Here is a 72,089-nt window from a genome sequence, read left to right on the forward strand (position 1 = left end):
AGACTGGCGCCAATCACTTTCATGGAAAGGGGTTGCCAATCTTCCAAAAAACTACGAGATTCCTGAAATCTCAGCACACATTTATTCACCCAATCTTGATGACAGTTTCAGGTAATGATCAGTACCCCAATCCCACTTGGCTCACCAAATTTCGTTCTTCTAGGTTAAACCTTTCGTTGGCAGTAACAGTTTTAATTTTTAGGTTTCACTCTGTTTTCTCCTATATGGATACATGTATTTGGAACTCTAAATCAAAGACGGTTTGTGCTAGCTCTTTGAAACTTGACACAATAAAGTAGTTCCAAGTTCTATCTCTATGGCTTGTTTCCTACTGATGCAGCCCTAAGCAGAGACTGGCGCAAATCACTTTCAAGGAAAGGGGTTGCCAAGCTCCTAAAAAACTACGAGTTTCCTGAAATCTCAGCACACATTTTTTCACCCAATCTTGATGACAATTTCAGTTAATGATCAGTACCCCAATCCCACTTGGCTCACCAAATTTCGTTCTTGTAGGTTAAACTGTTCATTGGCAGTAACAGTTTTAATTTTTAGGTATCACTCTGTTTTCTCCTATATGGATACATGTAGTTGGAACTCTAAATCAAACACGGTTTGTGCTAGCTCTTTGAAACTTGACACAATAAAGTAGTTCCAAGTTCTATCTCTATGGATTGTTTCCTATTGATGTAGCCCTAAGCAGAGACCAGCGCAAATCACTTTCATTGAAAGGGGTTGCCAAGCTTCCAAAGAACTACGAGTTTTCTGAAATCTCAGCACACATTTTTTCACCCAATCTTGATGACACTTTCAGGTCATGATCAGTATCCCAATCCCACTTGGCTCACCAAATTTCGTTCTTCTAGGTTAAACCGTTCGTTGGCAGTAACACTTTTAATTTTTAGGTTTCACTCTGTTTTCTCCTATATGGATACATGTAGAACTAAATCAAAGACGGTTTGTGCTAGCTCTTTGAATCCTGACACAATAAAGTAGTTCCAAGCTATATGTCTATGGTTTGTTTCCTATTGATATAGCCGTAAGCAGAGACTGGCTCATATCACTTTCATGGAAAGGGGTTGCCAAGCTTCCAAAAAACTACGAGTTTCCTGAAATCTCAGCACACATTTTTTCACCCAATCTTGATGACACTTTCAGGTAATGATCAGTACCCCAATTCCACTTGGCTCACCAAATTTCGTTCTTCTAGGTTAAACCGTTCGTTGGCAGTAACACTTTTAATTTTTAGGTTTCACTCTGTTTTCTCCTATATGGATACATGTAGTTGGAACTCTAAATCAAAGACGGTTTGTGCTAGCTCTTTGAATATTGACACAATAAAGTAGTTCCAAGCTCTATGTCTATGGTTTGTTTCCTATTGATGTGGGCCTAAGCAGAGACTGGCTCATATCACTTTCATGGAAAGGGGTTGCCAAGCTTCCAAAAAACTACGAGTTTCCTGAAATCTCAGCACACATTTTTTCACCCAATCTTGATGACACTTTCAGTTAATGATCAGTACCCCAATCCACTTGGCTCACCAAATTTCGTTCTTCTAGATTAAACCGTTCGTTGGCAGTAACAGATTTAATATTTAGGTTTCACGCTGTTTTCTCCTATATGGGTACATGTAGGTGGAACTAAAAATGAAAGACGGTTTGTGCTAGCACTTTGAAACTTGACACAATAAATTAGTTCCATGTTCTATCTCTATGGTTTGTTTTCTATTGATGTAGACCTAAGCAGAGACTGGTGCAAATCACTTGCATGGAAAGGGGTTGGCAAGCTACCAAAAAACTACGAGTTTCCTTAAATCTCAGCACACATTTTTTCACCCAAACTTGATGCCACTTTCAGTTAATGATCAGTACCCCAATCCCACTTGGCTCACCAAATTTTGTTCTTCTAGATTAAACTGTTCGTTGGCAGTAAAAGTTTAAATATTTAGGTTTCACTCTGTTTTCTCCTATATGGATACATGTAGTTGGAACTATAAAACAAACAGGGTTTGTGCAAGCTCTTTGAAACTTGACAAAATAAAGTAGTTCCAAGTTCTATTTCTATGGTTTGTTTCCTATTGATGTAGCCCTAAGCAGAGACCGGCACAAATCACTTTCATGGAAAGTTGTTGCCAAGCTTAGAAAGAACTACGAGTTTCCTGAAATCTCAGCACACATTTTTTCACCCAATCTTGATGACACTCTCAGGTAATGATCAGTACCCCAATCCCACTGGCTCACCAAATTTCATATTTCTAGGTTAAACCGTTCGTTGGCAGTAACACTTTTAATTTTTAGGTTTCACTCTGTTTTCTCCTATATGGATACATGTAGTTGGAAATATAAATCAAACACGGTTTGTGCTAGCTCTTTGAATCTTGACACAATAAAGTGGTTTCAAGTTCGATTTCTATGGTTTGTTTCCTATTGATGTAGCCCAAAGCAGAGACTGGCGCATATCACTTTCATGGAAAGGGGTTGCCAAGCTTCCAACAAACTACGAGTTTCCTGAAATCTCAGCACACATTTTTTCACCCAATCTTGATGACACTTTCAGGTAATGATCAGTACCCCAATCCCACTGGCTCACCAAATTTCGTTCTTCAAGTTTAAACCGTTCGTTGGCAGTAACAGTTTTAATTTTTAGGTTTCACTCTGTTTTCTCCTATATGGATACATGTAGTTGGAACTCTAAATTAAACACGGTTTGTGCTAGGTCTTTGAAAGTTGACACAATAGAGTAGTTCCAAGTTCTATCTATATGGTTTGTTTCCTATTGATGTACCCCTAAGCAGAGACTGGCGCAAATCACTTTCATTGAAAGGGGTTGCCAAGCTTCCAAAAAACTACGAGTTTCCTGAAATCTCAGCACACATTTTTTCACCCAATCTTGATGACACTTTCAGGTAATGATCAGTACCCCAATCCCACTTGGCTCACCAAATTTCTTTCTTCAAGTTTAAACCGTTCGTTGGCAGTAACAGTTTTAATTTTTAGGTTTCACTCTGTATTCTCCTATATGGATACATGTAGTTGGAACTCTAAATCAAACACGGTTTGTGCTAGCTCTTTGAATCCTTACACAATAAAGTAGTTCGAAATTATTTGTCTATGGTTTGTTTCCTATTGATGTAGCCCTAAGCAGAGACTGGCTCATATCACTTTCATGGAAAGGGTTGCCAAGCTTCCAAAAAACTACGAGTTTCCTGAAATCTCAGCACAGATTTTTTCACCCAATCTTTTTTTTTTTAAGTTTTTTTTTTTAAAGAGAGAGTGAGAGAGGAGAGAGTGAGAGAGGAGAGAGAGAGAATTTTCAATATTTATTTTTTAGTTCTCGGCGGACACAACGTCTTTGTTGGTATGTGGTGCTGAGGCTCGAACCCGGGCCGCACGCATGCCAGGCGAGCGCGCTACCGCTTGAGCCACATCCCCAGCCCTTTTCACCCAATCTTGATGACACATTCAGTTAATGATCATTACCCCAATCCACTTGGCTCACCAAATTTTGTTCTTCTAGATTAAACCGTTCGTTGGCAGTAACAGTTTTAATTTTTAGGATTCACTCTGTTTTCTCCTATATGGTACATGTAGTTGGAACTCTAAACCAAACACGGTTTGTGCCAGCTCTTTGAAACTTGACACAATAAAGTAGTTCCAAGTTCTATCTCTATGGTTTTTTGCCTATTGATGTAGCCCTAAGCAGAGACTGGCGCAAATCACTTTCATGGAAAGGGGTTGCCAAGCTTCCAAAAAACTAAGATTTTCCTGAAATCTCAGCACACATTTTTTCACCCAATCTTGATGACACTTTCAGGTAATGATCAGTACCCCAATCCCACTGGCTCACCAAATTTCGTTCTTGTAGGTTAAATCGTTCGTTGGCAGTAACACTTTTAATTTTTAGGTTTCACTCTGTTTTCTCCTATATGGATACATGTAGTTGGAACTCTAAATCAAAGACGGTTTGTGCTAGCTCTTTGAATCTTGACACAATAAAGTGGATTCAAGTTCGATTTCTATGGTTTGTTTCCTATTGATGTAGCCCAAAGCAGAGTTGGCGCATATCACTTTCATGGAAACGGGTTGCCAAGCTTCCAAAAAACTACGAGTTTCCTGAAATCTCAGCACACATTTTTTCACCCAATCTTGATGACACTTTCAGGTAATGATCAGTACCCCAATCCCACTGGCTCACCAAATTTCGTTCTTGTAGGTTAAATCGTTCGTTGGCAGTAACACTTTTAATTTTTAGGTTTCACTCTGTTTTCTCCTATATGGATACATGTAGTTGGAACTCTAAATCAAAGACTGTTTGTGCTAGCTCTTTGAATCTTGACACAATAAAGTGGATTCAAGTTCGATTTCTATGGTTTGTTTCCTATTGATGTAGCCCAAAGCAGAGACTGGCGCATATCACTTTCATGGAAACGGGTTGCCAAGTTTCCAAAAAACTACGAGTTTCCTGAAATCTCAGCACACATTTTTTCACCCAATCTTGATGACACTTTCAGGTAATGATCAGTACCCCAATCCCACTTGGCTCACCAAATTTCGTTCTTCTAGTTTAAACCGTTCGTTGGCAGTAACAGTTTTAATTTTTAGGTTTCACTCTGTTTTCTCCTATATGGATACATGTAGTTGGAACTCTAAATTAAACACGGTTTGTGCTAGGTCTTTGAAAGTTGACACAATAGAGTAGTTCCAAGTTCTATCTATATGGTTTGTTTCCTATTGATGTAGCCCTAAGCAGAGACTGGCGCAAATCACTTTCATTCAAAGGGGTTGCCAAGCTTCCAAAAAACTACGAGGTTCCTGAAATCTCAGCACACATTTTTTCACCCAATCTTGATGACACTTTCAGGTAATGATCAGTACCCCATTCCCACTTGGCTCACTAAATTTCTTTCTTCTAGGTTAAACGGTTCGTTGGCAGTAACACTTTTAATTTTTAGGTTCACTCTGTTTTCTCCTATATGGATACATGTAGTTGGAACTCTAAATCAAAGACGGTTTGTGCTAGCTCTTTGAATCTTTACACAATAAAGTAGTTCCAAGTTATTTGTCTATGGTTTGTTTCCTATTGATGTAGCCCTAAGCAGAGACTGGCTCATATCACTTTCATGGAAAGGGGTTGCCAAGCTTCCAAAAAACTACGAGTTTCCTGAATTCTCAGCACACATTTTTTCACCCAATCTTGATGACACTTTCAGGTAATGATCAGTACCACAATCCCACATGGCTCACCAAATTTCGTTCTTCTAGGTTAAACCGTTCGTTGGCAGTAACAGTTTTAATTTTTAGGTTTCACTCTCTTTTCTCCTATATGGATACATGTAGTTGGATCTCTAAATCAAACACGGTTTGTGCTAGCTCTTTGAAACTTGACACAATAAAATAGTTCCAACTTCTATCTCTATGAATTGTTTCCTATTGATGTATCCCTAAGCAGAGATCGGCGCAAATCACTTTCATTGAAAGGGGTTGCCAAGCCTCCAAAAAACTACAAGTTTCCTGAAATCACAGCACACATTTTTTCACCCAATCTTGATGACACTTTCAGGTAATGATCAGTACCCCAATCCCACTTGGCTGACCAACTTTCATTCTTCTAGGTTAAACCTTTCGTTGGCAGTAAGATTTTTAATTTTTAGGTTTCACTCTGTTTTCTCCTATATGGATACATATATTTGGAACTCTAAATCAAAGACGGTTTCTGCAAGCTCTTTGAAACTTGACACAATAAAGTAGTTCAAAGTTCTATTTCAATGGTTTGTTTCCTATTGATGTATCCCTAAGCAGAGACTGGCGCAAATCAATTTCATGGAAAGGGGTTGCCAAGCTTCCAAAAAAACTACGAGTTTCCTGAGATCTCAGCACACATTTTTTCACCCAATCTTGATGACACTTTCAGGTAATGATCAGGACCCCAATCCCACTTGGCTTACCAAATTTCGTTCTTCTAGATTAAACCGTTCGTTGGCAGTAAGATTTTTAATTTTTAGGTTTCACTCTGTTTTCTCCTATATGGATACATATAGTTGGAACTCTAAATCAAAGACGGTTTCTGCAAGCTCTTTGAAACTTGACACAATTAAGTAGTTCCAAGTTCTATCCCTATGCATTGTTTCCTATTGATGTAGCCCTAAGCAGAGACTGGCACAAATCTCTTTCATGGAAAGGGGTTGCGAAGCTTCAAAAAGACTACGAGTTTTCTGAAATTTCAGCACACATTTTTTCACCCAATCTTGATGACACTTTCAGGTCACGAAAAGTACCCCAATCCCACTTGGCTCACCAAATTTCGTTCTTCTAGGTTAAACTATTCGTTGGCAGTAACAGTTTTAATTTTAAGTTTCACTCTGTTTTCTCCAATATGGATACATGTTGTTGGAACTCTAAATCAAACATGGTTTGTGCTAGCTCTTTGAAACTTGACACAAATAAGTAGTTCCAAGTTCTATCCCTATGCATTGTTTCCTATTGATGTAGCCCTAAGCAGAGACTGGCGCCAATCACTTTCATGGAAAGGGGTTGCCAATCTTCCAAAAAACTACGAGTTTCCTGAAATCTCAGCACACATTTATTCACCCAATCTTGATGACAGTTTCAGGTAATGATCAGTACCCCAATCCCACCTGGCTCACCAAATTTCGTTCTTCTAGGTTAAACCGTTCGTTGGCAGTAACAGTTTTAATTTTTAGGTTTCACTCAGTTTTCTCCTATATGGATACATGTATTTGGAACTCTAAATCAAAGACGGTTTGTGCTAGCTCTTTGAAACTTGACACAATAATGTAGTTCCAAGTTCTATCTCTATGGCTTGTTTCCTACTGATGTAGCCCTAAGCAGAGACTGGCGCAAATCACTTTCAAGGAAAGGGGTTGCCAAGCTCCCAAAAAACTACGAGTTTCCTGAAATCTAAGCACACATTTTTTCACCCAATCTTGATGACACTTTCAGGTAATGATCAGTACCCCAATCCCACTTGGCTCATCAAATTTCGTTCTTCTAGGTTAAACCGTTTTTGGCAGTAACAGCTTTAATTTTTAGGTTTCACTCTGTTTTCTCCTATATGGATACATGTAGTTGGAACTCTAAATCAAACATGGTTTATGCTAGCTCTTTGAAACTTGACACAAATAAGTAGTTCCAAGTTCTAACTCTATGGTTTCTTTCCTATTGATGTAGCCTTAAGTAGAGAATGGCGCAAATAACTTTCATGGAAAGGAGTTGCCAAGCTTCCAAAAATCTACGAGTTTCCTGAAATCTCAGCACACATTTTTTCACCCAATCTGATGACACTTTCAGGTAATGATCAGTACCCCAATCCCAGTTGGCTCACCAAATTTCATTCTTCTAGGATAAACTGTTCGTTGGCCGTAACAGTTTTAATTTTTAGGTTTCACTCTGTTTTCTCCTATATGGATACATGTATTTGGAACTCTAAATCAAAGACGATTTGTGCTAGCTCTTTGAAACTTGACTCAATAAAGTAGTTCCAAGTTCTATCTCTATGGTTTGTTTCCTATTGATGTAGCCCTAAGCAGAGACTGGCGCAAATCACTTTCATGGAAAGGGGTTGCCAAGCTTCCAAAAAACTACGAGTTTTCTGAAATCTCAGCACAACTTTTTTCACAAATTCTTGATGACACTTTCAGGTAATGATCAGTACCCCAATCCCACTTGGCTCACCAAATTTCCTTCTTCCAGGTTTAACCGTTCGTTGGCAGTAACAGTTTTAATTTTTAGGTTTCACTCCGTTTTCTCCTATATGGATACATGTAATTGGAACTCTAAATCAACCTCGGTTTTTGCTAGCACGTTGAAACTTGACACAATAAAGTAGTTACAAGTTCTATATCTATGGTTTGTTTCCTATAGGTGTAGCCCTAAGCAGAGACTGGCACAAGTCACTTTCATGGAAAGGGGTTGCCAAGCTTCCAAAAAATTATGAGTTTCCTGAAATCTCAGTACACATTTTTTCACCCAATCTTGATGACACTTTCAGGTAATGATCAGTATCACAATCCCACTTGGCTCACCGAATTTCTTTCTTCTAGGTTAAACTGTTCGTTGACAGTAACAGTTTTAATTTTTAGGTTTCACTCTGTTTTCTCATATATGGATACATGTAGATGGAACTCTAAATCAAAGACGGTTTGTACTAGCTCTTTGAAACTTGACGCAATAAAGTAGTTCCAAGTTCTATCTCTATGATTTGTTTCCTATTTATGTAGCCCTAAGCAGAGACTGGCGCAAATCACTTTCATTGAAAGGGGTAGCCAAGCTTCCAAAAAACTACGAATTTCCTGAAATCTCAGGACACATTTTGTCACCCAATCTTGATGACACTTTCAGGTTATGATCAGTACCCCAAACCCAATTGGATCACAAAATTTCGTTCCTCTAGGTTAAACCGTTCGTTTGCAGTAACAGTTTTAATTTTTGGGTATAACTCTGTTTTCTCCTATATGGATACATGTTGTTGGAACTCTAAATCAAACACGGTTTGTGCTAGCTCTTTGAAACTTGACACAATAAAGTAGTTCCAAGTTCTATCTCTATGGTTTGTTTCCTATTGATGTAGCCCTAAGCAGAGAGTGGCACAAATCACTTTCATGGAAGGGGGTTGCCAAGTTTCCAAAAAACTACTATTTTCCTGAAATCTCAGCACACATTTTTTCACCCAATCGTGATGACACTTTCAGTTAATGATCAGTACCCCAATCCCACTTGGCTCACCAAATTTCGTTCTTCTATGTTAAACCGTTCGTTGGCAGTAACAGTTTTAATTTTCAGGTTTCACTCTGTTTTCTCATATATGGATACATGTAGTTGGAACTCTAAATCAAAGACGGTTTGTGCTAGCTCTTTGAAACTTGACACAATAAAGTAGTTCCAAGTTCTACCTCTATGGTTTGTTTCCTATTGATGTAGCACTAAGCAGAGACTGGCGCAAATCACTTTCATGGAAAGGAGTTGCCAAGCTTCGAAAAAACTACGAGTTTCCTGAAACCTCAGCACACATTTTTTCTCCCAATCTTGATGACACTTTCAGGTAATGATCAGTACCCCAATCCCACTTGGCTCACCAAATTTTGTTCTTCTAGGTTAAACCGTTCGTTGGCAGTAACAGTTTTAATTTTTAGGTTTCACTCTGTTTTCTCCTAATTGGATACATGTAGTTGGAACTCTGAATCAAACACGGTTTGTGCTAACACTTTGAAACTTGACACAATAAAGTAGTTCCAATTTCTATTTCAATGGTTTGTTTCCTATTGATGTAGCCCTAAGCAGAGACTGGCGCAAATCACTTTCATGGAAAGGGTTGCCAATCTTCCAAAAAACTGTGAGTTCCCTGAAATCTCAGCACACATTTGTTCACCCAAACTTGATGACACTTTCAGGTAATGATCAGTACGCCAATCCCACTTGGCTCACCAAATTTCGTTCTTCTAGGTCAAACAGTTTCTTGGCAGTAACACTTTAAATTTTTAGCTTTCACTCTTCTTTATCCTATATGGATACATGTAGTTGGACCTCTAAATCAAACACGGTTTGTGCTAGCTCATTGAAACTTGACACAATAGAGTAGTTCCAAATTCTATCTCTATGGTTTGTTTCCTATTGATGTAGCCCTAAGCAGAGACTGGCACAAATCACTTACATGGAAAGGGGTTGCCAAGCTTCCAAAAAACTACGAGTTTCCTGAAATCTCAGCACAACTTTTTTCACCCAATCTTGATGACACTTTCAGTTAACGATCAGTACCCCAATCCCACTTGGCTCACCAAATTTCGTTCTTCTAGGTTAAACCGTTCGTTGGCAGTAACAGTTTTAATTTTCAGGTTTCACTCTGTTTTCTCCTGTATGGATACATATATTTGGAACTCTAAATCAAAGACGGTTTGTCCTAGCTCTTTGAAACTTGACACAATAAAGTAGTTCCAAGTTCTATCTCTATGGTTTGTTTCCTATTGATGTAGCCCCAAGCAGAGACAGGCGCAAATCACTTTCATTGAAAGGGGTTGCCAAGCTTCCAAAAAACTACGAGTTTCCTGAAATCTCAGCACTCATTTTTTTCACCCAATCTTTATGACACTTTCAGGTAATGATCAGTACCCCAATCCCACTTGCCTCACCAAATTTCGTTCTTCTAAGTTAAACCATTCGTTGGCAGTAACAGTTTTAATTTTTAGGTTTCACTCTCTTTCTCCTGTACGGATACATGTAGTTGGAACTCTAAATCAAAGAAGGTTTGTGCTAGCTCTTTGAAACTTAACACAATAAAGTAGTTCCATGTTCTGTCTCTTGGTTTGTTTCCTATTGATGTAGCGCTAAGCAGAGACTGGCGCAAATCACTTTCATGGAAAGGTGTTGCCAAGCTTCCAAAAAACGACGAGTTTCCTGAAATCTCAGCACACATTTTTTCACCCAATCTTATGACACTTTCTGGTTTTGATCAGTACCCCAATCCCACTTGGATCACCAAATTTCGTTCCTCTAGGTTAAACCGTTCGTTGGAAGTAACAGTTTTAATTTTTAGGTTTCTATCTGCTCTCTCCTATATTGATACATGTAGTTGAAACTCTAAATCAAAGACGGTTTGTGCTAGCTCTTTGAAACTTTACACAATAAATTAGTTCCAAGTTCTATCTCTATTGTTTGTTTCCTATTGATGTATCCCTAAGCAGAGACTGGGGGAAATCACTTGCATTGAAAGGGGTTGCCAAGCTTCCAAAAAACTACGAGTTTCCCGAAATCTCAGCACACAGTTTTTCCCCCAATCTTGACGACACTTTCAGGTAATGATCAGTACACCAATCCCACTGGGCTCACCAAATTTCGTTCTTCTAGGTTAAACCGTTCGTTGGCAGTAACAGTTTTAATTTTTAGGTTTCACTCTGTTTTCTCCTATATGGATACATGTAGTTGGAAATCTAAATCAAACACGATTTGTGCTAGCTCTTTGAAACTTGACACAATAAAATAGTTCCAAGTTCTGTTTCAATGGTTTGTTTCCTATTGTTGTAGCCCTAAGCAGAGACTGGCGCAAATCACTTTCATGGAAAGGGGTTGCCAAGCTTCCAATTAACTACGAGTTTCCTGAAATCTCAGCACACAATTTTTCACCCAAACTTGATGACACTTTCAGGTAATGATAAGTACCCCAATCCTCCTTGGCTCACCAAATTTCATTCTTCTAGGTTAATCCATTCGTTGGCAGTAACAGTTTTAATATTTAGGTTTTACTCTCTTTTCTCCTATATGGATACATGTAGTTGGAACTCTAAATCAAAGATGGTTTGTGCTAGCTCTTTGAAACTTGACACAATAAAGTAGTTCCAAGTTCTATCTCCATGGTTTGTTTCCTATTGATGTAGCCCTAAGCAGAGACTGGCGCAAATCACTTTCATGGAAAGGGGTTGCCAAGCTTCCAAAAAAGTAGGAGTTTCCTGAAATCTCAGCACACATTTTTTCACCCAATCTTGATGACACTTTCAGGTAATCATCAGTATCCCAATCCCACTTGGCTCACCAAATTTCATTCTTCTAGGTTAAACCGTTCGTTGGCAGTAACAGTTTTAATTTTTAGGTTTCACTCTGTTTTCTCCTATATGGATTCATGTAGTTTGAACTCTAAATCAAACACGGTTTGTGCTGGCTCTTTGAAACTTGACACAATAGAGTAGTTCCAAATTCTATCTCTATGTTTTTTTTCCTATTGATGTAGCCCTAAGCAGAGACTGGCGCAAATCACTTACATGGAAAGGGGTTGCCAAGCTTCCAAAAAACTACGAGTTTCCTGAAATCTCAGCACACATTTTTTCAACAAATCTTGATGACACTTTCAGGTAATGATCAGTACCCCAATCCCACTTGGCTCACCAACGTTCTTCTATGTTAAACCGTTCGTTGGCAGTAAGAGTTTTAATTTTTAGGTTTCACTCTGTTTTCTCCTATATGGATATATGTAGTTGGAACTCTAAACCAAACAAGGTTTGTGCTAACTCTTTGAAACTTGACACAATAAAGTAGTTCCAAATTCTATCACTATGGTTTGTTTCCTATTGACGTAGCCCTAAGCAGAGACTGGCGCAAATCACTTTCATGGAAAGGGGTTGCCAAGCTTCCAAAAACTACGAGTTTCCTGAAATCCAAGCACACATTTTTTCACCCAAACATGATGACACTTTCAGGTAATGATCAGTACCCCAATCCTCCTTGGCTCACCAAATTACGTTCTTCTATGTTAAACCGTTCGTTGGCAATCCCAGTATTAATTTTTAGGTTTCACTCTGTTTTCTCCTAAATGGATACATGTAGTTGGAACTCTTAAACAAACACGGTTTGTGCTAGCTCTTTGAAACTTGACACAATAAAGTAGTTCCAAGTTCTATCTCTATGGTGTGTTTCCTATGGATGTAGCCCTAAGCAGAGACTGGCGCAAATCACTTGCATGGAAACTGTTTGGCAATCTTCCAAAAAACTACGAATTTCCCGAAATCTAAGCACACATTTTTGTCACCCAATCTTGATGACACTTTCAGGTAATGATCAGTACCACAATCCCTCTTGGCTCACCAAATTTCGTTCTTCTAGGTTAAACAGTTTGTTGGCAGTAAGAGTTTAAATTTTTAGGTTTCACTCTGTTTTCTCCTATATGGATACATGCAGTTGGAACTCTAAATCAAACACGGTTTGTGCTAGCTCTTTGAAACTTGACAAAATAAAGTAGTTCCAAGTTCTATCTGAATGGATCTATGCCTTGTTTCCTATTGATTTAGCCCTAAGCCGAGACTGGCGCAAATCACTTTCATGGAAAGGGGTTGCCCAGCTTCCAAAAAAGTATGAGTTTCCTGAAATCTCAGCACACATTTTTTCACCCAATCTTGATGACACTTTCAGGTGATGGTCACTACCCCAATCCCACTTGGCTCACCAAATTTCGTTATTCTAGGTTAAACAATCATTGGCAGTAACAGTTTTAATTTTTAGGTTTCACTCTGTTTTCTCCTATATGGATACATGTAATTGGAACTCTAAATCAAACACGGTTTGTGCTAGCTCTTTGAAACATGACACAATAAAGTAGTTCCAAGTTCGATTTCTATGGTTTGCTTCCTATTGATGAAGCCCTAAGCAGAGACTGGCGCAAATCAATTTTATTTAAAGGGGTTTCCCAGCTTCCAAAAAACTATGAGTTTCCTAAAATCTCAGCACACATTTTTTCACCCAATCTTGATGACACTTTCAGGTAATGATCAGTTCCCCAATCCCTCTATGCTCACCAAATTTCGTTCTTCTAGGTTAAACCGTTCTTTGGCAGTAACAGTTTTAAACTTAGGTTTCACTCTGTTTTCTCCTATATGGATACATGTAGTTGGAACTCTAAATCAAACACGGATTGTGCTAGCTCTTTGAAACTTGACACAATAAAGTAGTTCCAAGTTCTATCTCTATGGTTTGTTTCCTATTGATGTAGCCCTAAGCAGAGACGGGCGCAAATCACTTTCATGGAAATGGGTTGCCAAGCTTCCAAAAAACTATGAGTTTCATGAAATCTCAGCACACATTTTTTCACCCAATCTTGATGACACTTTCAGGTAATGATCAGTACCCCAATCCCACTTGGCTCACCAAATTTCGTTCTTCTATGTTAAACCGTTCGTTGGCAGTAACAGTTTTAATTTTTAGGTTTCACTCTGTTTTCTCCTATATGGATACATGTAGTTGGAAGTCTAAATAAACACAGTTTGTGCTAGCTCTTCGAAACTTGACCCAATAAAGTAGTTCCAAGTTCTATCTCTATGGTTTTTTTCCTATTGATGTAGCCCTAAGCAGAGACTGGCGCAAATCACTTTCATGGAAAGGGGTTGCCAAGCTTCCTAACAACTACGAGTTTCCTGAAGTCTCAGCACACATTTTTTCACCTAATCTTGATGACACTTTCAGGTAATGATCAGGACCCCAATCCCACTTGGCTCACCAAATTTCGTTCTTCTAGGTTAAACCGTTCGTTGGCACAAACAGTTTTAATTTTTCGGTTTCACTCTGTTTTCTCCTATATGGATACATGTAGTTGGAACTCTAAATCAAACACGGTTTATGCTAGCACTTTGAAACTTGATGCAATAAAGTAGTTCCAAGTTCTATCTCTATGGTTTGTTCCTATTGATGTAGCCCTAAGCAGAGACTGGCGCAAATCACTTTCCTGGAAAGGGGATGCCAAGCTTCCAAAAAACTAAGAGTTTCCTGAAATGTCAGCACAAATTTTTTCTACCAATCTTGATGACACTTTCATTTAATGATCAGTACCCCAATCCCACTTGGTAACCAAATTTCGTTCTTCTAGGATAAACCGTTCGTTGGCCGTAACAGTTTTAATTTTTAGGTTTCACTCTGTTTTCTCCTATATGGATACATGTATTTGGAACTCTAAATCAAAACGGTTTTTGCTAGCACTTTGAAACTTGACAAAATAAAGTAGTTCAAAGTTGTATCTCTATGGTTTGTTTCCTATTGATGTAGCCCTAAGTAGAGAATGGCGCAAATCACTTTCATGGAAAGGGGTTGCCAAGCTTCCAAAAAAATACTATTTTCCTGAAATCTCAGCACACATTTTTTCACCCAATCTTGATGACACTTTCAGGTAATGATCAGTACCCGAATCCCACTTGGCTCACCAAATTTCATTCTTCTACTTTAAAACCTTCGTTGGCAGTAACAGTTTTAATTTTTGGGTATCACTCTGTTTTCTTCTATATGGATACATATAGTTGGGACTCTAAATCAAACACGATTTGTGCTAGCTCTTTGAAACTTGACACAATAAAGTACTTCCAAGTTCTAACTCAATGGTTTGTTTCCTATTGATGTAGCCCTAATTAGAGACTGGCGCAAATCACTTTCATGGAAAGGGGTTGCCAAGCTTCCAAAAAAACTATGAGTTTCAAGAAATCTCAGCACACATTTTTTCACCCAATCTTATGACACTTTCAGGTTATGATCAGTACCCCAATCCCACTTGGATCACCAAATTTCGTTCCTCTAGGTTAAACCATTCATTGGCAGTAACAGTTTTAATTTTTAGGTTTCTATCTGCTCTCTCCTATATTGATACATGTATTTGAAACTCTAAATCAAAGACGGTTTGTGCTAGCTCTTTGAAACTTTACACAATAAATTAGTTCCAAGTTCTATCTCTATAGTTTGTTTCCTATTGATGTATCCCTAAGCAGAGACTGGGGGAAATCACTTGCATTGAAAGGGGTTGCCAAGCTTCCAAAAAACTACGAGTTTCCTGAAATCTCAGCACACAGTTTTTCACCCAATCTTGACGACACTTTCAGGTAATGATCAGTACACCAATTCCACTGGGCTCACCAAATTTCGTTCTTCTAGGTTAAACCGTTCGTTGGCAGTAACAGTTTTAATTTTTAGGTTTCAATCTGCTTTTTCCTATATGGATACATGTAGTTGGAACTCTAAATCAAACACGATTTGTGCTAGCTCTTTGAAACTTGACACAATAAAATAGTTCCAACTTCTATCTCTATGGTTTGTTTCCTATTGATGTAGCCCTAAGCAGAGACTGGCGCAAATCCCTTTCATGTAAAGCGGTTGCTAAGCTTCCAAAAAACTACGAGTTTCCTGAAATCTCACCACACATTTTTTCACCCAATCTTGATGACACTTTCCGGTAATGATCAGTACCCCAATCCTAATTGGATCACCAAATTTCATTCCTCTAGGTTAAACCGTTCGTTGGCAGTAACAGTTTTAATTTTTAGGTATCACTCTGTTTTCTCCTATATGGATACATGTAGTTGGAACTCTAAATCAAACGGTTTGTGCTAGGTCTTTGAAACTTGACAGAAGAAAGTAGTTCCACGTTCTATCTCTATGGTTTGTTTCCTATTGATGTAGCCCTAAGCAGAGACTGGCACAAATACTTTCAGGAAAGGGGTTTCCAGGCTTCCAAAAAACTACAAGTTTCCTGAAATCTCAGCGCACATTTTTTCACCCAATCTTGATGACACTCTCAGGTAATGATCAGTACGCCAATCCCACTTGGCTCACCAAATTTCGTTCTACTAGGTTAAACCGTTCGTTGGCAGTAACAGTTTTAATTTTTAGGTTTCACTCTCTTTTCTCCTATATTGATACATGTAGTTGGAACTCTAAATCAAACACGGATTGTGCTAGCTCTTTGAAACTTGACACAATAAAGAAGTTCCAAGTTCTATCTCTATGGTTTGTTTCCTATTGATGTAGCCCTAAGCAGAGACTGGCGCAAATCAATTTCATTTAAAGGGGTTGCCCAGCTTCCAAAAAAATATGAGTTTCCTAAAATCTCAGCACACATTTTTTCACCCAATCTTGATGACACTTTCAGGTAATGATCAGTTCCCCAATCCCACTAAGCTCACCAAATTTCGTTCTTCTTGGTTAAACCGTTCTTTGGCAGTAACAGTTTTAAACTTAGGTTTCACTCTGTTTTCTCCTATATGGATACATGTAGTTGGAACTCCAAATCAAAGACGGTTTGTGCTAGCTTTTGAAACTTGACACAATAAAGTAGTTCCAAGTTCTATCTCTATGGTTTGTTTCCTATTGATGTAGCCCTAAGCAGAGACTGGCGTAAATCACTTTCATGGAAAGGGGTTGCCAAGCTCCCAAAAAACTACGAGTTTCCTGAAATCTCAGCACACATTTTTTCATCCAATCTTGATGACACTTTCACGTAATGATCAGTACCCCAATCCCACTTGGCTCACCAAATTTCGTTCTTCTAGGTTAAATCGTTTGTTGGCAGTAACAGTTTTAAATTTAGGTTTCACTCTGTTTTCTCCTATATGGATAAATGTAGTTGGAACTCTAAATCAAAGACGGTTTGTGCTAGCTTTTGAAACTTGACACAATAAAGTAGTTCCAAGTTCTATCTCTATGGTTTGTTTCCTATTGAAGTAGCCCTAAGCAGAGACTGGCGCAAATCACTTTCATGGAAAGGTGTTGCCAAGCTGCCAAAAAACTTCGAGTTTCCTGAATTCTCAACACACATTTTTTTACCCAATCTTGATGACACTTTCACGTAATGATCAGTACCCCAATCCCACTTGGCTCACCAAATTTTTTTCTTCTAGGTTAAACCGTTCGTTGGCAGAAACAGTTTTAATTATTCGGTTTCACTCTGTTTTCTCCTATACGGATACATGTAGTTGGAACTCTAAATCAAACACGGTTTGTGCTAGCTCTTTGAAATTTGATGCAATAAAGTAGTTCCAAGTTCTATCTCTACGGTTTGTTCCTATTGATGTAGCCCTAAGCAGAGACTGGCGCAAATCACTTTCATGGAAAGGGGTTGCCAAGCTTCCAAAAAAGTACGAGTTTCCTGAAATCTCAGCACACATTTTTTCAACAAATCTTGATGACACTTTCAGGTGATGATAAGTACCCCAATCCCACTTGGCTCACCAAATTTCGATCTTCTAGGTTAAACCGTTCATTGGCAGTAACAGTTTTAATTTGTAGGTTTCACTCTGATTTCTCCTATATGGATACATGTAGTTGGAACACTAAATCAAACACGGTTTGTGCTAGCTCTTTGAAACTTGACACAATAAAGTAGTTCCAAGTTCTATCTCTATGGTTTGTTTCCTATTGATGTAGCCCTAAGCAGAGACTGGCGCAAATCAATTTCATTTAAAGGGGTTGCCCAGCTTCCAAAAAAATATGAGTTTCCTAAAATCTCAGCACACATTTTTTCACCCAATCTTGATGACACTTTCAGGTAATGATCAGTTCCCCAATCCCACTAAGCTCACCAAATTTCGTTCTTCTAGGTTAAACCGTTCTTTGGCAGTAACAGTTTAAAACTTAGGTTTCACTCTGTTTTCTCCTATATGGATACATGTAGTTGGAACTCCAAATCAAAGACAGTTTGTGCTAGCTTTTGAAACTTGACACAATAAAGTAGTTCCAAGTTCTATCTCTATGGTTTGTTTCCTATTGATGTAGCCCTAAGCAGAGACTGGCGTAAATCACTTCATGGAAAGGGGTTGCCAAGCTCCCAAAAAACTACGAGTTTCCTGAAATCTCAGCACACATTTTTTCATCCAATCTTGTTGTCACTTTCACGTAATGATCAGTACCCCAATCCCACTTGGCTCACCAAATTTCGTTCTTCTAGGTTAAATCGTTTGTTGGCAGTAACAGTTTTAAATTTAGGTTTCACTCTGTTTTCTCCTATATGGATAAATGTAGTTGGAACTCTAAATCAAAGACGGTTTGTGCTAGCTTTTGAAACTTGACACAATAAAGTAGTTCCAAGTTCTATCTCTATGGTTAGTTTCCTATTGAAGTAGCCCTAAGCAGAGACTGGCGCAAATCACTTTCATGGAAAGGGGTTGCCAAGCTGCCAAAAAACTTCAAGTTTCCTGAAATCTCAGCACACATTTTTTCATCCAATCTTGATGACACTTTCAGGTAATGATCAGTACCCCAATCCCACTTGGCTCACCAAATTTCGTTCTTCTCGGTTAAACCTTTCGTTGGCAGTAACAGTTTTAATTTTTAGATTTCACTCTCTTTTCTCCTATATGGATACATGTAGTTGGAACACTAAATCAAACACGGTTTCTGCTAGCTTTTTGAAACTTGACACAATAAAGTAGTTCCAAGTTCTATCTCTATGGTTTGTTTCCTATTAATGTAGCCCTGGAGCAAAACACTTTCATGGAAAGGTGTCGCCAAGCTTCCAAAAGACTATGAGTTTCCTGAAATCTCAGCACACATTTTTTCACCCAATCTGGATGACATTTTCAGGTAATGATCAGTAACCCAATCCCACTTGGCTCACAAAATTTCGTTCTTCTAGGATAAGTTGTTTGTTGGCAGTAACAGTTTTAATTTTTAGGTATCACTTTGTTTTCTCCTATATGGATACATGTAGTTGGAACTCTAAATCAAACACGGTTTGTGCTAGCTCTTAGAAACTTGAAAAAATAAAGTAGTTAAAAGTTCTATGTATATGGTTCTTTCCCATTGATGTAGCCCTAAACAGAGACTGGCGCAAATCACTTTCATAGAAAGGGGTTGCCAAGCTTCCAAAATACTACGAGTTTCTTGAAATCTCAGCACACATTTTTTCACCCAATCTGGATGAAACTTTCAGGTAATCATCACTACCCCAATCCCACTTGGCTCACCAAAGTTCGTTCTTCTAGGTTAAACCGTTCGGTGGCAGTAACAGTTTTAATTTTTAGGTTTCTCTCTGTTTTCTCCTATATGGATACATGTAGTTGGAACTCTAAATCAACACTATTTTTGCTAACTGTTTAAAACTTGACACAATAAAGTAGTTCCAAGTTCTCTTTCTATGGATTGTTTCCTAATGATGTAGCCCTAAGCAGAGTCTAGCACAAATCACTTTCATGGAAAGGGGTTGCCAAGCTTCCAAAAACAACGAGATTCCTGAAATCGCACAACACATTTTTTCACCCAAACTTGATGACACATTCAGGTAATGATCAGTACCCAATCCCACTTGGCTCACCAAATTTCGTTTTTCTAGGTTAAACCGTTCGCTTGCAGTAACAGTTTTAATTTTTATGTTTCACTGTTTTCTCCTACATGGATAAATGTTGTTGCAACTCGAAATCATACACGGTTTGTGCTAGGTCTTTGAAACTTGAAACAATAAAGTAGTTCCAAGTTCTCTTTCTATGGATTGTTTCCTAATGATGTAGCCCTAAGCAGAGTCTAGCACAAATCACTTTCATGGAAAGGGGTTGCCAAGCTTCCAAAAATTACGAGATTCCTGAAGTCTCAGCAATATTTTTCAGCCTATCTTGATGAAACTTTCAGGAAATAATTAGTACCCCAATCCCACTTGTCTCACCAAATTTCGTTCTTCTAGGTTAAACCGTTCGTAGGCAGTAACAGTTTTAATTTTTAGGTTTCACTCTATTTCTCCTATATGGATACATGTAGTTGGAACTCTAAATCAAACACGGTTTGTGCTACCTCTTTGAAAGTTGACACAATAAAGTAGTTCCAAGTTCTATCTCTATGTTGTGTTTCCTATTGATGTAGCCCTAAGCAAAGACTGGCACAAATCACTTTCATGGAAAGGGGTTGCCAAGCTTCCAAAAAACTACGAGTTTCCTGAAATCTCAGCACACATTTTTTCACACAATCATTTCACACTTTCAGGTAATGATCAGAACCCCAATCCCACTTGGCTCACCAGATTTCGTTCTTCTAGGTTAAAACTTTCTTTAACAGTAATAGTTTTAATTTTTAGGTTTCACTCTGTTTTCTCCTATATGGATACATGTAGTTGGAGCACTAAATCAAACACAGTTTGTTCTAGCTCTTTGAAACTTGATACAATAAAGTAGTACCAAGTTCTATCTCTATGGATATATGGTTTGTTTCCTATTAATGTAGCTCTAAACAGAGACTGGCGCAAATCACTTTCATGGCAAGGGGTTGCCAAGCTGACAATAAACTACGAGTTTCCTGAAATCTCAGCACACATTTTTTCACACAATCTTGATGACACTTTCAGGTAATGATCAGTACCCCAATCCCACTTGGCTCACCAAATTTCCTTCTTCTAGGTTAAACCGTTCATTGACAGTAACAGTTTTAATTTTTAGGTTTCACTCTGTTTTCTCCTATATGGATATATGTAGTTGGAACTCTAAATCAAACACGGTTTGTGCTAGCTCTTTGAAACTTGAGACAATAAAGTAGTTCCAAGTTCTATTTCTATGGTTTGTTTCCTTTTGATGTAGCCCTAAGCAGAGACTGGCGCAAATCACTTTAATGGAAAGGGTTTGCCAAGCTTCCAAAATCTACTAGTTTCCTGAAATCTCAGCACATATTTTTTCCCCCAATCTTGATGACACTTTCAGGTGATGATCAGTACCCCAATCCCACTTATCCCACCAAATTTCGTTCCTCTAGGTTAAATAGTTTTTTGGCATAAACAGTTTTAAATTTTAGGTTTCACTCTGTTTTCTCCTATATGGATACATGTAGTTGGAACTCTAAATCAATCACGGTTTGTGCTAGCTCTTTGAAACTTGAAACAATAATGTAGTTAAAAGTTCTATCTCTATGGTTTCTTTCCTATTGATGTAGCCCTATCAGAGACTGGCACAAATCACTTTCATGGAAAGGGGTTGCCAAGCTTCCAAAAAACTACGAGTATCCTGAAATCTCAGCACACATTTTTTCACCCAATCTTGATGACACTTTCTGGTAATGATCAGTACCCAATCCCACTTGGCTCACCAAATTTCGTTCTTCTAGGTTAAACCGTTCGTTGGCAGTAACACTTTTAATTTTTAGGTTTCACTCTGTTTTCTCCTATATGGATACATGTAGTTGGAAATATAAATCAAACACGGTTTGTGCTAGCTCTTTGAATCTTGACACAATAAAGTAGTTACAATTTCTATCTCTATGGTTTGTTTCCTATTGATGTAGCCCTAAGCAGAGACTGGCGCAAATCACTTTCATTGAAAGAGTTGCAAAGTTTCCAAAAAACTACGAGTTTCCTGAAATCTCAGCACACATTTTTTCACCCAATCTTGATGACACCTTCAGGACATGATCAGTACACCAATCCCACAAAGCTCACCAAATTTCGTTCTTCTATGTTAAACCGTTCGTTGGCAGTAACAGTTTTAATCTTAGGTTTCACTCTGTTTTCTCCTATATGGATACATATAGTTGGAACTCTAAATCAGCGACGGTTTGTGCTAGCTTTTAAAAGTTGACACAATAAAATAGTTCCAAGTTCTATCTCTATGGTTTGTTTCCTATTGATGTAGTCCTAAGCAGAGGCTGGCGCAAATCACTTTCATGAAAAGGGGTTGCCAAGCTTCCAAAAAACTACAAGTTTCCTGAAATCTCAGCACACAATTTTTCACCCAATCTTGATGACACTTTCAGGTGATGATCAGTACCCCAATCCCAGTTGGCTCACCAAATTTCATTCTTCTAGGCTAAACCGTTCATTGGCAGTAACAGTTTTAATTTTTAGGTTTCACTCTGTTTTCTCCTATTTGGATACATGTAGTTGGAACTCTAAATCAAAGACGGTTTGTGCTAGCTCTTTGAAAATTGACACAATAAAGTAGTTCCAAGTTCTATCTCTATGGTTTGTTTCTGATTGATGTAGCCCTAAGCAGAGACTGGCGCAAATCACTTTCATGAAATGCGTTGCCAAGCTTCCAAAAAACTACGAGTTTCCTGAAATATCAGCACGTATTTTTTCACCCAATCTTGATGACACTTTCATGTGATGATCTGTACCCCAACACAATAAGCTCACCAAATTTCGTTCCTCTATTTTAAACCGTTCGTTGGCAGTAACAGTTTTAAATTTAGGTTTCACTCTCTTTTCTCCTATATGCATACATTTAGTTTGAACTCTAAATCAAAGACGGTTTGTGCTAGCCTTTGAAACTTGACACAATAAAGTAGTTCCCAGTTCAATCTCTATGGTTTGTTTCCTGTTGATGTAGCCCTAAGCAGAGACTGGGGCAATTCACTTTCAAGTTAAGGGGTTGACAAGCTTCCAAAAAACTTCGAGTTTCCTGAAATCTCAGCACACATTTTTTCACCCAATCCTGATGACACTTTCAGGTGATGATCAGTACCCCGATCCCACTTGGCTCACCAAATGTGGTTCTTCTACTTTGAACCCTTCATTGGCAGTAACAGTTTTAATTTTTAGGTTTCACTCTGTTTTCTCCTATATGGATACATGTAGTTTGAATTCTAAAACAAAGACGGTTTGTGCTAGCTCTTTGAAACTTGACACAATAAAGTAGTTACAATTTCAATCTCTATGGTTTGTTTCCTATTGATGTAGCCCTAAGCAGAGACTGGCACAAATCACTTGCATGGAAAGGGGTTGCCAAGCTTCCAAAAGTACGAGTTTCCTGAAATATCAGCACACATTTTTTCACCCAATCTTGATGACACTTTCAGGTGATGATCAGTACCCCAATCCCACTTGGCTCACCAAATTTCGTTCTTCAAGGCTAAAGCGTTCGTTGGCATTAACAGTTTTAATTTTTATGTTTCACTCTGTTTTTTCCTATATGGATACATGGAGTGGGAATTCTAAATCAAACATGGTTTGTGGTAGCTCTTTGAAACTTGACACAATAATGCAGTTCCCAGTTCAATCTCTATGGTTTGTTTCCTGTTGATGTAGCCCTAAACAGAGACTGGGGCAATTCACTTTCATGGAAAGGGGTTGACAAGCTTCCAAAAAACTACGAGTTTCCTGAAATCTCAGAACACATTTTTTCACCCAATCTTGATGACACTTTCAGGTGATGATCAGTACCCCAATCCCACTTGGCTCACCAAATTTCGTTCTTCTAGGTTAAACCGTTCATTGGCAGTAACAGATTTAATTTTTAGGTTTCACTCTGTGTTCTCCTATATGGATACATGTCGTTGGAAATCTAAATCAAACACGGTTTGTGCTAGCTCTTTGAAACTTGACCCAATAAAGTAGTTCCAAGTTCTATCTCTATGGTTTGTTTCCTATTGATGTAGCCCTAAGCAGAGACTGGCACAAATCACTTTCATGGAAATGGTTTGCCAAGCTTCCAAAAAACTACGAGTTTTTTGAAATCTCAGCACACATTTTTTCACCCAATCTTGATGACACTTTCAGGTGATGATCAGTACCCCAATCCCACTTGGCTCACCAAATTTCGTTCTTTAACGTTAAACCGATCATTAGCAGTAACAGTTTTAAATTTTAGGTTTCACTCTGTTTTCTCCTATATGGATACATGTAGTTGGAACTCTAAATCAAACACGGTTTGTGCTAGCTCCTGGAAACTTGACACAATAAAGTAGTTCCAAGTTCTATCTCTATGGTTTGTTTCCTATTGATGTAGCCCTAAACAGAGACTGGCGCATATCACTTTCTTGGAAAAGAGTTGCAAAGCTTCCAAAAAACTACGAGTTTCCTGAAATCTCAGAACACATTTTTTCACCCAATGTTGATGACACTTTCAGGAGATGATCAGTACCTCAATTACACTTGGCTCACCAAATTTCGTTCTTCTAGGCTAAACCGTTCATTGGCAGTAACAGTTTGAATTTTTAGGTTTCACTCTGTTTTTTCCTATATGGATACATGTAGTTGGAACTCTAAATCAAACATGGTTTGTGCTAGCTCTTTGAAACTTATCACAATAAAAGAGTTCCAAATTGTATCTCTATTGTTTGTTTCCTATTAATGTAGCCCTAAGCAGAGACTGGCGCAAATCACTTTCATGGAAATGGGTTGCCAAGCTTCCAAAAAACTATGGGTTTCCTGAAATCTCAGCACACATTTTTTCACCCAATCTTGATGACACTTTCAGGTGATGATCAGTACCCCAATCCCACTAAGCTCACCAAATTTCGTTCTTCTAGGTTAAACTGTTCGTTGGCAGTAACAGTTTTAATTTTTAGGTTTCACTCTGTTTTCTTTGATATGGATACATGTAGTTGGAACTCTAAATCAAAGACGGTTTGTGCTAGCTCTTTGAAACTTGACACCATAAAGTAGGTCCAAGTTCTATTTCTATGTTTTTTTTCCTATTTATGTAGCCCTAGGCAGAGACTGGCGCAAATCACTTTCATGGAAAAGTGTTGCCAAGCTTCCATAAATCTACGAGTTTCCAGAAATCTCAGCACACATTTTTTCACCCAATCTTGATGACACTTTCAGGTAATGATCAGTACACTAATCCCACTTGGCTCACCAAATTGCGTTCTTCTAGGTTAAACCATTCGTTGGCAGTAACAGTTTTAATTTTTAGGTTTCACTCTGTTTTGTCCTATATGGATACATGTAGTTGGAACTCTAAATCAAACACGGATTGTGCTAGCTCTTTGAAACTTGACCCAATAAAGTAGTTTCAAGTTCTATCTCTATGGTTTGTTTCCTATTGATGTAGCCCTAAGCAGAGACTGGCGTAAATCACTTTCATGGAAAAGAGTTGCAAAGCTTCCAAAAAAATTCGAGATTCTTGAAATCTTTGCACAAATTTTTTCACCCAATCTTGATGACACTTTCAGGTAATGATCAGTACCCCAATCCCACTTGGCTCACCAAATTTCGTTCTTCTAGGTTAAACAGTTCGTTGGCAGTAACAGTTTTAATTTTTAGGTTTCCCTCTGTTTTCTCCTATATGGATACATGTAGTTGGAACTCTAAATCAAACACGGATTGTGCTAGCTCTTTGAAACATGACCCAATAAAGTAGTTCCAAGTTCTATCTCTATGGTTTGTTTCCTATTGATGTAGCCCTAAGCAGTGACTGGTGCAAATCACTTTCATGGAAAGGGGTTGGGAAGCTTCCAAAAAACTACGAGTTTCCTTAAGTCTCATCACACATTTTTTCTCCCAATCTTGATGACACTTTCATGTAATGATCAGAGGCCAATCCCACTTGGCTCACCAAATTTCGTTCTTCTAAGTTTAACCGTTCGTTGGCACTAACAGTTTTAATGTTTGGGTTTCACTCTGTTTTCTCCTATATGGATACATGTACTTGGAACTCTAAATCAAACACGGTTTGTGCTAGCTCTTTGAAACTTGACACAATAAAATGGTTGCAAGTTCTATCTCTCTGGTTTGTTTCCTATTAGCGTAGCCCTAAGCAGGGACTGGCGCAAATCACTTTCATGGAAAGGGTTGCCACGCTTCCTAAAAACTACGAGTTTCCTGAAATCTCAGCACACATTTTTTCACCCAATCTTGATGACACTTTCAGGGGATGATCAGTACCCCAATCCCACTAAGCTCACCAAATTTCGTTCTTCTAGGTTAAACCGTTCGTTTGCAGTAACAGTATTAATTTTTAGGTTTCACTCTGTTTTCTCCTATATGGATACATGTAGTTGGAACTCTAAATCAAAGACGGTTTGTGCTAGCTTTTGAAACTTGACACCATAAAGTAGCTCCAAGTTCTATCTCTATGGTTTGTTTCCTATTGATGTAGCCCTAAGCAGAGACTGGCGCAAATCACTTTCATGGAAATGGGTTGCCAAGCTTCCAAAAAACTACGGGTTTCCTCAAATCTCAGCACACATTTTTTCACCCAATCTTGATGACACTTTCAGGTGATGATCAGTACCACAATCCCACTAAGCTCACCAAATTTCGTTCTTCTAGGTTAAACCGTTCGTTGGCAGTAACAGTTTTAATTTTTAGGTTTCACTCTGTTTTCTTTGATATGGATACATGTAGTTGGATCTCTAAATCAAAGACGGTTTGTGCGAGCTCTTTGAAACTTGACACCGTAAAGTAGGTCCAAGTTCTATTTCTATGGTTTGTTTCCTATTGATGTAGCCCTAGGCAGAAACTGGCGCAAATCACTTTCATGGAAAAGTGTTGCCAAGCTTCCAAATATCTACGAGTTTCCAGAAATCTCAGCACACATTTTTTCACCCAAACTTGATGACACTTTCAGGTAATGATCAGTACACCAATCCCACTTGGCTCACCAAATTGCGTTCTTCTAGGTTAAACCATTCGTTGGCAGTAACAGTTTTAATTTTTAGGTTTCACTCTGTTTTCTCCTATATGGATACATGTAGTTGGAACTCTAAATCAAACACGGTTTGTGCTAGCTCTTTGAAACTTGGCGCAATAAAGTAGTTCCAAGTTCTATCTCTATGATTTGTTACCTATTGATGTAGCCCTAAGCAGAGACTGGCGCAAATCACTTTCATGGAAAAGGGTTGCCAAGCTTCCAAAAAACTACGAGTTTCCTAAATACCATATTTCACAGATTGATTCAAGTGGGTTATGAACTCCCATTTTTACCCCGTATACAGATTGCTGTGTCACATCAGTTACATTTCCATTGATTTACAAATTGCCTTTTTAGTGGCGTATGTATTCTGCTGTCTTTCCCATTCTCCACTGTCCCCTCACCCCTCCCCTCCCCTCCCCTCCCCTACTCTCTCTCCATCCCCTCTACTATAAATCGTTTCTTCCTCTTATATAATTTTTCTCCTACTCCTCCTTTCCTCTTATATGTAATTGTGTATAACCCTGAGGCTCACCTTCCAGTTCCATGCAATTTCTCTTAACTCTCACTTTCCCTCCCGCCTATCATCCCTGTTTAATGTTATTCTTCTTCTCCAGCTCTTCGTCTCTACCTTGTCCTTGGTTACTCCCCTTATATCAAAGAAGACATTTGACATGTGTTTTTTAAGGATTGGCTAGCTTCACTTAGCATAATCTGCTCTAATGCCATCCATTTCCCTACAAATTCTATGATTTTGTCATTTCTTATTGCAGAGGAATACTCCATTGTTTATAAATGCCACATTTTTTAATCCATTCATCTATTGAAGGGCTTCTAGGTTGGTTCCACAATCTTGCTATCGTGAATTGTGCTGCTATGAACATCGATATAGCAGTGTCCCTGTAGCATGCTCTTGTTAGGTCTTTAGGGAATATACCGAGGAGGGGAATAGCTGGGTCAAATGGTGGTTCCATTCCCAACTTTCCAAGAAATCTCCATACTGCTTTCCAAATTGGCTGCACCATTTTGCAGTCCCACCAACAATGAACAAGTGTACCCATTTCCCCGCATCCTCGCCAGCACTTGTTGTTGTTGGATTTCTTAATGGCTGCCAATCTTACTGGAGTGAGATGGTATCTTAGGGTGGTTTTGATTTGCATTTCTCTGACTGCTAGTGATGTTGAGCATTTTTTTATGTACTTGTTGATTGATTGTATGTCCTCCTCTGAGAAGTGTCTGTTCAGGTCCTTGGCCCATTTGTTGATTGGGTTATTTGTTATCTTATTATCTAATTTTTTGAGTTCTTTGTATACTCTGGATATTAGGGCTCTATCTGAAGTGTGTGGGGTAAAGATTTGTTCCCAGGATGTAGGCTCCCTGTTTATCTCTCTTATTGTTTCTTTTGTTGAGAGAAAACTTCTTAGTTTGAGTAAGTCCCATTTGTTGATTCTGGTTGTTAACTCTTGCGCTATGGGTGTCCTATTGAGGAATTTGGGGCCTGACCCCACAGTATGTAGATCATAGCCGACTTTTTCTTCTATCAGACGCCGTGTCTCTGATTTAATATCGAGCTCCTTGATCCATTTTGAGTTAACTTTTGTGCATGGCGAGAGAAAGGGATTCAGTTTCATTTTGATGCAAATGGATTTCCAGTTTTCCCAGCACCATTTGTTGAAGATGCTATCCTTCCTCCATTGCATGCTTTTAGCCCCTTTATCAAATATAAGATAGTTGTAGTTTTGCGGATTGGTTACTGTGTCTTCTATTCTGTACCATTGGTCCACTCGCCTGTTTTGGTACCAGTACCATGCTGTTTTTGTTACTATTGCTCTGTAGTATAGTTTGAAGTCTGGTATCGCTATACCGCCTGATTCACACTTCCTGCTTAGCATTGTTTTTGCTATTCTGGGTCTTTTATTATTCCATATGAATTTCCTGATTGTTTTATCTATTTCTACAAGAAATGCTGTTGGGATTTTGATTGGGATAGCATTGAACTTATAGAGAACTTTTGGTAATATCACCATTTTGATGATGTTAGTTCTGCCTATCCATGAGCAGGGTATATTTTTCCATCTTCTGAGGTCTTCTTCTATGTCTCTTTTTAGGGTTCTGTAGTTTTCATTGTATAGGTCTTTCACCTCTTTTGTTAGATTGATTCCCAGGTATTTTATTTTTTTGGGGGATATTGTGAATGGAGTAGTTGTCCTCATTTCTGTTTCAGAGGATTTGTCGCTGATATACAGGAATGCATTTGATTTATGCGTGTTGATTTTATATCCCGCCACTTTGCTGAATTCATTTATTAACTCTACTAGTTTCTTTGTAGACCCTTTTGGGTCTGTTAGGTATAGAATCATATCGTCTGCAAATAGTGATAATTAAGTTCTTCTTTTCCTATTTTTATGCCTTTAATTTCTTTCGTCTGTCTAATTGCTCTGGCCAGTGTTTCGAGGACTATGTTGAACAGAAGTGGTGAGAGAGGGCATCCCTGTCTTGTACCAGATCTTAGAGGGAATGCCTTCAATTTTTCTCCATTCAGGATGATGCTGGCCTGTGGCTTATCATAGATTGCTTTAACAATGTTGAGGAATGATCCTGTTATCCCTAATTTTTCTAGAGTTTTGAACATAAAGGGATGCTGTACTTTGTCGAATGCCTTTTCTGCATCTATCGAGATGATCATATGGTTCTTATTTTTAAGTCTATTGATGTGGTGAATAACATTTATTGATTTCCGTATATTGAACCAGCCTTGCATCCCAGGGATGAATCCTACTTGATCATGGTGTATAATTTTTTTGATATGTTTTTGAATCCGATTCGCCAGAATTTTATTGAGGATTTTTGCATCTAGGTTCATTAGAGATATTGGTCTGTAGTTTTCTTTCTTTGAAGTGTCTTTGTCTGGTTTAGGAATCAGGGTGATGTTGGCCTCGTAGAATGTATTTGGAAGTTCTCCCTCTTTTTCTATTTCCTGAAATAACTTGAAAAGTATTGGTGTTAGTTCCTCTTTAAAGGTTTTGTAAAATTCTGCTGTATACCCATCCGGTCCTGGTCTTTTCTTAGTTGGTAGTCTTTTGATGGTTTCTTCTATTTCCTCTATTGTTATTGGTCTGTTTAGGTTGTCTATATCTTCCTGACTCAATCTGGGCAGATCATATGACTTAAGAAATTTATCGATGCCTTCACTATCTTCTATTTTATTGGAGAATAAGGATTCAAAGTAATTTCTGATTATCTTCTGTATTTCTGAAGTGTCTGTTGTGATATTGCCTTTTTCATCTCGTATGCTAGTAATTTGGGTTCTCTCTCTTCTTCTCTTCGTTAGCATGGCTAAGGGTCTGTCAATTTTATTTATTTTTTCAAAGAACCAACTTGTGGTTTTGTCAATTTTTTCAATTGTTTCTTTTGTTTCAATTTCATTAATTTCAGCTCTGATTTTAATTATTTCTTGCCTTCTACTTCTTTTGCTCTTATTTTGCTCTTCTTTTTCTAGGATTTTGAGATGAAGTATGAGATCATTTATTTGTTGTTTTTTTCTTTTTTTAAGGAATGAACTCCAAGCAATGAATTTTCCTCTTAAAACTGCTTTCAATGTGTCCCATAGATTCCGATATGTTGTGTCAGTGTTTTCATTTATCTCTAAGAATTTTTTAATTTCCTCCTTGATGTCTTCTATGACCCATTGGTCATTCAGTAACCTATTGTTCATTCTCCACGTGGTGCATGATTTTTCCTTCCTTCTTTTATCGTTGATTTTCAGTTTCATTCCATTATGATCAGATAGGATGCATGGTATTATTTCTACTCCTTTATATTGTCTAAGAGTTGCCCTGTGACATAATATATGATCTATTTTTGTGAAGGATCCATGTGCTGCTGAGAAAAATGTGTAACTACTTGATGTTGGGTGGTATATTCTATATATGTTAATTAAGTCTAGGTTGTTAATTGTGTTGTTGAGTTCTATAGTTTCCTTATTTAACTTTTGTTTGGAAGATCTGTCCAGTGGTGAGAGAGGTGTGTTGAAGTCTCCCATGATTATTGTATGGTGGTCTATTAGACTCTTGTACTTGAGAAGAGTTTGCTTGATGAACGTAGGTGCACCATTGTTTGGGGCATATATATTTATGATTGTTATGTCTTGTTGGTGTATGGTTCCCTTGAGCAGTATGCAGTGTCCCTCTTTATCCTTTTTGATTAATTTTGGCTTGAAATCTATTTTGTTTGATATGAGTATGGACACTCCTGCTTGTTTCCGCAGTCCATATGAGTGGAATGATTTTTCCCAGCCTTTCACCTTCAGTCTACGTATATCTTTTCCTATCAAATGCGTCTCCTGTAGGCAACATATTGTTGGATCTTGTTTTGTGATCCATTCGACTAGCCTGTGTCTCTTAATTGGTGAGTTTAAGCCATTAACATTTAGGGTTATTATTGAGATTAGGTTTGTTCCTCCAGTCATATTTGTTTATTTATGTTACTAAACCTGATTAGTTTTCCTCTTTGGTTGCTTTCCCCCATTTACTGTCCTATCTCCCACTGATGGTTTTCAATGTTATTTTCAGTTTCCTCTTCCTGTAATGTTTTGCCAAGGATTTTTTGAAGAGATGGTTTTCTAGCTGCAAATTCTTTTAACTTTTGTTTATCATGAAAGGTTTTAATTTCATCTTCCATCCTGAAGCTTAATTTCGTCGGATACACGATTCTTGGTTGGAGCCCATTTTCTTTCAGTGTTTGAAATATGTTATTCCAGGATCTTCTAGCTTTCAGAGTCTGTGTTGAGAGATCAGCTGTTATCCTGATTGGTTTGCCCCTAAATGTAATCTGCTTTCTTTCTCTTGTAGCTTTTAAAATTCTCTCCTTATTCTGTATGTTGGGCATCTTCATTATAATGTGTCTAGGTGTGGATCTCTTATGATTTTGCACTTTTGGCATCCTGTAGGCTTCTAGGATATGGGATTCTGTTTCATTCTTCAAGTCTGGGAAGTTTTCTCGTATTATTTCATTGAATAGTTTGTTCATTCCTCTGGTTTGGAGCTCTGTGCCCTCCTGTATCCCAATGACTCTTAAGTTTGGCCTTTTAATGTTATCCCATATCTCTTGGATGTTCTGCTCATGGTTTCTTAGCAGTCTTGCTGAACTGTCTATGTTCTTCTCAAGTTGAAATACTTTGTCTTCATTGTCTGATGTTCTATCTTCTAAGTGATCTATTCTGCTGGTAGTATTGTCAATTGAGGTTTTAAGTTGGTTTATTGCTTCCTGCATTTCTAGGATTTCTATTTGTTTGTTCTTTATTACTTCTAGCTCCCTGTGAAATTGATCTTTTACTTCCTGGATTTGTTTCTGTAGTTCCTTGTCAATGTGATCTTTCATTGTCTGATTTTGCTGTCTCATGTCTTCCTAGAGAGTCCAGATCATCTGAAGCATGTATATCCTGAACTCTTTATCTGGCATTCCATCTGTTGCAGCTATTACCTCTTCTAGGGTTGAGTTGACCTGCATTGCTTGTGGTCCTTTCTTTCCTTGTCTTTTCATGTTGCTTGTGTTTCTTTCTGCTTCGTGAAACTGTTGTGTTTTTGAAATTTTTCCCCCTGTTTATTTTTGTTGCTCTTGTATATTTGGGATATATCTCTTGTAGGGCGGGTAGTGGCTGTGATCCTCCTCTAATCAGGTTGATCTATATACTACGCTGGTTGGTCGTAGGTCTGCCCGCCCTGCGGGCATGGGTGGCTGCTCTACTCTGCCCCCACTCCAATTGCAGTGACGTTCCTACCATGTCCTCGGATCGTTGGTCCTGATCCGGACGTGGGGAGCAGCTCTTCTCCACCCCTACTCCAATTGATGTGACGTGTCTACCACGCTGGTTGGCCTCCAAGCCTGTTCCGCCAGTGGGTCTCAGATCTGCCCACCCTGCGGGCCTGGGCTGCAGTTCTGCTCAACCCCCACTCCCAGTGGGGGTACCTAACTGCCTCTCCAACAGGTCTCTGGGCTCCTTCCGGATGCTGGCGGCGGCTCTGTTCAACCCCCACTCCAACCAGTGTGACGTGACTGCCTCGATGCTACTCGTCCACTACACTGGCCGGCTGCCGAGCCTGTCCTGCCAGTGGGACGCAGGACTGCCTACCTTGCAGGGTCAGACGGCAGCTCTTCACGGCCTCTACTCCAAGTGGGTTGACTTGGCTACCCTGCCGTCGGGTCGCTGGTCCTGTTCCAGGCGTGGGCGGCTACTCTCCTCGGCCCCAGCTGCAGTTGGGGTGTCACGATACCACACCGGCGGGACCCTTAGCCTGCTCTGGGCACAGGAGGCAGCTCCACTCTGCCCTCCAGGCCCCCGCAGTACCCAGCAGGACCCGGACCAAGAAGCAGTCCATGTAGGATCCCCAACCCTGAGCCAGAGCCGCTTCGGGAGCCAGGAGCCGGTCTATCCGATCCCCGCCACTTTCTGCTAGGAGCAGGCTCCTCAGCGCAACCACCGCGGGTTCCCCAAACCCAGGCCAGAGCCGCCCCGGGAGCCCAAGCCTGGCCGCACCAGACTCTCCCTGCTAGGTGCCCAAGCCTGGCCGCACCAAACTCTCCCTGCTCGGTGTACGCTCCCCATGGAGCAGAGTCTAAGACGCACTTCCCGCGGGCTCTCCAGCTCCGGGTCAAAACTGTTCCAGGAGACAGAGTCCCGCTGCCCCTCGTCGCAAGTTTCACTTGTGGCTGGCCTCAGCTCGCGGTCCCCGCAGGCTCCGCGGTCCTGGGCTCAAGCAGCCACGAGGGCCAGAACCCAGCCTCTCTGATCCCTGCCACACTCTGCTCGGAGCAGGGTCCACAGAGGTACCCCAGCCTCAGGCCCGGGCGGCCCCCGCCAGGGCCTGGCAGCTCCAAACGCTCCCAGCTCAGTGTACGCTCAGACAGAGGCAGGGTCAAAGACACAGTCACCCTCACCCAATCTTGATGACACTGCAGGTAATTATCAGGACCCCAATCCCACTTGGCTCACCAAATTTTGTTCTTCTAGGTTAAACCGTTCGTTGGCAATAAAAGTTTTAATTTTTAGGTTTCACTCTGTTTTCTCATATATGGATACATGTAGTTGAAACTCTAAATCAAACACGGTTTGTGCTACCTCTTTGAAACTTGACACAATAAAGTAGTTCCAAGTTCTATCTCTATGGTGTGTTTCCTATTGATGTAGCCCTAAGCAGAGAATGGCGAAAATCACTTACATGGAAAGGGGTGGCCATGCTTCAAAAAAACTATGAGTTTCCTGAAATCTCAGCACAAATTTTTTCACCCAATCTTGATGACACTTTCAGGTAATGATCACTACCCCAATCCCACTTGGCTCACCAAATTTCATCCTTCCAGTTTAAGCCGTTCGTTGGCAGTAACAGTTTTAATTTTTAGGTTACACTCTGTTTTCTCCTATATGGATACATGTAGTGGGAACTCTAAATCAAACACGGTTTGTGCTAGCTCTTTCAACCTGGACACAATAAAGTAGTTAAAAGTTCTATCTCTATGGTTTGCTTCCTATATATGTAGCCATAAGCAGAGACTGGCGCAAATCAATTTCATGGAAAGGGGTTGCCAAGCTTCCAAAAACTAGGAGTTTCCTGCAATCTGAGCACAAATTTTTTCACCCAAACTGGATTACACTTTCAGGTAATGATCACTACCCCAATCCCACTTGGCTCACCAAAGTTCGTTCTTCTAGGTTAAGCCGTTCGTTGGCAGTAAGAGTATTTTTTTTTTTTTTTTTTGTTTTTTTTGTTTTTTTTTTTTTTTTGGTTTCACTCTGTTTTCTCCTATAGGGATACATGTAGTTGGAATTCTAAATCAAACACGGTTTGTGGTAGCTCTTTGAAACTTGACACAATAAAGTAGTGCCAATTCTATCTCTATGGTTTTTTTTCCTATTGATGTACCCCTAAACAGAGACTGGTGCAAATAACTTTCATGGAAAGGGGGTGCCAATCTTCCAACAAACTATGAGTTTCCTGAAATCTCAGCACACATTTTTTCACCCAATCATGATGACACTTTCAGGAAATGATCAGTACCCCAATCCCACTTGGCTCACCAAATTTCGTTCTTCTAGGTTAAACCGTTCGTTTCAAGTACCAGTTTTAATTTTTAGGTTTCACTCTGTTTTCTCCTATATGGATACATGTATTTGGAACTCAAAATCAAACACGGTTTTTGCTTGCTCTTTGAAACTTTACACAATAAAGTAGTTCCAAGTTCTATCTCTATGGTTTGTTTCCTTTTGATGTAGCCCTAAGCAGAGAGTGGTGCAAATCACTTTCATGGAAAGGGGTTGCCAAGCTTCCAAAAAACCACGAGTTTCCTGAAATATCAGAACATATATTTTCACCCAAATTGATGACACTATCAGTTAATGATCAGTACCCCAATCCCACTTGGCTAACCAAATTTCATTCTTCAAGTTTAAACCGTTCCTTGTCAGTAACAGTTTTAATTTTTAGGATTCACTCTGTTTTCTCCTGTATGGATACATGTAGTTGGAACTCTAAATCAAACAAGGTTTGTGCTAGCTCTTTGAAACTTGACACCATAAAGTAGTTCCACGTTCTATCTCTATGGTGTGTTTCCTATTGATGTAGCCCTAAGCAGTGACTGGCGCAAATCACTTTCATGGAAAGGTGTTGCCAAGCTTCCAACAAAGTACGAGTTTCCTGAAATCAAAGCAAACATTTTTTCACCCAATCTTGATGACACTTTCAGGTAATGATCAGTACCCCAATCCCACTTGGCTCACACAATTTCATTCTTATACGTTAAACATTTCATTGGCAGTAACAGTTTTAATTTTTAGGTTTCACTCTGCTTTCTCCTATATGGATACATGCAGTTGGAACTCTAAATCAAACACGGTTTGTGCTAGCTCTTTGAATCTTGACACCATAAAGTAGTTATATGTTCTATCTCTATGGTGTGTTTCCTATTGATGTAGCCCTAAGCAGAGACTGGCGCAAATCTCTTTCATGGAAAGGGGTTACAAGCTTCCAAAAAACTACGAGTTTCCTGAAATCTCAGCACACATTTTTCACCCAATCTTGATGACACTTTCAGGTAAAGATCAGTACCCCAATCCCACTTGGCTCACCAAATTTCTTTCTTCTAGGTTAAACCGTTCATTGGCAGTAACAGTTTTAATTTTTAGGTTTCACTCTGTTTTCTCCTATATGGATACATGTAGTAGAAACTCTAAATCAAACATGGTTTGGGCTAGCTCTTTGAAACTTGACACAATAAATTAGTTCCAAGTTCTATCTCTATAATTTGTCTCCTATTGATGTAGCCCTAAGCATAGACTGGCACAAATCACTTACATGGAAAGGGGTTGCCAAGCTTCCAAAAACTATGATTTTCCTGAAATCTCAGCACACACTTTTCACCCAATCTTGATGACACTTTCAGGAAATGATCAGTACCCCAATCCCACTTGGCTCAGCAAATTTTGTTCTTCTAGGTTAAAGCGTTCGTTGGGAGTAACTGTTTTAATTTTTAAGTTTCACTCTGTTTTCTCCTATATGGATACATGTAGTTGGAACTCTAAATCAAACACGGTTTGTGCTAGGTCTTTGAAACTTGACACAATAAAGTAGTTCGAAGTTCTATCTCTATGGTTTGTTTAATATTGACGTAACCCTAAGCAGAGACTGGCGCACGTCACTTTCATGAAAAGGGGTTGCCAAGCTTCCAAAAAACTACGAGTTTCTTAAAATCTCAGCACACATTTTTTCACCCAATCTTAATGACACTTTCAGAAAATGATCAGTACCCCAATCCCACTAGGCTCACCAAATTCGTTCTTCTAGGTTAAACCGTTCATTGGCAGAAACAGTTTTAATTTTTCGGTTTCACTCTGTTTTCTCCTATATGGAAACAAGTAGTTGGAACTCTAAATCAAACACGGATTGTGCTAGCTCTTTCAAACTTGACGCAATAAATTAGTTCCAAGTTCTATATCCATGGTTTGTTCCTATTGATGTAGCCTAAGCAGAGACTGGCGCAAATCACTTTCATGGAAAGGGGTTGCCAAGCTTCCAAAATAGTACGAGTTTCCTGATATCTCAGCACACATTTTTTCAACAAAACTTGATGACACTTTCAGGTGATGATCAGTACCCCAATCCCACTTGGCTCACCAAATTTCGTTCTTCTAGGTTAAACCGTTCGATGTCAGTAACAGTTTTAATTTTTAGGTTTCACTCTGTTTTCTCCTATATGGTACATGTCATTGGAACTCTAAATCAAACACAGTTTGTGCTAGCTCTTTGAAACTTGACACAATAAAGTAGTTCCAAGTTCTATCTCTATGGTTTGTGTCCTATTGATGTAGCCCTGAGCAGAGCCTGGCGCAAATCACTTTCATGGAAAGGGGTTGCCAAGCTTCCAAAAACTACGAGTTTCCTGAAATCTCAGCACACATTTAGTCTCCCAATCTTGATGACACTTTCAGGTATGGATCAGTACCCCAATCCCACTTGGCTCACCAAATTTCGTTCTTCTACGTTAAACCGTTCGTTGGCAGTAACAGTTTTAATTTTTAGGTTTCACTCTCTTTTCTCCTATATGGATACATGTAGTTGGAACTCTAAATCAAACACAGTTTGTGCTAGCTCTTTGAAACTTGACACAATAAAGTAGTTCCCAGTTCTATCTCTATGGTTTGTTTCCTATTGATGTAGCCCTAAGCAGAGACTGGCGCAATCACTTTCATGCGCTGGGGTTGCAAAGCTTCCAAAAAACTACGAGTTTCCTGAAATCTCAGCACACATTTTTTCACCCAATCTTGATGACACTTACAGGTAATGATCAGTACCCCAATGGCACTTGGATCACCAAATTTCGTTCTTCTAAGTTAAACCGTTCATTGGCAGTAACGGTTTAAATTTTTACTTTTCACTCTGTTTGTCCTATATGGATACATGTAGTTGGAACTCTAAATCAAACACGGTTTGTGCTAGCTCTTTGAAACTTGACACAATAAAGTAGTTCCAATTCGATCTCTATGGTTTGTTTCTTATTGATGTAGGCCTAAGCAGAGACTGGTGCAAATCACTTTCATGGAAGGGGTTGCCAAGCTTCCAAAAAACTACGAGTTTCCTGAAATCTCACCACACATTTTTTCACCCAATCTTGATGACACTTTCAGGTGATGATCAGTACCCCAGTCCCACTAAGCTCACCAAATTTCGTTCTTCTACGTTAAACTGTTCATTGGCAGGAACAGTTTTAAATTTAGGTTTCACTCTGTTTTCTCCTATATGGATACATGGATATTGAATTCTAAATCAAAGACAGTTTGTGCTAGCTCTTTGAGACTTGACACAATAAAGTACTTACAATTTCTATCTCTATGTTTTGTTTCCTATTGATGTAGCCCTAAGAAGAGACTGGCGCAAATCACTTTCATGGAAAAGAGTTGCAAAGCTTCCAAAAAACTACGAGTTTCCTGAAATCTCAGCACACATTTTTTCACCGAATCTTGATGACACTTTCAGGTAATGATTAGAGGCCAATCCCACTTGGCTCACCAAATTTCGTTCTTCTAGGCTAAACCATTCGTTGGCACTAACAGTTTTAATTTTTAGGTTTCACTCTGTTTTCTCCTATATGGATACATGTATTTGGAACTCTAAATCAAACACGGTTTGTGCTAGCTGTTTGAAACTTGACACAATAAAGTAGGTCCAAGTTCTATCTCTATGGTTTCTTTCCTATTGATGTAGCCCTAAGCAGAGACTGGCGCAAAACACTTTCATGGAAAGGGGTTGCCAAGCTTCCAAAAAACTACGAGTGTCCTGAAACCTCAGCACACATTTTTTCTCCCAATCTTGATGACACTTTCAGGTAATGATCAGTACCCCAATGCCACTTGGCTCACCAAATTTCGTTCTTCTAGGTTAAACCGTTCGTTGGCAGAAACAGTTTTAATTTTTCGGTTTCACTCTGTTTTCTCCAATATGGATACAAGTAGTTGGAACTCTAAATCAAACACGGATTGTGCTAGCTCTTTCAAACCTGACGCAATAAAGTAGTTCCAAGTTCTATATCTATGGTTTGTTCCTATTGATGTAGCCTAAGCAGAGACTGGCGCAAATCACTTTCATGGAAAGGGGTTGCCAAGCTTCCAAAATAGTACGAGTTTCCTGATATCTCAGCACACATTTTTTCACCAAATCTTGATGACACTTTCAGGTGATGATCAGTACCCCATTCCCACTTGGCTCACCAAATTTCGTTCTTCTAAGTTAAACCGTTCGTTGGCAGTAACAGTTTTAATTTTTAGGTTTCACTCTGTTTTCTCCTATATGGATACATGTCGTTGGAACTCTAAATCAAAGACGGTCTGTGCTAGCTTTTGAAACTTGACACAATAAAGTAGTTCCAAGTTCTATCTCTATGGTTTGTTTCCTGTTGATGTAGCCTTAAGCAGAGACTGGCGCTAATCACTTTCATGGAAATGAATTGCCAAGCTTCCAAAAAACTACGAGTTTCCTGAAATATCAGCACACATTTTTTCACCCAATCTTGATGACACTTTCAGGTGATGATCAGTACCCCAATCCCACTTGGCTCACCAAATTTCATTCTTCTACATTGAACCGTTCATTGGCAGTAACAGTTTTAATTTTTAGGTTTCAATCTGTTTTTTCCTATATGGATACTTGTATTTGGAACTCTAAATCAAAGACGGTTTGTGCTAGCTCTTTGAAACTTGAAACAATAAAGTAGTTCCAAGTTCTATCTCTATGGTTTGTTTCCTATTGATGTAGCCCTAAGCAGAGACTGGCGCAAATCACTTTCATGGAAAGGGGTTTCCAGGCTTCCAAAAAACTACGAGTTTCCTGAAATCTCAGCACATATTTTTCACCCAATCTTGATGACACTTTCTGGTAATGATCAGTACCCCAATCCCACTTGGCTCACCAAATTTCGTTCTTCTAGGTTAAAGCGTTCGTTGGCAGTAACAGTTTTAAATTTAGGATTCACTCTGTTTTCTCCTATATGCATACATGTAGTTTGAACTCTAAATCAAAGAAGGTTTGTGCTAGCTTTTGAAACTTGACACAATAAAGTACTTCCAAGTTCTATCACTATGGTTTGTTTCCTATTGATGTAGCCCTAAGCAGAGACTGGGGCAAATCACTTTCATGGAAAGGGGTTGCGAAGCTTCCAAAAAACTACGAGTTTCCTGAAATCTCACCACACATTTTTTCACAAAATCTTGATAACACTTTCAAGTGATGATCAGTACCCTAATCCCACTTGGCTCACCAAATTTCTTTCTTCTAGGTTAAACCGTTCGTTGGCAGTAACAGTTTTAATTTTTAGGTTTCACTCTGTTTTCTCCTATATGGATACATATCGTTGGAACTCTAAATCAAAGACGGTTTGTGCCAGCTCTTTGAAACTTGACACAATAAAGTAGTTCCAAGTTCTATATCTATGGTTTGTTTCCTGTTGATGTAGCCTTCAGCAGAGACTGGCGCAAATCACTTTCATGGAAATGGGTTGCAAAGCTTCCAAAAAACTACGAGTTTCCTGAAATCTCAGCACACATTTTTTCACCCAATCTTGATGACACTTTCAGGTGATGATCAGTACCCCAATCCCACTTGGCTCACCAAATTTCGTTCTTCTACATTGAACCGTTCATTGGCAGTAACAGTTTTAATTTTGATGACACTTCCAGTTAATGATCAGTACCCCAATTCCACTTGGCTCACCAAATTTCTTTCTTCTAGGTTAAACCGTTCGTTGGCAGTAACAGTTTTAATTTTTAGGTTTCACTCTGTTTTCTCCTATATGGATACATATCGTTGGAACTCTAAATCAAAGACGGTTTGTGCCAGCTCTTTGAAACTTGACACAATAAAGTAGTTCCAAGTTCTATATCTATGGTTTGTTTCCTGTTGATGTAGCCTTCAGCAGAGACTGGCGCAAATCACTTTCATGGAAATGGGTTGCAAAGCTTCCAAAAAACTACGAGTTTCCTGAAATCTCAGCACACATTTTTTCACCCAATCTTGATGACACTTTCAGGTGATGATCAGTACCCCAATCCCACTTGGCTCACCAAATTTCGTTCTTCTACATTGAACCGTTCATTGGCAGTAACAGTTTTAATTTTGATGACACTTCCAGTTAATGATCAGTACCCCAATTCCACTTGGCTCACCAAATTTCTTTCTTCTAGGTTAAACCGTTCGTTGGCAGTAACAGTTTTAATTTTTAGGTTTCACTCTGTTTTCTCCTATATGGATACATATCGTTGGAACTCTAAATCAAAGACGGTTTGTGCTAGCTCTTTGAAAATTGACGCAATAATGAAGATCCAGGTTCTATCTCTATGGTTTGTTTCCTATTGATGTAGCCCTAAGCAGAGAATGGCGCAAATCACTTACATGGAAAGGGGTTGCCAAGCCTCCAACAAACTACGAGTTTCCTGAAATCTCAGCACACACTTTTTCACCCAATTTTGATGACACTTTCAGTTAATGATCAGTACCCCAATCCCACTTGGCTCACCAAATTTCGTTCTTCTAGGTTAAACCATTCGTTGGAAGTAACAGTTTTAATTTTTAGGTTTCACTCTCTTTTCTCCTATATGGATACATGTAGTTGGAACTCTAAATCAAACACGGTTTGTGCTAGCTCTTTGAAAATTGACACAATAATGTAGATCCAAGTTCTATCTCTATGGTTTGTGTCCTATTGATGTAGCCCTAAGCAGATACTGGCGCAAATCACTTTCATGGAAAGGGGTTGCCAAGCCTCCAACAAACTACGAGTTTCCTGAAATCTCAGCACACATTTTTTCACCCAATCTTGATGACACTTTCAGGTAAAGATCAGTACCCCAGTCCCACTTGGCTCACCAAATTTCGTTCTTCTACATTAAACCGCTCTTTGGCAGTAACAGTTTTAATTTTTAGGTTTCACTCTGTTTTCTCCTATATGGATACATGTAGTTGGAACTCTATATCAAACACGGTTTGTGCTAGCTCTTTGAAACTTGACACAATAAAGTAGATCCAAGTTCTATCTCTATGGTGTGTTTCCTATTGATGTAGCCCTAAGCAGAGACTGGCGCAAATCACTTTCATGGACAGGGGTTGCCAAGCTTCCAAAAAACTACGAGTTTCCTGAAATCTCAGCACACATTTTTTCACCCAATCTTGATGACACTTTCAGGTAATGATCTGTACCCCAATCCCACTTGGCTCACCAAATTTTGTTCTTCTAGGTTAAACCGTTCGTTGGCAGTAACTCTTTTAATTTTTAGGTTTCACTCTGTTTTCTCCTATATGGATACATGTAGTTGGAACTCTAAATCAAACACCGTTTGTGCTAGTTCTTTGAAACTTGACACAATAAAGTAGTTCCAAGTCTATCTCTATTGTTTGTTTCCTATTGATGTAGAACTAAGCAGAGACTGGCGCAATTCACTTTCATGGAAAGGGGTTGCCAAGCTTCCAAAACACTACGAGTTTCCTGAAATCACAGCACACATTTTTTCACCCAATCTTGATGACACTTTCAGGTAATGATCAGTACCCCAATGCCACTTGGCTCACCGAATTTTGTTCTTCTAGGTTAAAACTTTCGTTGGCAGTAACAGTTTTAATTTCTAGGTTTCACTCTGCTTTCTCCTATATGGATACATGTAGTTGGAACTCTAAATCAAACACGGTTTGTGCTAGCTCTTGGACACTTGACACAATAAAGAAGTTCCAAGTTCTATCTCTATGGTTTGTTTCCTAATGATGTAGCCATAAGCAGAGACTGGCGCAAATCACTTACATGGAAATGGTTGCCAAGCTTCCAAATAACGACGAGTTTCCTGAAATCTCAGCATACAGTTTTTCACCCAATCTTGATGACACTTTCAGGTAATGATCAGTACCACAATCCCACTTGGCTCACCAAATTTAGTTCTTCTACGTTAAACCGTTCGTTGGCAGTAACAGTTTTAATTTTAGGTTTCACTCTGTTTTCTCCTATATGGATACATGTTGTTGGAACTCTAAATCTAACACGGTTTGTGCTATCTCTTTGAAACTTTTCACAATAAAGTAGTTCCAAGTTCTATCTCTATTGTGTGTTTCCTACTGATGTAGCCCTAAGCAGAGACTGGCACATATCACTTTCATGGAAAGGGTTTGCCAAGCATCCAAAAACTACGAGTTTCCTGAAATCTCTGCACACATTTTTTCACCCAAACTTGATGACACTTTCTTTAATGATCAGTACCCCAGTCCCACTTGGCGCACCAACTTTCGTTCTTCTAGGTTAAAACCGTTCATTGGCAGTAGAATTTTTAATTTTTAGGGTTCACTCTGTTTTCTCCTATATGGATGCATGTAGTTGGAACTCTAAATCAAAGACGGTTTGTGCTAGCTCTTTTAAACTTGACACAGTAAAGTAGTTCCAAGTCAATCTCTATGGTTTGTTTTCTGTTGATGTAGTCCTAAGCAGAGACTGGCGCAAATCACTTTCATGGAAAGGGGTTGCCAAGCTTCCAAAAAACTACGAGTTTCCTGAAATCTCAGCACACATTTTTTCACCCAATCTTGATGCCACTTTCAGGTAATGATCAGTACCTCAATCCCACTTGGCTCACCAAATTTCGTTCTTCTATTTTAAACCGTTCGTTGGCAGTAACAGATTTAATTTTTAGGTTTCACTCTCTTTCTCCGATATGGGTACATGTAGTTTGGACTCTAAATCAAAGAAGGTTTGTGGTAGCTGTTTGAAACTTGACACAATAAAGTAGTTCCAAGTTTTACCTCTATGGTTTGTTTCCTATTGATGTAGCCCTAAGCAGAGACCGGCGCAAATCACTTTCATGGAAAGGGGTTTCCAAGCTTCGAAAAAACTACGAGTTTCCTGAAATCTCAGCACACATTTTTTCACCCAATCTTGATGACACTTTCAGGTAATGATCAGTACCCCAGTCCCACTTGGCTCACCAAATTTTGTTCTTCTAGGTTAAAAAGTTCGTTGGCATTAACAGTTTTAATTTTCAGGTTTCACTCTGTTTTCTCTTATATGGATACATGTAGTTGGAACTCTAAATCAAAGACGGTTTGTGCTAGCTCTTTGAATCTTGACACAAAAAAGTAGTTTTAAGTTCTATCTCTATGGTTTGTTTCCTATTGATGCAGCCCTAAGCAGAGATGGCGCAAATCACTTTCATGGAAAGGTGTTGCCAAGCTTCCAAAAAACTGTGAGTTTCCTCAAATCTCAGCACAAATTTTTTCACCCAATCTTGATGACACTTTCAGGTAATGATCAGTACCCCAATCCCACTTGTCTCACAAAATTTCGTTCTTCTAGGTTAAACCGTTCGTTGGCAGTAACAGTTTTAATTTTTAGGTTTCACTCTGTTTTCTCCTATATGGATACATGTAGTTGGAACTCTAAATCAAACACGGTTTGTGCGAGCTCTTGGAAACTTGACACAATAGAGTAGTTCCAAATTCTATATCTATGGTTTGTTTCCTATTGATGTAGCCCTAAGCAGAGACTGGCGCAAATCACTTTCATGGAAAGGGTTGCCAAGCTTCCAATAATCTACGAGATTACTGAAATCTCAGCACACCTTTTTTCACCCAATCTTGATGACACTATCAGTTAATGATCAGTACCCCAATCCCACTAGGCTCACCAAATTTCGTTCTTCCAGGTTAAACCGTTCGTTGGCAGTAACAGTTTTATTTTTCAGGTTTCACTCTGTTTTCTCATATATGGATACATGTAGTTGGAACTCTAAATCAAAGACGGTTTGTGCTAGCTCTTTGAAACATGACACAATAAAGTAGTTCCAAGTTCTATCTCTATGGTTTGTTTCCTATTGATGTAGCCCTAAGCAGAGACTGGCTCAAATCACTTTCATGGAAAGGGGTTGCCAAGCTTCCAAAAAACTACGAGTTTCCTGAAATCTCAGCACACATTTTTTCACCCAAACTTGATGACAATTTCAGGTAATGATCAGTACCCCAATCCTCCTTGGCTCACCAAATTTCATTCTTCTAGGTTTAACCATTCGTTGGCTTTAACAGTTTTAATATTTAGGTTTTACTCTGTTTTCTCCTATATGGATACATGTAGTTGGAACTCTAAATCAAACACGGTTTGTGCTAGCATTTTGAATCTTGACACAATAAAGTAGTTCCAAGTTCTATCTCTATGGATTGTTTCCTATTGATGTAGCCATAAGCAGAGATGGTGCAAATCACTTTCATGGAAAGGGGTTGCCAAGCTTCCAAAAAACTACGAGTTTCCTGAAATCTCAGCACACATTTTTTCACCCAATCTTGATGACACTTTCAGGTAATGATCAGTACCCCAATCCAACTTGGTTCAATAATTTCGTTCTTCTAGGTTAAACCTTTCGTTGGCAGTAAGAGTTTTAATTTTTAGGTTTCACTCTGTTTTCTCCTATATGGATATATGTAGTTAGAACTTTAAATCAAAGACGGTTTGTGCTAGCTCTTTGAATCTTGACACAATAAAGTAGTTCCAAGTTCTATCTCTATGGTATGTTTCCTATTGTTGTAGCCATAAGCAGAGACTGGCGCAAATCACTTTCAGGGATTGGGGTTGCCAACCAACAAAAAAACTACGAGTTTCCTGAAATCTCAGCACACATTTTTTCACCCAATCTTGATGACACTTTCAGGTAATGATCAGTACCCCAATCCCACTTGGCTTACCAAATTTCATTCTTCTAGGTTAAACAGTTCGTTGGCAGTAAAAGTTTCAATTTTCAGGATTCACTCTGTTTTCTCCTGTATGGATACATGTAGTTGGAACTCTAAATCAAACACGGTTTGTGATAGCTCTTTGAAACTTGACACAATAATGTAGTTCCAAGTTCTATCTCTATGGTTTGTTTCCTATTGATGTAGCCCTAAGCAGAGAACGTCGCAAATCACTTTCATGGAAAGGGGTTGCCAAGCTACAAAAAACAACGAGTTTCCTGAAAACTCAGCACATATTTTTTCACCCAAACTTTATGACACTTTCAGGTAATGATCAGTACCCCAATCCCACTTGGCTCACCAAATTTTTTCTTTTAGGTTAAACCGTCCGTTGGCAGTAACAGATTTAATTTTTAGGTTTCACTCTGTTTTCTCCTATATGGATACATGTATTTGGAACTCTAAATCAAACATGGTTTGTGATAGCTCTTTGAAACTTGACACAATAAAGTGGTTTCAAGTTCTATCCCTATGGTTTGTTTCCTATTTATGTAGCCCTAGGCAGAGACTGGCGCTAATCACTTTCATGCAAAGGTGTTGCAAAGCTTCCAAATAACGACGAGTTTTCTGAAATCTCAGTACGCATTTTTTCAACAAATCTTGATGATACTTTCAGGTAACGATCAGTAACCCAATCCCACTTGGATCACCAAATTTCGTTCTTCTAGGTTAAACAGTTCGTTGGCAGTAACAGTTTTAATTTTTAGGTTTCACTCTGTTTTCTCCTATATGGATACATATAGTTGGAAAACTAAATCAAACACGGTTTGTGCTAGCTCTTTGAAACTTGACACAATAGAGTAGTTCCAAGTTCTATCTATATGGTTTGTTTCCTATTGATGTAGTCCTAAGCAGAGACTGGCGCAAATCACTTTCCTGGAAAGGGGTTGCCAAGCAACCAAAAAACTACGAGTTTCCTGAAATCTCAGCACACATTTTTTCACCAATCTTGATGACAATTTCAGGTAATGATCAGTACCCCAATCCCACTTGTCTCACCAAATTTCGTTCTTCTAGGTTAAACCGTTCGTTGGCAGTAACAGTTTTAATTTTTAGGTTTCACTCTGTTTTCTCCTATATGGATACATGTAGTTGGAACTCTAAATCAAACACGATTTCTGCTAGCTCTTTGAAACTTGACACAATAAAGTAGTTCCAACTTCTATCTCTATGATTTGTTTTCTATTGATGTAGCCCTAAACAGAGACTGGCGCAAATCCCTTTCATGGAAAGTGGTTTCCAAGCTTCCAAAAAACTACGAGTTTCCTGAAATCACAGCACACATTTTTTAACCCAATCTTGATGAAACTTTCAGGTAATGATCAGTACCCCAATCCCACTTGGCTCACCAAATTTCGTTCTTCTAGGTTAAACCATTCGTTGGCAGTTACAGTTTTAAATTTTAGGTTTCACTCTGTTTTCTCCTATATGGATACATGTAGTTGGAACTCTAAATCAAACACGGTTTGTGATAGCTCTTTGAAACTTGACACAATAAAGTAGTTCCAAGTTCTATCTCTACGGTTTGTTTCCTATTGATATAGCCCTAAGCAGAATCTGGTACAAATCACTTTCATGCAAAGGGGTTGCCAAGCTTCCAAAACACTACGAGTTTCCTGAAATCCCAGCACACATTTTTTCACCCAATCTTTATGACACTTTCAGATAATGATCAGTACCCCAATCGCACTTGGCTCACCGAATTTCGTTCTTCTACGTTAAACCGTTTGTTGGCAGTATCACTTTTAATTTTTAGGTTTCACTCTGTTTTCTCCTATATGGATACATGTAGTTGCAACTCTAAATCAAACACGGTTTGTGCTAGCTCTTGGAAACTTGACACAATAGAGTAGTTCAAATTCTATCTCTATGGTTTGTTTCCTATTGATGTAGCCCTAAGCAGAGACTGGCGCAAATCCCTTTCATGGAAAGGGGATGCCCAGCTTTCAAAAAACTACGAGTTTCCTGAAATCTCAGCACACATTTTTTCACCCAATCTTGATGACACTTTCAGTTAATGATCAGTACCCCAATCCCACTTGGCTCACCAAATTTCGTTCTTCTATGTTAAACCGTTCGTTGGCAGTAACAGTTTTAATTTTCAGGTTTCACTCTGTTTTCTCTTATATGGATACATGTAGTTGGAACTCTAAATCAAAGACGGTTTGTGCTAGCTCTTTGAATCTTGACACAAAAAAGTAGTTTTAAGTTCTATCTCTATGGTTTGTTTCCTATTGATGCAGCCCTAAGCAGAGATGGCGCAAATCACTTTCATGGAAAGGGGTTGCCAAGCTTCCAAAAAACTGTGAGTTTCCTCAAATCTCAGCACAAATTTTTTCACCCAATCTTGATGACACTTTCAGGTAATGATCAGTACCCCAATCCCCCTTGTCTCACCAAATTTCGTTCTTCTAGGTTAAACCGTTCGTTGGCAGTAACAGTTTTAATTTTTAGGTTTCCCTCTGTTTTCTCCTATATGGATACATGTAGTTGGAACTCTAAATCAAACACGGATTGTGCTAGCTCTTTGAAACATGACCCAATAAAGTAGTTCCAAGTTCTATCTCTATGGTTTGTTGCCTATTGATGTAGCCCTAAGCAGTGACTGGTGCAAATCACTTTCATGGAAAGGGGTTGGGAAGCTTCCAAAAAACTACGAGTTTCCTTAAGTCTCATCACACATTTTTTCTCCCAATCTTGATGACACTTTCAGGTAATGATCAGAGGCCAATCCCACTTGGCTCACCAAATTTCTTTCTTCTAAGTTTAACCGTTCGTTGGGACTAACAGTTTTAATTTTTGGGTTTCACTCTGTTTTCTCCTATATGGATACATGTTCTTGGAACTCTAAATCAAACACGGTTTGTGCTAGCTCTTTGAAACTTGACACAATAAAATGGTTGCAAGTTCTATCTCTCTGGTTTGTTTCCTATTAGCGTAGCCCTAAGCAGGGACTGGCGCAAATCACTTTCATGGAAAGGGTTGCCACGCTTGCTAAAAACTACGAGTTTCCTGAAATCTCAGCACACATTTTTTCACCCAATCTTGATGACACTTTCAGGGGATGATCAGTACCCCAATCCCACTAAGCTCACCAAATTTCGTTCTTCTAGGTTAAACCGTTCGTTTGCAGTAACAGTTTTAATTTTTAGGTTTCACTCTGTTTTCTCCTATATGGATACATGTAGTTGGAACTCTAAATCAAAGACGGTTTGGGCTAGCTTTTGAAACTTGACACCATAAAGTAGCTCCAAGTTCTATCTCTATGGTTTGTTTCCTATTGATGTAGCCCTAAGCAGAGACTGGCGCAAATCACTTTCATGGAAATGTGTTGCCAAGCTTCCAAAAAACTACGGGTTTCCTGAAATCTCAGCACACATTTTTTCACCCAATCTTGATGACACTTTCAGGTGATGATCAGTACCACAATCCCACTAAGCTCACCAAATTTCGTTCTTCTAGGTTAAACCGTTCGTTGGCAGTAACAGTTTTAATTTTTAGGTTTCACTCTGTTTTCTTTGATATGGATACATGTAGTTGGATCTCTAAATCAAAGACGGTTTGTGCTAGCTCTTTGAGACTTGACACCATAAAGTAGGTCCAAGTTCTATTTCTATGGTTTGTTTCCTATTGATGTAGCCCTAGGCAGAGACTGGCGCAAATCACTTTCATGGAAAAGTGTTGCCAAGCTTCCAAATATCTACGAGTTTCCAGAAATCTCAGCACACATTTTTTCACCCAATCTTGATGACACTTTCAGGTAATGATCAGTACACCAATCCCACTTGGCTCACCAAATTGCGTTCTTCTAGGTTAAACCATTCGTTGGCAGTAACAGTTTTAATTTTTAGGTTTCACTCTGTTTTCTCCTATATGGATACATGTAGTTGGAACTCTAAATCAAACACGGTTTGTGCTAGCTCTTTGAAACTTGGCGCAATAAAGTAGTTCCAAGTTCTATCTCTATGATTTGTTTCCTATTGATGTAGCCCTAAGCAGAGACTGGCGCAAATCACTTTCATGGAAAAGGGTTGCCAAGCTTCCAAAAAACTACGAGTTTCCTAAATACCATATTTCACAGATTGATTCAAGTGGGTTATGAACTCCCATTTTTACCCCGTATACTGTTTGCTGTGTCACATCAGTTACATTTCCATTGATTTACAAATTGCCTTTTTAGTGGCGTATGTATTCTGCTGTCTTTCCCATTCTCCACTGTCCCCTCACCCCTCCCCTCCCCTCCCCTCCCCTACTCTCTCTCCATCCCCTCTACTATAAATCGTTTCTTCCACTTATATAATTTTTCTCCTACTCCTCCTTTCCTCTTATATGTAATTGTGTATAACCCTGAGGCTCACCTTCCAGTTCCATGCAATTTCTCTTAACTCTCACTTTCCCTCCCGCCTATCATCCCTGTTTAATGTTATTCTTCTTCTCCAGCTCTTCGTCTCTACCTTGTCCTTGGTTACTCCCCTTATATCAAAGAAGACATTTGACATGTGTTTTTTAAGGATTGGCTAGCTTCACTTAGCATAATCTGCTCTAATGCCATCCATTTCCCTACAAATTCTATGATTTTGTCATTTCTTATTGCAGAGGAATACTCCATTGTTTATAAATGCCACATTTTTTAATCCATTCATCTATTGAAGGGCTTCTAGGTTGGTTCCACAATCTTGCTATCGTGAATTGTGCTGCTATGAACATCGATATAGCAGTGTCCCTGTAGCATGCTCTTGTTAGGTCTTTAGGGAATATACCGAGGAGGGGAATAGCTGGGTCAAATGGTGGTTCCATTCCCAACTTTCCAAGAAATCTCCATACTGCTTTCCAAATTGGCTGCACCATTTTGCAGTCCCACCAACAATGAACAAGTGTACCCATTTCCCCGCATCCTCGCCAGCACTTGTTGTTGTTGGATTTCTTAATGGCTGCCAATCTTACTGGAGTGAGATGGTATCTTAGGGTGGTTTTGATTTGCATTTCTCTGACTGCTAGTGATGTTGAGCATTTTTTTATGTACTTGTTGATTGATTGTATGTCCTCCTCTGAGAAGTGTCTGTTCAGGTCCTTGGCCCATTTGTTGATTGGGTTATTTGTTATCTTATTATCTAATTTTTTGAGTTCTTTGTATACTCTGGATATTAGGGCTCTATCTGAAGTGTGTGGGGTAAAGATTTGTTCCCAGGATGTAGGCTCCCTGTTTATCTCTCTTATTGTTTCTTTTGTTGAGAGAAAACTTCTTAGTTTGAGTAAGTCCCATTTGTTGATTCTGGTTGTTAACTCTTGCGCTATGGGTGTCCTATTGAGGAATTTGGGGCCTGACCCCACAGTATGTAGATCATAGCCGACTTTTTCTTCTATCAGACGCCGTGTCTCTGATTTAATATCGAGCTCCTTGATCCATTTTGAGTTAACTTTTGTGCATGGCGAGAGAAAAGGATTCAGTTTCATTTTGATGCAAATGGATTTCCAGTTTTCCCAGCACCATTTGTTGAAGATGCTATCCTTCCTCCATTGCATGCTTTTAGCCCCTTTATCAAATATAAGATAGTTGTAGTTTTGCGGATTGGTTACTGTGTCTTCTATTCTGTACCATTGGTCCACTCGCCTGTTTTGGTACCAGTACCATGCTGTTTTTGTTACTATTGCTCTGTAGTATAGTTTGAAGTCTGGTATCGCTATACCGCCTGATTCACACTTCCTGCTTAGCATTGTTTTTGCTATTCTGGGTCTTTTATTATTCCATATGAATTTCCTGATTGTTTTATCTATTTCTACAAGAAATGCTGTTGGGATTTTGATTGGGATAGCATTGAACTTATAGAGAACTTTTGGTAATATCACCATTTTGATGATGTTAGTTCTGCCTATCCATGAGCAGGGTATATTTTTCCATCTTCTGAGGTCTTCTTCTATGTCTCTTTTTAGGGTTCTGTAGTTTTCATTGTATAGGTCTTTCACCTCTTTTGTTAGATTGATTCCCAGGTATTTTATTTTTTTGGGGGATATTGTGAATGGAGTAGTTGTCCTCATTTCTGTTTCAGAGGATTTGTCGCTGATATACAGGAATGCATTTGATTTATGCGTGTTGATTTTATATCCCGCCACTTTGCTGAATTCATTTATTAACTCTACTAGTTTCTTTGTAGACCCTTTTGGGTCTGTTAGGTATAGAATCATATCGTCTGCAAATAGTGATAATTAAGTTCTTCTTTTCCTATTTTTATGCCTTTAATTTCTTTCGTCTGTCTAATTGCTCTGGCCAGTGTTTCGAGGACTATGTTGAACAGAAGTGGTGAGAGAGGGCATCCCTGTCTTGTACCAGATCTTAGAGGGAATGCCTTCAATTTTTCTCCATTCAGGATGATGCTGGCCTGTGGCTTATCATAGATTGCTTTAACAATGTTGAGGAATGATCCTGTTATCCCTAATTTTTCTAGAGTTTTGAACATAAAGGGATGCTGTACTTTGTCGAATGCCTTTTCTGCATCTATCGAGATGATCATATGGTTCTTATTTTTAAGTCTATTGATGTGGTGAATAACATTTATTGATTTCCGTATATTGAACCAGCCTTGCATCCCAGGGATGAATCCTACTTGATCATGGTGTATAATTTTTTTGATATGTTTTTGAATCCGATTCGCCAGAATTTTATTGAGGATTTTTGCATCTAGGTTCATTAGAGATATTGGTCTGTAGTTTTCTTTCTTTGAAGTGTCTTTGTCTGGTTTAGGAATCAGGGTGATGTTGGCCTCGTAGAATGTATTTGGAAGTTCTCCCTCTTTTTCTATTTCCTGAAATAACTTGAAAAGTATTGGTGTTAGTTCCTCTTTAAAGGTTTTGTAAAATTCTGCTGTATACCCATCCGGTCCTGGTCTTTTCTTAGTTGGTAGTCTTTTGATGGTTTCTTCTATTTCCTCTATTGTTATTGGTCTGTTTAGGTTGTCTATATCTTCCTGACTCAATCTGGGCAGATCATATGACTTAAGAAATTTATCGATGCCTTCACTATCTTCTATTTTATTGGAGTATAATGATTCAAAGTAATTTCTGATTATCTTCTGTATTTCTGAAGTGTCTGTTGTGATATTGCCTTTTTCATCTCGTATGCTAGTAATTTGGGTTCTCTCTCTTCTTCTCTTCGTTAGCATGGCTAAGGGTCTGTCAATTTTATTTATTTTTTCAAAGAACCAACTTGTGGTTTTGTCAATTTTTTCAATTGTTTCTTTTGTTTCAATTTCATTAATTTCAGCTCTGATTTTAATTATTTCTTGCCTTCTACTTCTTTTGCTGTTATTTTGCTCTTCTTTTTCTAGGATTTTGAGATGAAGTATGAGATCATTTATTTGTTGTTTTTTTCTTTTTTTAAGGAATGAACTCCAAGCAATGAATTTTCCTCTTAAAACTGCTTTCAATGTGTCCCATAGATTCCGATATGTTGTGTCAGTGTTTTCATTTATCTCTAAGAATTTTTTAATTTCCTCCTTGATGTCTTCTATGACCCATTGGTCATTCAGTAACCTATTGTTCATTCTCCACGTGGTGCATGATTTTTCCTTCCTTCTTTTATCGTTGATTTTCAGTTTCATTCCATTATGATCAGATAGGATGCATGGTATTATTTCTACTCCTTTATATTGTCTAAGAGTTGCCCTGTGACATAATATATGATCTATTTTTGTGAAGGATCCATGTGCTGCTGAGAAAAATGTGTAACTACTTGATGTTGGGTGGTATATTCTATATATGTTAATTAAGTCTAGGTTGTTAATTGTGTTGTTGAGTTCTATAGTTTCCTTATTTAACTTTTGTTTGGAAGATCTGTCCAGTGGTGAGAGAGGTGTGTTGAAGTCTCCCATGATTATTGTATGGTGGTCTATTAGACTCTTGTACTTGAGAAGAGTTTGCTTGATGAACGTAGGTGCACCATTGTTTGGGGCATATATATTTATGATTGTTATGTCTTGTTGGTGTATGGTTCCCTTGAGCAGTATGCAGTGTCCCTCTTTATCCTTTTTGATTAATTTTGGCTTGAAATCTATTTTGTTTGATATGAGTATGGACACTCCTGCTTGTTTCCGCAGTCCATATGAGTGGAATGATTTTTCCCAGCCTTTCACCTTCAGTCTACGTATATCTTTTCCTATCAAATGCGTCTCCTGTAGGCAACATATTGTTGGATCTTGTTTTGTGATCCATTCGACTAGCCTGTGTCTCTTAATTGGTGAGTTTAAGCCATTAACATTTAGGGTTATTATTGAGATTAGGTTTGTTCCTCCAGTCATATTTGTTTATTTATGTTACTAAACCTGATTAGTTTTCCTCTTTGGTTGCTTTCCCCCATTTACTGTCCTATCTCCCACTGATGGTTTTCAATGTTATTTTCAGTTTCCTCTTCCTGTAATGTTTTGCCAAGGATTTTTTGAAGAGATGGTTTTCTAGCTGCAAATTCTTTTAACTTTTGTTTATCATGAAAGGTTTTAATTTCATCTTCCATCCTGAAGCTTAATTTCGTCGGATACACGATTCTTGGTTGGAGCCCATTTTCTTTCAGTGTTTGAAATATGTTATTCCAGGATCTTCTAGCTTTCAGAGTCTGTGTTGAGAGATCAGCTGTTATCCTGATTGGTTTGCCCCTAAATGTAATCTGCTTTCTTTCTCTTGTAGCTTTTAAAATTCTCTCCTTATTCTGTATGTTGGGCATCTTCATTATAATGTGTCTAGGTGTGGATCTCTTATGATTTTGCACTTTTGGCATCCTGTAGGCTTCTAGGATATGGGATTCTGTTTCATTCTTCAAGTCTGGGAAGTTTTCTCGTATTATTTCATTGAATAGTTTGTTCATTCCTCTGGTTTGGAGCTCTGTGCCCTCCTGTATCCCAATGACTCTTAAGTTTGGCCTTTTAATGTTATCCCATATCTCTTGGATGTTCTGCTCATGGTTTCTTAGCAGTCTTGCTGAACTGTCTATGTTCTTCTCAAGTTGAAATACTTTGTCTTCATTGTCTGATGTTCTATCTTCTAAGTGATCTATTCTGCTGGTAGTATTGTCAATTGAGGTTTTAAGTTGGTTTATTGCTTCCTGCATTTCTAGGATTTCTATTTGTTTGTTCTTTATTACTTCTAGCTCCCTGTGAAATTGATCTTTTACTTCCTGGATTTGTTTCTGTAGTTCCTTGTCAATGTGATCTTTCATTGTCTGATTTTGCTGTCTCATGTCTTCCTAGAGAGTCCAGATCATCTGAAGCATGTATATCCTGAACTCTTTATCTGGCATTCCATCTGTTGCAGCTATTACCTCTTCTAGGGTTGAGTTGACCTGCATTGCTTGTGGTCCTTTCTTTCCTTGTCTTTTCATGTTGCTTGCGTTTCTTTCTGCTTCGTGAAACTGTTGTGTTTTTGAAATTTTTCCCCCTGTTTATTTTTGTTGCTCTTGTATATTTGGGATATATCTCTTGTAGGGCGGGTAGTGGCTGTGATCCTCCTCTAATCAGGTTGATCTATATACTACGCTGGTTGGTCGTAGGTCTGCCCGCCCTGCGGGCATGGGTGGCTGCTCTACTCTGCCCCCACTCCAATTGCGGTGACGTTCCTACCATGTCCTCGGATCGTTGGTCCTGATCCGGACGTGGGGAGCAGCTCTTCTCCACCCCTACTCCAATTGATGTGACGTGTCTACCACGCTGGTTGGCCTCCAAGCCTGTTCCGCCAGTGGGTCTCAGATCTGCCCACCCTGCGGGCCTGGGCTGCAGTTCTGCTCAACCCCCACTCCCAGTGGGGGTACCTAACTGCCTCTCCAACAGGTCTCTGGGCTCCTTCCGGATGCTGGCGGCGGCTCTGTTCAACCCCCACTCCAACCAGTGTGACGTGACTGCCTCGATGCTACTCGTCCACTACACTGGCCGGCTGCCGAGCCTGTCCTGCCAGTGGGACGCAGGACTGCCTACCTTGCAGGGTCAGACGGCAGCTCTTCACGGCCTCTACTCCAAGTGGGTTGACTTGGCTACCCTGCCGTCGGGTCGCTGGTCCTGTTCCAGGCGTGGGCGGCTACTCTCCTCGGCCCCAGCTGCAGTTGGGGTGTCACGATACCACACCGGCGGGACCCTTAGCCTGCTCTGGGCACAGGAGGCAGCTCCACTCTGCCCTCCAGGCCCCCGCAGTACCCAGCAGGACCCGGACCAAGAAGCAGTCCATGTAGGATCCCCAACCCTGAGCCAGAGCCGCTTCGGGAGCCAGGAGCCGGTCTCTCCGATCCCCGCCACTTTCTGCTAGGAGCAGGCTCCTCAGCGCAACCACCGCGGGTTCCCCAAACCCAGGCCAGAGCCGCCCCGGGAGCCCAAGCCTGGCCGCACCAGACTCTCCCTATTAGGAGCCCAAGCCTGGCCGCACCAAACTCTCCCTGCTCGGTGTACGCTCCCCATGGAGCAGAGTCTAAGACGCACTTCCCGCGGGCTCTCCAGCTCCGGGTCAAAACTGTTCCAGGAGACAGAGTCCCGCTGCCCCTCGTCGCAAGTTTCACTTGTGGCTGGCCTCAGCTCGCGGTCCCCGCAGGCTCCGCGGTCCTGGGCTCAAGCAGCCACGAGGGCCAGAACCCAGCCTCTCTGATCCCTGCCACACTCTGCTCGGAGCAGGGTCCACAGAGGTACCCCAGCCTCAGGCCCGGGCGGCCCCCGCCAGGGCCTGGCAGCTCCAAACTCTCCAAGCTCAGTGTACGCTCAGACAGGGGCAGGGTCAAAGACACAGTCACCCTCACCCAATCTTGATGACACTGCAGGTAATTATCAGGACCCCAATCCCACTTGGCTCACCAAATTTTGTTCTTCTAGGTTAAACCGTTCGTTGGCAATAAAAGTTTTAATTTTTAGGTTTCACTCTGTTTTCTCATATATGGATACATGTAGTTGAAACTCTAAATCAAACACGGTTTGTGCTACCTCTTTGAAACTTGACACAATAAAGTAGTTCCAAGTTCTATCTCTATGGTTGTTTCCTATTGATGTAGCCCTAAGCAGAGAATGGCGAAAATCACTTACATGGAAAGGGGTGGCCATGCTTCAAAAAAACTATGAGTTTCCTGAAATCTCAGCACAAATTTTTTCACCCAATCTTGATGACACTTTCAGGTAATGATCACTACCCCAATACCACTTGGCTCACCAAATTTCATCCTTCCAGTTTAAGCCGTTCGTTGGCAGTAACAGTTTTAATTTTTAGGTTACACTCTGTTTTCTCCTATATGGATACATGTAGTGGGAACTCTAAATCAAACACGGTTTGTGCTAGCTCTTTCAAACTGGACACAATAAAGTAGTTAAAAGTTCTATCTCTATGGTTTGTTTCCTATATATGTAGCCATAAGCAGAGACTGGCGCAAATCAATTTCATGGAAAGGGGTTGCCAAGCTTCCAAAAACTAGGAGTTTCCTGCAATCTCAGCACAAATTTTTTCACCCAAACTGGATTACACTTTCAGGTAATGATCACTACCCCAATCCCACTTGGCTCACCAAAGTTCGTTCTTCTAGGTTAAGCCGTTCGTTGGCAGTAAGAGTATTTTTTGTTTTTTTTTTTTTTTTTGTTTTTTTTGTTTTTTTTTTTTTTGGTTTCACTCTGTTTTCTCCTATAGGGATACATGTAGTTGGAACTCTAAATCAAACACGGTTTGTGGTAGCTCTTTGAAACTTGACACAATAAAGTAGTGCCAATTCTATCTCTATGGTTTTTTTTCCTATTATGTACCCCTAAACAGAGACTGGTGCAAATAACTTTCATGGAAAGGGGGTTGCCAATCTTCCAACAAACTATGAGTTTCCTGAAATCTCAGCACACATTTTTTCACCCAATCATGATGACACTTTCAGGAAATGATCAGTACCCCAATCCCACTTGGCTCACCAAATTTCGTTCTTCTAGGTTAAACCGTTCGTTTCAAGTACCAGTTTTAATTTTTAGGTTTCACTCTGTTTTCTCCTATATGGATACATGTATTTGGAACTCAAAATCAAACACGGCTTTTGCTTGCTCTTTGAAACTTTACACAATAAAGTAGTTCCAAGTTCTATCTCTATGGTTTGTTTCCTTTTGATGTAGCCCTAAGCAGAGAGTGGTGCAAATCACTTTCATGGAAAGGGGTTGCCAAGCTTCCAAAAAACCACGAGTTTCCTGAAATATCAGAACATATATTTTCACCCAAATTGATGACACTATCAGTTAATGATCAGTACCCCAATCCCACTTGGCTAACCAAATTTCATTCTTCAAGTTTAAACCGTTCCTTGTCAGTAATAGTTTTAATTTTTAGGATTCACTCTGTTTTCTCCTGTATGGATACATGTATTTGGAACTCTAAATCAAACACGGTTTGTGCTAGCTCTTTGAAACTTGACACCATAAAGTAGTTCCAAGTTCTATCTCTATGGTGTGTTTCCTATTGATGTAGCCCTAAGCAGTGACTGGCGCAAATCACTTTCATGGAAAGGTGTTGCCAAGCTTCCAACAAAGTACGAGTTTCCTGAAATCTCAGCAAACATTTTTTCACCCAATCTTGATGACACTTTCAGGTAATGATCAGTACCCCAATCCCACTTGGCTCACACAATTTCATTCTTATACGTTAAACATTTCATTGGCAGTAACAGTTTTAATTTTTAGGTTTCACTCTGTTTTCTCCTATATGGATACATGCAGTTGGAACTCTAAATCAAACACGGTTTGTGCTAGCTCTTTGAATCTTGACACCATAAAGTAGTTCCAAGTTCTATCTCTATGGTTTGTTTCCTATTGATGTAGCCCTAAGCAGAGACTGGCGCAAATCACTTTCATGGAAAGGGGTGGCCAAGCTTCCAAAAAACGAAGGGTTTCCTGAAATCTCAGTAAACACTTTTTAACCCAATCTTGATGACACTTTCAGGTAATGATCAGGACCCCATTCCCACTTGGCTTACCAAATTTTGTTCTTCTAGGTTAAACCGTTCGTTGGCAGTAAAAGTTTTCATTTTTAGGTTTTACTCTTTTTTCTCCTATATGGATACATGTAGTTGGAACTCTAAATCAAACACGGTTTGTGCTAGCTCTTTGAAACTTGACACAATAAAGTAGTTCCAAGTTCTATCTCTATGGTTTGTTTACTATTGATGTAGCCCTAAGCAGAGACTGGCACAAATCACTTTCACGGAATGGGTTTTTCCAAGCTTCCAACAAACTACGAGTTTCCTGAAATCTCAGCACACATTTTTTCTCCCAATCTGGTTGAGACTTTCAGGTAATGATCAGTACCCCAGTCCCACTTGGCTCACCAAATTTCGTTCTTCTAGGTTAATCCGTTCGTTGGCAGTAACAGTTTTAATTTTTAGGTTTCACTCTGTTTTCTCCTATATGGTTACATGTAGTTGGAACTCTAAATCAAACACGGTTTGTGCTAGCTCTTTGAAACTTGACACAATTAAGTAGTTCCAAGTTCTATCTCTATGGTTTGTTTCCTATTGATGTAGCCCTAAGCAGAGACTGGCGCAAATCACTTTCTTGGAAAGGGGTTGCCAAGCTTCCAAAAAACTACGAGTTTCCTGAAATCTCAGCACACATTTTTTCACCCAATCTTGATGACACTTTCAGGTAATGATCAGTACCCCAATCCCAGTTGGCTCACCAAATTTCGTTCTTCTAGGTTAAACAGTTCGTTGGCAGTAGCAGTTTTAATTTTTAGGTTTCACTCTGTTTTCTCCTATATGGATACATGTAGTAGAAACTCTAAATCAAACATGGTTTGGGCTAGCTCTTTGAAACTTGACACAATAAAGTAGTTCCAATTCTATCTCTATGGTTTGTTGCTTATTGATGTAGCCATAAGCAGAGACTGGTGCAAATCACTTTCATGGAAGGGGTTGCCAAGCTTCCAAAAAACTACGAGTTTCCTGAAATCTCAGCACATATTTTTTCACCCAATCTTGATGACACTTTCAGGTAATTATCAGTACCCCAATCCCACTTGGCTCATCAAATTTCGTTCTCAAAGTTAAATCGTTCATTAGCAGTAACGGTTTTAATTTTTAGGTTTCACTCTGTTTTGTCCTATATGGATACATGTAGTTGGAACTCTAAATCAAACACGGTTTGTGCTAGCTCTTTGAAACTTTACACTATAAATTAGTTCCAAGTTCTATCTCTATGGTTTGTTTCCTATTGATGTAGCCCTAAGCAGAAACTGGTGCAAATCACTTTCATGGAAAGGAGTCGCCAAGCTTCCAAAAAACTACGAGTTTCCTGAAATCTCAGCACACATTTTTTCACCCAATCTTGATGACACTTTCAGGTGATGATCAGTACGCCAATCCCACTTGGCTCACCAAATTTCGTTCTTCTACGTTAAACTGTTCATTGGCAGGAACAGTTTTAAATTTAGGTTTCACTCTCTTTTCTCCTATATGGATACATGGATTTTGAATTCTAAATCAAAGACAGTTTGTGCTAGCTCTTTGAGACTTGACACAATAAAGTACTTACCATTTCTATCTCTATGTTTTGTTTCCTATTGATGTAGCCTTAAGAAGAGACTGTCGCAAATCACTTTCATGGAAAAGAGTTGCAAAGCTTCCAAAAAAATACGAGTTTCCTGAAATCTCAGCACACATTTTTTCACCGAATCTTGATGACACTTTCAGGTAATCATTAGAGGCCAATCCCACTTGGCTCACCAAATTTCGTTCTTCTAGGCTAAACCATTCGTTGGCACTAACAGTTTTAATTTTTAGGTTTCACTCTGTTTTCTCCTATATGGATACATGTATTTGGAACTCTAAATCAAACACGGTTTGTGCTAGCTGTTTGAAACTTGACACAATAAAGTAGGTCCAAGTTCTATCTCTATGGTTTCTTTCCTATTGATGTAGCCCTAAGCAGAGACTGGCGCAAAACACTTTCATGGAAAGGGGTTGCCAAGCTTCCAAAAAACTACGAGTGTCCTGAAACCTCAGCACACATTTTTTCTCCCAATCTTCATGACACTTTCAGGTAATGATCAGTACCCCAATGCCACTTGGCTCACCAAATTTCGTTCTTCTAGGTTAAACCGTTCGTTGGCAGAAACAGTTTTAATTTTTCGGTTTCACTCTGTTTTCTCTTATATGGATACAAGTAGTTGGAACTCTAAATCAAACACGGATTGTGCTAGCTCTTTCAAACTTGACGCAATAAAGTAGTTCCGAGTTCTATATCTATGGTTTGTTCCTATTGATGTAGCCTAAGCAGAGACTGGCGCAAATCACTTTCATGGAAAGGGGTTGCCAAGCTTCCAAAATAGTACGAGTTTCCTGATATCTCAGCACACATTTTTTCACCAAATCTTGATGACACTTCCAGGTGATGATCAGTACCCCAATCCCACTTGGCTCACCAAATTTCGTTCTTGTAGGTTAAACCGTTCGTTGGCAGTAACAGTTTTAATTTTTAGGTTTCACTCTGTTTTCTCCTATATGGATACATTTCGTTGGAACTCTAAATCAAAGACGGTCTGTGCTAGCTTTTGAAACTTGACACAATAAAGTAGTTCCAAGTTCTATCTCTATGGTTTGTTTCCTGTTGATGTAGCCCTAAGCAGAGACTGGGGCAAATCACTTTCATGGAAAGGGGTTGCAAAGCTTCCAAAAAAGTACGAGTTTCCTGAAATCTCACCACACATTTTTTCACAAAATCTTGATAACACTTTCAGGTGATGATCAGTACCCCAATCCCACTTGGCTCACCAAATTTCTTTCTTCTAGGTTAAACCGTTCGTTGGCAGTAACAGTTTTAATTTTTAGGTTTCACTCTGTTTTCTCCTATATGGATACATATCGTTGGAACTCTAAATCAAAGACGGTTTGTGCCAGCTCTTTGAAACTTGACACAATAAAGTAGTTCCAAGTTCTATATCTATGGTTTGTTTCCTGTTGATGTAGCCTTCAGCAGAGACTGGCGCAAATCACTTTCATGGAAATGGGTTGCAAAGCTTCCAAAAAACTACGAGTTTCCTGAAATCTCAGCACACATTTTTTCACCCAATCTTGATGACACTTTCAGGTGATGATCAGTACCCCAATCCCACTTGGCTCACCAAATTTCGTTCTTCTACATTGAACCGTTCATTGGCAGTAACAGTTTTAATTTTGATGACACTTCCAGTTAATGATCAGTACCCCGATTCCACTTGGCTCACCAAATTTCTTTCTTCTAGGTTAAACCGTTCGTTGGCAGTAACAGTTTTAATTTTTAGGTTTCACTCTGTTTTCTCCTATATGGATACATATCTTTGGAACTCTAAATCAAAGACGGTTTGTGCTAGCTCTTTGAAAATTGACGCAATAATGAAGATCCAGGTTCTATCTCTATGGTTTGTTTCCTATTGATGTAGCCCTAAGCAGAGAATGGCGCAAATCACTTTCATGGAAAGGGGTTGCCAAGCCTCCAACAAACTACGAGTTTCCTGAAATCTCAGCACACATTTTTTCACCCAATCTTGATGACACTTTCAGGTAGAGATCAGTACCCCAGTCCCACTTGGCTCACCAAATTTCGTTCTTCTACATTAAACCGTTCTTTGGCAGTAACAGTTTTAATTTTTAGGTTTCACTCTGTTTTCTCCTATATGGATACATGTAGTTGGAACTCTATATCAAACACGGTTTGTGCTAGCTCTTTGAAACTTGACACAATAAAGTAGATCCAAGTTCTATCTCTATGGTGTGTTTCCTATTGATGTAGCCCTAAGCAGAGACTGGCGCAAATCACTTTCATGGACAGGGGTTGCCAAGCTTCCAAAAAACTACGAGTTTCCTGAAATCTCAGCACACATTTTTTCACCCAATCTTGATGACACTTTCAGGTAATGATCTGTACCCCAATCCCACTTGGCTCACCAAATTTTGTTCTTCTAGGTTAAACCGTTCATTGGCAGTAACTCTTTTAATTTTTAGGTTTCACTCTGTTTTCTCCTATATGGATACATGTAGTTGGAACTCTAAATCAAACACTGTTTGTGCTAGTTCTTTGAAACTTGACACAATAAAGTAGTTCCAAGTCTATCTCTATTGTTTGTTTCCTATTGATGTAGAACTAAGCAGAGACTGGCGCAATTCACTTTCATGGAAAGGGGTTGCCAAGCTTCCAAAACACTACGAGTTTCCTGAAATCACAGCACACATTTTTTCACCCAATCTTGATGACACTTTCAGGTAATGATCAGTACCCCAATGCCACTTGGCTCACCGAATTTTGTTCTTCTAGGTTAAACCTTTCGTTGGCAGTAACAGTTTTAATTTCTAGGTTTCACTCTGCTTTCTCCTATATGGATACATGTAGTTGGAACTCTAAATCAAACACGGTTTGTACTAGCTCTTGGACACTTGACACAATAAAGTAGTTCCAAGTTCTATCTCTATGGTTTGTTTCCTATTGATGTAGCCCTAAGCAGAGACTGGCGCAAATCACTTACATGGAAATGGTTGCCAAGCTTCCAAATCACGACGAGTTTCCTGAAATCTCAGCACACAGTTTTTCACCCAATCTTGATGACACTTTCAGGTAATGATCAGTACCACAATCCCACTTGGCTCACCAAATTTCGTTCTTCTACGTTAAACCGTTCGTTGGCAGTAACAGTTTTAATTTTAGGTTTCACTCTGTTTTCTCCTATATGGATACATGTTGTTGGAACTCTAAATCTAACACGGTTTGTGCTATCTCTTTGAAACTTTTCACAATAAAGTAGTTCCAAGTTCTATCTCTATTGTGTGTTTCCTATTGATGTAGCCCTAAGCAGAGACTGGCGCAAATCACTTTCATGGAAAGGGTTTGCCAAGCATCCAAAAACTACGAGTTTCCTGAAATCTCTGCACACATTTTTTCACCCAAACTTGATGACACTTTCTTTAATGATCAGTACCCCAATCCCACTTGGCGCACCAACTTTCGTTCTTCTAGGTTAAAACCGTTCATTGGCAGTAGCATTTTTAATTTTTAGGGTTCACTCTGTTTTCTCCTATATGGATGCATGTAGTTGGAACTCTAAATCAAAGACGGTTTGTGCTAGCTCTTTTAAACTTGACACAGTAAAGTAGTTCCAAGTCAATCTCTATGGTTTGTTTTCTGTTGATGTAGTCCTAAGCAGAGACTGGCGCAAATCACTTTCATGGAAAGGGGTTGCCAAGCTTCCAAAAAACTACGAGTTTCCTGAAATCTCAGCACACATTTTTTCACCCAATCTTGATGCCACTTTCAGGTAATGATCAGTACCCCAATCCCACTTGGCTCACCAAATTTCGTTCTTCTATTTTAAACCGTTCGTTGGCAGTAACAGATTTAATTTTTAGGTTTCACTCTCTTTCTCCGATATGGGTACATGTAGTTTGGACTCTAAATCAAAGAAGGTTTGTGGTAGCTGTTTGAAACTTGACACAATAAAGTAGTTCCAAGTTTTACCTCTATGGTTTGTTTCCTATTGATGTAGCCCTAAGCAGAGACCGGCGCAAATCACTTTCATGGACAGGGGTTGCCAAGCTTCCAAAAAACTACGAGTTTCCTGAAATCTCAGCACACATTTTTTCACCCAATCTTAATGACACTTTCAGGTAATGATCAGTACCCCAGTCCCACTTGGCTCACCAAATTTTGTTCTTCTAGGTTAAACAGTTCGTTGGCAGTAACAGTTTTAATTTTTAGGTTTCACGGTGTTTTCTCCTATATGGATACATATAGTTGGAACTCTAAATCAAACACGGTTTGTGCTAGCACTTTGAAACTCGACACAATAAAGTAGTTCCAAGTTCTGTTTCAATGGTTTGTTTCCTATTGATGTAGCCCTAAGCAGTGACTGGCGCAAATCACTTTCATGGAAAGGGGTTGCCAAGCTTCCAAAAAACTACGAGTTTCCTGAAATCTCAGCACACATTTTTTCACCCAATCTTGATGACACTTTCAGGTAATGATCAGTACCCCAATCCTCCTTGGGTCACCAAATTTCGTTCTTCTAGGTTAAACCGTTCGTTGGCAGTAACAGTTTTAATTTTTAGGTTTCACTCTGTTTTCTCCTATATGGATACATGTAGTTGGAACTCTAAATCAAACACGGTTTGTGCTAGCTCTTGGACACTTGACACAATAGAGTAGTTCCAAATTCTATATCTATGGTTTGTTTCCTATTGATGTAGCCCTAAGCAGAGACTGGCGCAAATCACTTACATGGAAAGGGTTGCCCAGCTTCCAAATAACGACGAGTTTCCTGAAATCTCAGCACACGTTTTTTCACCCAATCTTGATGACACTATCAGTTAATGATCAGTACCCCAATCCCACTTGGCTCACCATATTTCGTTCTTCTATGTTAAACCGTTCGTTGGCAGTAACAGTTTTAATTCTCAGGTTTCACTCTGTTTTCTCTTATATGGATACATGTAGTTGGAACTCTAAATCAATGACGGTTTGTGCTAGCTCTTTGAATCTTGACACAAAAAAGTAGTTTTAAGTTCTATCTCTATGGTTTGTTTCCTATTGATGCAGCCCTAAGCAGAGATGGCGCAAATCACTTTCATGGAAAGGTGTTGCCAAGCTTCCAAAAAACTGTGAGTTTCCTCAAATCTCAGCACAAATTTTTTCACCCAATCTTGATGACACTTTCAGGTAATGATCAGTACCCCAATCCCACTTGTCTCACCAAATTTCGTTCTTCTAGGTTAAACCGTTCGTTGGCAGTAACAGTTTTAATTTTTAGGTTTCACTCTGTTTTCTCCTATATGGATACATGTAGTTGGAACTCTAAATCAAACACGGTTTGTGCTAGCTCTTGGACACTTGACACAATAAAGTAGTTCCAAGTTCTATCTCTATGGTTTGTTTCCTATTGATGTAGCCCTAAGCAGAGACTGGCGCAAATCACTTACATGGAAATGGTTGCCAAGCTTCCAAATAACGACGAGTTTCCTGAAATTTCAGCACACAGTTTTTCACCCAATCTTGATGACACTTTCAGGTAATGATCAGTACCACAATCCCACTTGGCTCACCAAATTTCGTTCTTCTACGTTAAACCGTTCGTTGGCAGTAACAGTTTTAATTTTAGGTTTCACTCTGTTTTCTCCTATATGGATACATGTTGTTGGAACTCTAAATCTAACACGGTTTGTGCTATCTCTTTGAAACTTTTCACAATAAAGTAGTTCCAAGTTCTATCTCTATTGTGTGTTTCCTATTGATGTAGCCCTAAGCAGAGACTGGCGCAAATCACTTTCATGGAAAGGGTTTGCCAAGCATCCAAAAACTACGAGTTTCCTGAAATCTCTGCACACATTTTTTCACCCAAACTTGATGACACTTTCTTTAATGATCAGTACCCCAATCCCACTTGGCGCACCAACTTTCGTTCTTCTAGGTTAAAACCGTTGATTGGCAGTAGCATTTTTAATTTTTAGGGTTCACTCTGTTTTCTCCTATATGGATGCATGTAGTTGGAACTCTAAATCAAAGACGGTTTGTGCTAGCTCTTTTAAACTTGACACAGTAAAGTAGTTCCAAGTCAATCTCTATGGTTTGTTTTCTGTTGATGTAGTCCTAAGCAGAGACTGGCGCAAATCACTTTCATGGAAAGGGGTTGCCAAGCTTCCAAAAAACTACGAGTTTCCTGAAATCTCAGCACACATTTTTTCACCCAATCTTGATGCCACTTTCAGGTAATGATCAGTACCCCAATCCCACTTGGCTCACCAAATTTCGTTCTTCTATTTTAAACCGTTCGTTGGCAGTAACAGATTTAATTTTTAGGTTTCACTCTCTTTCTCCGATATGGGTACATGTAGTTTGGACTCTAAATCAAAGAAGGTTTGTGGTAGCTGTTTGAAACTTGACACAATAAAGTAGTTCCAAGTTTTACCTCTATGGTTTGTTTCCTATTGATGTAGCCCTAAGCAGAGACCGGCGCAAATCACTTTCATGGACAGGGGTTGCCAAGCTTCCAAAAAACTACGAGTTTCCTGAAATCTCAGCACACATTTTTTCACCCAATCTTAATGACACTTTCAGGTAATGATCAGTACCCCAGTCCCACTTGGCTCACCAAATTTTGTTCTTCTAGGTTAAACAGTTCGTTGGCAGTAACAGTTTTAATTTTTAGGTTTCACGGTGTTTTCTCCTATATGGATACATATAGTTGGAACTCTAAATCAAACACGGTTTGTGCTAGCACTTTGAAACTCGACACAATAAAGTAGTTCCAAGTTCTGTTTCAATGGTTTGTTTCCTATTGATGTAGCCCTAAGCAGTGACTGGCGCAAATCACTTTCATGGAAAGGGGTTGCCAAGCTTCCAAAAAACTACGAGTTTCCTGAAATCTCAGCACACATTTTTTCACCCAATCTTGATGACACTTTCAGGTAATGATCAGTACCCCAATCCTCCTTGGGTCACCAAATTTCGTTCTTCTAGGTTAAACCGTTCGTTGGCAGTAACAGTTTTAATTTTTAGGTTTCACTCTGTTTTCTCCTATATGGATACATGTAGTTGGAACTCTAAATCAAACACGGTTTGTGCTAGCTCTTGGACACTTGACACAATAGAGTAGTTCCAAATTCTATATCTATGGTTTGTTTCCTATTGATGTAGCCCTAAGCAGAGACTGGCGCAAATCACTTACATGGAAAGGGTTGCCCAGCTTCCAAATAACGACGAGTTTCCTGAAATCTCAGCACACGTTTTTTCACCCAATCTTGATGACACTATCAGTTAATGATCAGTACCCCAATCCCACTTGGCTCACCATATTTCGTTCTTCTATGTTAAACCGTTCGTTGGCAGTAACAGTTTTAATTCTCAGGTTTCACTCTGTTTTCTCTTATATGGATACATGTAGTTGGAACTCTAAATCAATGACGGTTTGTGCTAGCTCTTTGAATCTTGACACAAAAAAGTAGTTTTAAGTTCTATCTCTATGGTTTGTTTCCTATTGATGCAGCCCTAAGCAGAGATGGCGCAAATCACTTTCATGGAAAGGTGTTGCCAAGCTTCCAAAAAACTGTGAGTTTCCTCAAATCTCAGCACAAATTTTTTCACCCAATCTTGATGACACTTTCAGGTAATGATCAGTACCCCAATCCCACTTGTCTCACCAAATTTCGTTCTTCTAGGTTAAACCGTTCGTTGGCAGTAACAGTTTTAATTTTTAGGTTTCACTCTGTTTTCTCCTATATGGATACATGTAGTTGGAACTCTAAATCAAACACGGTTTGTGCTAGCTCTTGGACACTTGACACAATAAAGTAGTTCCAAGTTCTATCTCTATGGTTTGTTTCCTATTGATGTAGCCCTAAGCAGAGACTGGCGCAAATCACTTACATGGAAATGGTTGCCAAGCTTCCAAATAACGACGAGTTTCCTGAAATCTCAGCACACAGTTTTTCACCCAAACTTGATGACACTTTCAGGTAATGATCAGTACCACAATCCCACTTGGCTCACCAAATTTCGTTCTTCTACGTTAAACCGTTCGTTGGCAGTAACAGATTTAATTTTAGGTTTCACTCTGTTTTCTCCTATATGGATACATGTTGTTGGAACTCTAAATCTAACACGGTTTGTGCTATCTCTTTGAAACTTTTCACAATAAAGTAGTTCCAAGTTCTATCTCTATTGTGTGTTTCCTATTGATGTAGCCCTAAGCAGAGACTGGCGCAAATCACTTTCATGGAAAGGGTTTGCCAAGCATCCAAAAACTACGAGTTTCCTGAAATCTCTGCACACATTTTTTCACCCAAACTTGATGACACTTTCTTTAATGATCAGTACCCCAATCCCACTTGGCGCACCAACTTTCGTTCTTCTAGGTTAAAACCGTTCATTGGCAGTAGCATTTTTAATTTTTAGGGTTCACTCTGTTTTCTCCTATATGGATGCATGTAGTTGGAACTCTAAATCAAAGACGGTTTGTGCTAGCTCTTTTAAACTTGACACAGTAAAGTAGTTCCAAGTCAATCTCTATGGTTTGTTTTCTGTTGATGTAGTCCTAAGCAGAGACTGGCGCAAATCACTTTCATGGAAAGGGGTTGCCAAGCTTCCAAAAAACTACGAGTTTCCTGAAATCTCAGCACACATTTTTTCACCCAATCTTGATGCCACTTTCAGGTAATGATCAGTACCCCAATCCCACTTGGCTCACCAAATTTCGTTCTTCTATTTTAAACCGTTCGTTGGCAGTAACAGATTTAATTTTTAGGTTTCACTCTCTTTCTCCGATATGGGTACATGTAGTTTGGACTCTAAATCAAAGAAGGTTTGTGGTAGCTGTTTGAAACTTGACACAATAAAGTAGTTCCAAGTTTTACCTCTATGGTTTGTTTCCTATTGATGTAGCCCTAAGCAGAGACCGGCGCAAATCACTTTCATGGACAGGGGTTGCCAAGCTTCCAAAAAACTACGAGTTTCCTGAAATCTCAGCACACATTTTTTCACCCAATCTTAATGACACCTTCAGGTAATGATCAGTACCCCAGTCCCACTTGGCTCACCAAATTTTGTTCTTCTAGGTTAAACAGTTCGTTGGCAGTAACAGTTTTAATTTTTAGGTTTCACGGTGTTTTCTCCTATATGGATACATATAGTTGGAACTCTAAATGAAACACGGTTTGTGCTAGCACTTTGAAACTCGACACAATAAAGTAGTTCCAAGTTCTGTTTCAATGGTTTGTTTCCTATTGATGTAGCCCTAAGCAGTGACTGGCGCAAATCACTTTCATGGAAAGGGGTTGCCAAGCTTCCAAAAAACTACGAGTTTCCTGAAATCTCAGCACACATTTTTTCAACCAATCTTGATGACACTTTCAGGTAATGATCAGTACCCCAATCCTCCTTGGGTCACCAAATTTCGTTCTTCTAGGTTAAACCGTTCGTTGGCAGTAACAGTTTTAATTTTTAGGTTTCACTCTGTTTTCTCCTATATGGATACATGTAGTTGGAACTCTAAATCAAACACGGTTTGTGCTAGCTCTTGGACACTTGACACAATAGAGTAGTTCCAAATTCTATATCTATGGTTTGTTTCCTATTGATGTAGCCCTAAGCAGAGACTGGCGCAAATCACTTACATGGAAAGGGTTGCCCAGCTTCCAAATAACGACGAGTTTCCTGAAATCTCAGCACACGTTTTTTCACCCAATCTTGATGACACTATCAGTTAATGATCAGTACCCCAATCCCACTTGGCTCACCATATTTCGTTCTTCTATGTTAAACCGTTCGTTGGCAGTAACAGTTTTAATTCTCAGGTTTCACTCTGTTTTCTCTTATATGGATACATGTAGTTGGAACTCTAAATCAATGACGGTTTGTGCTAGCTCTTTGAATCTTGACACAAAAAAGTAGTTTTAAGTTCTATCTCTATGGTTTGTTTCCTATTGATGCAGCCCTAAGCAGAGATGGCGCAAATCACTTTCATGGAAAGGTGTTGCCAAGCTTCCAAAAAACTGTGAGTTTCCTCAAATCTCAGCACAAATTTTTTCACCCAATCTTGATGACACTTTCAGGTAATGATCAGTACCCCAATCCCACTTGTCTCACCAAATTTCGTTCTTCTAGGTTAAACCGTTCGTTGGCAGTAACAGTTTTAATTTTTAGGTTTCACTCTGTTTTCTCCTATATGGATACATGTAGTTGGAACTCTAAATCAAACACGGTTTGTGCTAGCTCTTGGAAACTTGACACAATAGAGTAGTTCCAAATTCTATATCTATGGTTTGTTTCCTATTGATGTAGCCCTAAGCAGAGACTGGCGCAAATCACTTTCATGGAAAGGGTTGCCAAGCTTCCAAAAATCTACGAGTTTACTGAAATCTCAGCACACATTTTTTCACCCAATATTGATGACACTTTCAGGTAATGATCAGTACCCCAATCCAACTTGGTTCAATAATTTCGTTCTTCTAGGTTAAACCGTTCGTTGGCAGTAAGAGTTTTAATTTTTAGGTTTCACTCTGTTTTCTCCTATATGGATATATGTGGTTGGAACTTTAAATCAAAGACGGTTTGTGCTAGCTCTTTGAATCTTGACACAATAAAGTAGTTCCAAGTTCTATCTCTATGGTTTGTTTCCTATTGATGTAGCCCTCAGCAGAGACCGTCGCAAATCACTTTCATGGAAAGGGGTTGCCAAGCTACAAAAAACAACGAGTTTCCTGAAAACTCAGCACATATTTTTTCACCCAATCTTTATGACACTTTCAGGTAATGATCAGTACCCCAATCCCACTTGGCTCACCAAATTTTTTCTTTTAGGTTAAACCGTTCGTTGGCAGTAACAGATTTAATTTTTAGGTTTCACTCTGTTTTCTCCTATATGGATACATGTATTTGGAACTCTAAATCAAACATGGTTTGTGATAGCTCTTTGAAACATGACACAATAAAGTGGTTTCAAGTTCTATCCCTATGGTTTGTTTCCTATTTATGTAGCCCTAGGCAGAGACTGGCGCTAATCACTTTCATGCAAAGGGGTTGCAAAGCTTCCAAATAACGACGAGTTTTCTGAAATCTCAGTACGCATTTTTTCAACAAATCTTGATGACACTTTCAGGTAATGATCAGTAACCCAATCCCACTTGGATCACCAAATTTCGTTCTTCTAGGTTAAACAGTTCGTTGGCAGTAACAGTTTTAATTTTTAGGTTTCACTCTGTTTTCTCCTATATGGATACATATAGTTGGAAAACTAAATCAAACACGGTTTGTGCTAGCTCTTTGAAACTTGACACAATAGAGTAGTTTCAAGTTCTATCTATATGGTTTGTTTCCTATTGATGTAGTCCTAAGCAGAGACTGGCGCAAATCACTTTCATGGAAAGGGGTTGCCAAGCAACCAAAAAACTACGAGTTTCCTGAAATCTCAGCACACATTTTTTCACCAATCTTGATGACAATTTCAGGTAATGATCAGTACCCCAATCCCACTTGTCTCACCAAATTTCGTTCTTCTAGGTTAAACCGTTCGTTGGCAGTAACAGTTTTAATTTTTAGGTTTCACTCTGTTTTCTCCTATATGGATACATGTAGTTGGAACTCTAAATCAAACACGATTTCTGCTAGCTCTTTGAAACTTGACACAATAAAGTAGTTCCAACTTCTATTTCTATGGTTTGTTTTCTATTGATGTAGCCCTAAACAGAGACTGGCGCAAATCCCTTTCATGGAAAGTGGTTGCCAAGCTTCCAAAAAACTACGAGTTTCCTGAAATCACAGCACACATTTTTTCACCCAATCTTGATGAAACTTTCAGGTAATGATCAGTACCCCAATCCCACTTGGCTCACCAAATTTCGTTCTTCTAGGTTAAACCGTTCGTTGGCAGTTACAGTTTAAATTATAGGTTTCACTCTGTTTTCTCCTATATGGATACATGTAGTTGGAACTCCAAATCAAACTCGGTGTGTGCTAGCTCTTTGAAACTTGACACAATAAAGTAGTTTGAAGTTCTATCTCTACGGTTTGTTTCCTATTGATATAGCCCTAAGCAGAATCTGGTGCAAATCACTTTAATGCAAAGGGGTTGCCAAGCTTCCAAAACACTACGAGTTTCCAGAAATCCCAGCACACATTTTTTCACCCAATCTTGATGACACTTTCAGTTAATGATCAGTACCCCAATCCCACTTGGCTCACCAAATTTCGTTCTTCTATGTTAAACCGTTCGTTGGCAGTAACAGTTTTAATTTTCAGGTT

Source organism: Spermophilus citellus (genome assembly GCF_964194105.1).
Source record: "Spermophilus citellus genome assembly, chromosome: 6".
Taxonomy (NCBI): Eukaryota; Metazoa; Chordata; class Mammalia; order Rodentia; family Sciuridae; genus Spermophilus; species Spermophilus citellus.